The sequence below is a fragment of the Semicossyphus pulcher genome, unplaced genomic scaffold, assembly GCF_022749685.1.
Source record: "Semicossyphus pulcher isolate SPU_LCO1_2020_fin unplaced genomic scaffold, fSemPul1.0.p SCAF_23, whole genome shotgun sequence".
Classification (NCBI taxonomy): domain Eukaryota; kingdom Metazoa; phylum Chordata; class Actinopteri; order Labriformes; family Labridae; genus Semicossyphus; species Semicossyphus pulcher.
The window spans coordinates 6,675,934-6,745,074 of NW_027211697.1; the positions used below are offsets into that span (position 1 = coordinate 6,675,934).

Here is a 69,141-nt window from a genome sequence, read left to right on the forward strand (position 1 = left end):
ATACAAAGACGTGACCGTTACAATATTACGTTGTAGAGTAAATATTATTCGAAAATATGTTTGTGACACAATAAATACTTCAGCGGGTAAATATAACGTTCCACAATGAAAGTGTTTCACCCATGGATCAAGTAAGTGGTATAGTCCACAACACCCGGGTTTCCGCGCGAAAAGACGGCCTGCCGCGCGCCCGAATCGCTTATAGCATCCATTGCAAGAAACTGCACACAACACAGGCAGTCACTCTGCAGTCGCGCTGTAATTGCAAACGGCGGGTTCAACCATTGTTTTAACGGATTTTAAAGCGTTTTTATCTCTTTTGACTTGCACGTTTAGCTAGCTATTCACCATGCCATCCAGGACTTCCCTGATTTTGCCAGAGGATGTCAGGAAAAGGTACGGTAACGTTAGTAAAGTGAATGCTAATAATGTCTTTACGATGTAGCATGCATGTAGCCTGTTGTCTTACTTCAAAAGCCACGACAACAACAGTAAAGCTATATCAAGCAACTGCTCTGGACTTGCACGGTTTATCGTGAGCGTGACCACTACTTTATCTTTTGTTTGTACTGGCAGCTGCCGCTAGCGTTAGCTTGTTGCCACTTGACAGTCAATGCTACAGCTGCATACGGAGTTAACATTAGCCCCTGTTAACGTTAGCCATTTAGCATCTTAGCCTGTCAATGGATGGAGCAGCGTGTGAGATTTGGCGCCACTCAGGAAGTTTTGCTGCCTGTTTTTTTGCTAGCTTGCCTCTATAAGGATTTTATTGCTACAACATAAGTAGGGCATATGCATGTAGATGATTTGCATAATGTTGTTAACATGTGCACTTAACGTTGTTTTGACATGTGCGGTTTCCTCAGGCTGCAGGTGCTGGATACAGATGGATCTTCAGACGAGGTGGGTGTTTGTCTACTTATTGCACTTTAGAGCCTGCAAGTAATCTGTGTGTTGCTCCAGCTGCTCTGTAACTTTTGCTGATAACTGTTTTGTTCTGGGCTTCAAAGACCATTGGGCAGGAGATTCAACTTCATTATATCCTGTCCGCTTACTGAGGATGCTCCACCCTCAGTTAGATTTCACCTATTTGAAATCTAATAATTTCTAGTTCAATTTCTGATGAGTTAGTACGTTGAGTCTCCATTAGCTTGAAGCAAAGAGATGAACAGTTCAGATGATGACATTTAAAAACAATGTCCAGGTTAACTCCATGGTCACCCTGCATGCTATAAACTTTACAGTTAATATCTCAACACCAACTCCTCAAAGTGTCAAGAAGTTATCATTTCTTCAAGTCTGAAAAAGCCAGAGTCTGGCTGTAAAAGCATTAGTTACCGTCAAATAATAATGCCACTTGGCTATGGCTTCCTGATTATAAATCTCAATCTGCCACAAATTAAGATCTCAACTGCCAAAGTAATTTTATTATTATTATTTTGCTTCTCTGCTAATCCAGGATCATGTGAAAGAGAAGCTGAAGTTGGTCCAGGACTTCCTCCACGTCGATGCTCAGGACCAGTTAACCAGCCTTGAGGAAAAAATGAAAAGTTCAGAGATCTCAATGGTTTGTGACTTAAGATATCAGAATCATCAGTTATCCTGGTATGGTTCTGCTCATTATTATGATCACCTATGACTTATGTATGCTGTGTGTTCTCCTCAGGAGGTCTACATTTCTAAAGTAAAGGCTTTGCTGGGAAATGAGCTTCCAAAAGAGCTTGAAAATGGCTCGCATGTTGATGGAGTTGAGCAGAATGGGAAAACTAATGGCTTCACAAATGGTTCCCACAAAGAGAAGGATGGTGAAGATGTGTCAATGGAGGTACAGGAGGAAGAGGACGCTGTGAAATCACCTACTGCTTCCAAAGGGAAGGGTGGACGCAGGAGCAAGTCAAATTCTGAGGCAAAACGTAAGTTTAAGACTTATTATTTTTCTTGGTTTATCTCAATTTAAGACCGAGATGAAATTCAAATTAAATGTTTTTAAAACAATAGTTCAGGGAAAGGATAAAAGTTTTTTTTTTTCTCTCCAGCCAGTACCAGGGTTACAAGAAATGGTGGGAAACAGCCCACCATCATGTCGATGTTCTCTAAAGTGTGAGTATATGAGCACCATTTTTAGCGAGTAAATTAAATAAAAGGTCAGGTTCTTCATTGAATCTTCATTCTGTTTGATGTTAAATCTATTTTGCAGTCAAAAGCGCAAGTCTGAAGACTTGAATGGAGAACCTACAAATGGACAACCTGAAGTAAAGGAAGAGGAAGAAGATGCTGCTGAGGAGGTAAAGCTTTTATTTATTTTTTTGATCCAGTGATGTTGAAACGGTAAGCGTTGTAGCAATCTATATATATAACACTACTTGTACATTCATATTTGTTGTAGTCTCGGGAGGAGAAACGTCTCAAAGTGGACTCTGATGAAAAGTAAGTATCTTGCTCTCTGAACATTAAATGGTGTTGATTCCACCTTCTTTTGTGCACACACTTATACTTTTCATGCTGCAGGGCTGCTCCAGAAGAATCCAAGACTGAGATTATAAAGCCAGTTTCTGCTGCAAAGGTAATGAGGTCTTTCAGCTCATTGTTATGAAGACATCATCACAGCTCAATTCTACTTGTGTATGTAGTGCATTTTGATTATTTTAAATGGAGTGCTCTGCATGGTATATGTACTTTACTGAAAATTGAATTTTATCCTTGGCTTCCCAATTGAAACAGTTTACAGCTATGACTGACTTATTTATAAACTTTGTTTGTTAGAATTAGTGCCTACTACTGACACAACCTGTTTTCTTCTTCTTCTTTTTAGACCCCACCCCCTAAATGTCTTGACTGCAGACAATACTTGGATGACTCAGATCTGAAGTTTTTTCAAGGGGATCCTGATAATGCGGTGAGAATTTATAAGCGTGTTGTCATTAAAGCTACTGTGAGGAACTTTCAAGTTTCTGTTGATTCTGGCGCCCCCTATGGACAAAGCCGTACCTCTAATGTCTTTGTTGATTTTGTCCTGTACATGCTTACAGTCATATGTATCGCTCGCTTTAAATTTTTGCCCTGGAAAATTTAAACAAAAGTAGCGTGCAGTTTATCGCTTCATCTGACACCTCCCCCCTTCCAGCAGTTTCCGGCATTAAAAATAACTATATAGAAATAATCAATCTTGTTGCTGATGGTCTGGTTTGCTTTTGTCGGTCATATAGAGCAATCAGAATTAATTTCAATCTGTTTCATAACCAGCAAAAAACTCCTCACAGGACCTTAAAGTGGCTTAATCATGTGTATTAAAAAAAACTTAAAATATTTCGATCCACAAAAACTAAACTTAAAGAACTGAGTTTGATGTAAGTTTTAAAAAACAAAAAAAAAACAGAACCTCTAACAGTGTTTCTCCATCTTCAGCTGGATGAACCAGAAATGTTAACAGATGAGCGCCTTTCCCTGTTTGACTCGAATGAGGATGGATTTGAGAGCTATGAGGATCTGCCACAGCACAAGATTACTAACTTCAGGTAAGTGATTCTCCATTCATGTTTAGGCGACGCTTTGTTTTTTCCCTCTGTTAGGGGAGCAAACATGTTTTTAGCTTTTGTCTGTGTCAGTTATAATATGAACTACTTTGTCTTGCAGTGTGTACGACAAGCGTGGCCACCTTTGCCCATTTGACTCTGGACTGATTGAGAAGAATGTGGAGCTCTACTTCAGCTGTGTTGTTAAACCAATCTATGATGACAACCCCTGCTTGGATGGTATGAAAACCCATATTTTAAAAAAGGGAAACTAAATGTTCCTTATATTTTTTTTCTTTATCCTTTTTTGTGTTTTTATATGTGGTATGCTTATTTTTTTCCTTCAGGCGGTGTTCCTGCCAAGAAGCTCGGGCCTATCAATGCTTGGTGGATCACTGGTTTTGATGGTGGAGAGAAGGCTTTAATTGGTTTCACTACAGGTAGCTTCTGTTCCAAACTCTTATTTAATTTCACTGCCTTGATACTGTCCGATATACTAATGGTTGGTATCTCTCATCCTTACCAAGCTTTTGCTGATTACATCCTGATGCATCCCAGTGATGAGTATGCACCCATCTTTGCGCTGATGCAGGAGAAGATCTATATGAGCAAGATCGTGGTGGAATTCCTCCAGAAGAATCGTGACGCTTCTTATGAAGATCTTCTCAATAAGATTGAGGTGAGGCCAAGTCTGGATGGAACCGGTTTGCATATTTGTTAGTTCATCACAAATGTTTAGAACTTTAAGTTACAGCCTTAAATTGACGGGTCAATAAATAAGTGATTGACAGACAATCTTTTGTCAATCCGTTTTTCATATATAATAAACATCGTGGCACTATGAAACAGCTTAAACCATGAAGAATGAGTAAGGTATCTTGCTTGCCTATTAACAATCTGTCTCTTGCCATCAGACCACCGTGCCTCCTGCAGGGCTAAATTTCAACTGCTTCACTGAAGACACACTGCTGCGCCATGCCCAGTTTGTTGTGGAGCAGGTGGAGAGCTACGACGAGGCTGGAGACACAGACGAGCAGCCCATCATTGTAACTCCCTGCATGAGAGACTTGATTAAGCTTGCAGGAGTCACTCTTGGAAAGAGGTACGGCTAAAAGAAGATCCTGATTCTGTTCTTTCTTACTATGAAGCAAGAAGTCAAATACACTGCCTGGCCAAAAAAAAGTCACACACTTTAATGTCGTTGGACTGCCTTTAGCTTTGATCATGGCACGCATTCTCTGTGGCATCATTTGGATAAGCTTATGCAACGTCACAACATTTGTTTCTGTCCAGAGTTGCATTAATTTTTCGCCAAGATCTTGTATTGATGATCGGAGAGTCGGGCCGCTGCGTAAAGTCTTCTCAAGCACATCACAAAGATGCTCAATAGGTTCTGGACTCTGGTGGCCAGTCCGTGTGTGAAAATGATGTCTCTTTCACATTTTGAACCCAATGAATCATGGCGTTGTCTACCTAATTCCTTGAGTTCTCTTCGCATTGTGCGTGTGGAAAGGCTCTTACTTTCACTGTTAAACACAAATAATTTTTATGATTTAATTTCACCAAACGTTTAAGTGTTCTCCGATCACGATCATTCAAGAATTTTTCCCGACCACATTTCTTCCTCAGAGATGATGATTCACCACTATCCTTCCACGTTTTAATGATGTGTTTTTAACCCAATTTTAGTAGTTTCAGCATCTCCGTAGCTCTTTTCTTTGCTTGATGCAGGCCAATAATTTGACCCTTCTGAAACAGAATAACATCTTCTCATGGCATCAGTTGGGGTTAAATTTGTTGCCAGCTGAAACGTATTAATCACTGCAGTAATTATCCAATGGAAGGCTCTGACCTATTTGCTTAGTTAAATCCAAGTGGTGACTTTCTTTTGGTCTGGCAGTGTACATCTTAAGCCCTTGGCTTCAATTCCTGAGCAGGAAAATATATACTTAAGGTCTATGTCCAAACATCAAATCCACTTCCTTAACTAATTCACACTTGAAAGTTTTATTTGTTTGGAATTTAATGCAGGCTCTTTTGTAGTACCATTCATTTAAGTAGACTTTCTGTAGCTACTTTAAGTCTGTGAAAACAAACATGAGCAGTGTACATCTGCATATTTAACTTTAAAACTCCCCATTCACAGCTTCGCCCTCAGCTTTTCTATTAGCGGCTCCTTTTTTTAACAAAAATGCTACAAAACTTTGCAGTTATCCAAAGATTTTTTATTTATTTTTTTGCTCATATTCCTGTTTATCTGCTGGCGCTCCTTGTTCTCCCTGATGTCTAACATTCCTTTGACATTTTCTAATGCAGCATGCTGCTGTACTGGTAGGTAGGCCTTGTTGTGAATGCATCATTAGCTTGTATGGTGGTGTGTTAGTGTGAAGCATTTAGAAGCTATATAGACAAAGGAGCATTATACCAGAGTTCATGCTGCAATTTTGTTTGTAATTTTATGTATTTATATTTTTCAGGCTTTACATTGTTTACATTGTCTATTTTAGTTCTGGCATATTTGAATGCTGGCCATGTAACACTATAACAAATACAAATTATATTTTAAAACGTCTCAAGAGAACCTTGCAGAAAGGTGTCTGTAACATTGGGGTGAGTCCCTAGTTCCAATTATATAACAATAATTTAATTTTGTTCATCTTCAAATATGCAAAATTGCTTTTTTCTTTTTGTTCATTGCAGTCATGCAAACCGTTACAGGTACTTGTGACATATATACATGAGAAAAACGGAGCATATATAATCTGATTAACTGGAGTGCCTCCAAAAGGGGACTCTTTAGATGAGGAGGGAGTAGTTTTAGCTTTTTCTCCCTTAGAGGAAAATCAGTGGAAGCCTTTAATGTCAGCAGGGATGTTTTTCCTCTTTGCACTGAATCCATGCTACAATAAGCCTTGACAGTTGATTCACACTTGCATGGGTGTCTCCACTGCTATGATCAGTGATCTGAACCATCAGGGTGAGAACAAAAACATGCATCGTTTCCTTCAGATATACTGAGAAGATGATGCTGTAAGGATGTAAGCCCAACTTTAATGTCATTCACTAAATGACATGAGAAGGAGAAGCCAGTCAATAAATCTTTAAAACGCGTAAAATATTTAAGCCCTGGTGAACTCTCCTGGATTTCTGTAAGATGTCTCCTGTCAGCAAAAACTCTGTAAACCTTTGGTGTTAACTGTGCAGCCAGAATGTTAGGAGGAATTTGATTGGCCAGTTGCATCAAACAAGATGTCTTTACTGTGTGTTTTGTTTGCTTGTTTCTTTTTGTTGCATGGCCTGATGCTGTGGTGTGTTGAGGGCCAGGGCTTCATAATGCCATCGCTCCACATATCATCAGGTGTTTGTGCTAAGCCAAACAGACCTCCCCTCTGAATATACACTGTATTCTATTGACAGGAGAGCTGCCAGAAGACAGGCCATTCGTCACCCCACAAAGATAGAGAAGGACAGTAAGGGACCAACCAAAGCGACGACCACCAAGCTGGTGCACCAGATCTTTGACACCTTCTTCTCCGATCAGATCGAGCAGAACGGTAAAGAGAGTGGTGCGGCCAAACGACAGCGCTGTGGTGTCTGTGAGGTAAGTGTTGAGTTCGTTTGAACTTCTCTTCCATAACCAGTGTCTAATACATAAAGCTGAGATTTTTTTTTCTTCATCTGTCTTCAGGTTTGCCAATCTCCTGATTGTGGCAAGTGTGCAGCCTGTAAGGACATGATCAAATTTGGAGGAAGTGGAAAAAGCAAGCAGGCTTGTAAGCAGAGAAGGTGAGCATGTCTCTGAGCAGCTCAGGCTTCCGATGTCTCTAATCTGCAACCTTCTGAATATGAATGTTGTCTCACTGGGTTGCTTGCTTCAAAAATAAGACCAGGTAGATAACTTTTGTAATGCAGGGTGAAACGAGACAAATGTATAATGTCTTAGATGAAAAGGGTTAAAGGGTTTTTGTCTGTAGTTCTTTGGTATTTTATATATTTAAATTTGCCAACATACACGTCTGTTTAGATGCCCAAACCTTGCAGTGAAGGAGGCTGAAGACGATGAGATTGTTGAAGAGGAAGATGTTCCAGTGGAGAAGCCCAAGAAGCTTTCTCACGCTAAGAGGAAGAAGCAGATTCAGTGCAAACTGACATGGATTGGAGAGTCTATTCAGGTATCTGTTTTCCTCATTGTTGGATGTAATAGTATAGTTTTTCCTATATTACATGAAAACCAGGCTCTGTGCGTATTTTAATCTCTTTGTTACAATCCCCTTCAGACTGAGGGGAAGAAGCAGTACTACAAGAAGGTCTGTGTAAATGATGAAGAGCTGGAGGTGGGCGACTGCGTCTCGGTTTCATCAGAGGATCCAAGCATCCCTCTGTATCTAGCAAGGTTTGACATTTTAAGATTTCTTTGATAACCTCTCGTCTCTCGGGCTTGTAATAAATCTAATGATGAACTCCTTCTCAGGATCACGTCACTGTGGGAAGACTCCAATGGAAAGATGTTCCACGCCCACTGGTTCCTGCGTGGGACTCACACAGTACTCGGAGAGTCTTCAGATCCGCTGGAGCTTATGATTGTGGATGAGTGTGAAGACATGCTGCTCAATTATGTGCAAGGCAAAGTGAATGTCACATATAAGGCCCCGTCTGACAACTGGTTTATGGAGGTAATTTAACTTGACAGCATTTATAATGTGCATTTTATCCATTTTTATCTTGGTCTTATTGTTACTTCTGTATTTCAGGGTGGCATGGATGAAGACATTAAGGTGATTGATGATGATGGGAAGAGTTTCTTCTATCAGTTCTGTTATGACACAGAGTTTGCCCGCTTTGAGACGCCTCCTAAGACCACTCAGTCAGAAGACTGCAAGTTCAAGTAAGAACCATCCACACATGTATTTACACTGCACATGAGATTTTTTAATTGTTGGTGAACCATGTCGCTGGTATGCTCCCGTTGTACTTTCAGGTTCTGTGGCAGCTGCATTAGAATTAAAGAAAGGGACGAACGGGAAATGCCTCGTGCATTTGAACCTCTAGAGGACAAAGACAGTGACTCCAAAGCCCTGTATGCTTTGGCCTGCTTTAAAGGGGAGCAGTTCAAGGTTGGAGGCAGCGTTTACCTGCCTCCAGATGCTTTTAATTTCAGGTGAGGGTACAAACGCAAAATGTTAAACTTACTCCAACTTGTACATGAAGGAAAATGTATCTGACGCTTGCTGCCTCTGTTTCCTGCAATCAGTGTGAAGCCAGCAAGTCCAGTGAAGCGCTCCCATCGGAAAGAAGACGTGGATGAGGACTTGTATCCAGAGTATTACAGGAAGTCCTCAGACTACATCAAGGGGTCAAACCTGGACGCTCCAGAGCCCTTCCGCATTGGGCGCATCAAGGAGATCTTCTGCCACAGGCGCAGCAATGGGAAACCCGACTCCACAGAAGTCAAACTACGCCTCTACAAGTTCTACAGGTAAAAGACATTTAAACCGGATTTCATTCTGGCCTTAGTCTGTTTAAAAAAAGATTTTTCAGAATTTAACTGCATTTGTCTTATTTACCAGGCCTGAGAACACCCATAAAGGTGTCAAAGCCAGTTACCACACAGACATCAATCAGCTGTACTGGAGCGACGAAGAAGTGACTGTCAGCATGACAGACGTGCTCGGCCGCTGTCAGGTTGAATATGGAGAAGATCTGAATGAATCTGTCCAGGACTATTCCAGTGGTGGACCAGACCGCTTCTATTTCCTGGAGGTACACTTGTTATAGTTCTTTTGGGTGGGAGTTCGAGATAAGGTCATGTATCTGCAAAATGGCTTATTAAACAGCTACCTAACTGCTAGTTAGTATTGTGTAAAACACCTGCACACTGTATACGTCATGTGAGTTGTTTATTAATATGAATGCCGATGCTCCTTCCTGTAGTGCACGTGTTTATTCTTACTCACATTCCTCTCACAGGCCTATAATGCAAAATCCAAAAGCTTTGAAGACCCTCCAAATCACGCTCGCTCTGCTACTCATAAAGGCAAAGGAAAGGGCAAAGGGAAAGGTAAAATTACACACAATATTTTCATGATCTAAATAGTTTTTAGGCTCACTGAAATCTGAATCTATTTATATTATTCTCAACAAGGTAAAGGCAAAGGAAAGGCGTCGGCTGCGCAGGAACCACAGGACTCTCAGACTGAACCACAGACGCTCAAAGTGCCAAAATATCGCACACTGGATGTGTTCTCTGGCTGCGGTGGACTTTCTGAAGGCTTCCACCAGGCTGGTAAATGCTTGTTCTGTGTCATTCTTGAGATATGATCTAAGATCCGACAAAGATAATAGATTTTATATTCAGAAAGAGGTTTTTATGAAATGCTTAAAACCTGACTGCTGGTTGCCTCTAGGTATCTCTGAGACTCTGTGGGCCATAGAGATGTGGGAGCCTGCAGCACAAGCCTTTCGGCTCAACAACCCTGGCACCACAGTGTTCACTGAGGACTGCAACATTCTGCTCAAGTTGGTCATGTCTGGAGAGAAGACAAATTCTCTTGGTCAGAAGCTGCCACAGAAGGGTGACGTGGAGATGCTGTGTGGAGGACCTCCCTGCCAAGGCTTCAGTGGGATGAACCGCTTCAACTCTCGCACATATTCCGCATTCAAGAACTCACTTGTGGTCTCTTATCTCAGGTCCGTGTCTATAAGTAGATATATAAATCTCTAGAGATTTCTTGTAAATATGTCATGTGTTAAAATTCCTACAGTGTTGACCATAGTATTTTTTTTCCTCTCGTGCAGTTACTGTGACTACTACAGACCCAAATTCTTCCTCCTTGAGAACGTGAGGAACTTCGTCTCATTCAAAAGCTCCATGGTCCTGAAGCTGACTCTACGCTGTCTTGTGCGCATGGGCTACCAGTGTACTTTTGGAGTCCTTCAGGTGGGTCCGACTATTATCCAGTCTGGACAGTATTTAGTATTTACTCAGGACCTTGAAGATTTTTACACCTACAGACTTTAATGCTTTTCCCCTCATCAGCAAACGTGTATCAGGGGAGACGCATGGTTATAAATTGTATACCCCCTTCCCATATGCACAGCTATTGGCAGAGGAAGGAGCATCATATTTTTTAAATTTGAAGAAATATGAAAGAAATACTAAAATATTAAAGCTGACCTGTTTTTTTTTTTTTCTTTAAATGAATTTTACACTACTTATTTACTAATTAATTCCCCCCTGAATTGCTTAAAATTGTGTGGATGCCAAAAATAGTTATACATTGAGACTGGTAGAGATTGGTACATTGAGATTAGTAGTCACAACCCCTGACATGGTCACCTTTCAGTCACTATACAAATACTCTGTTCCCCCCCTCATCAGGCTGGTCAGTACGGGGTTGCTCAGACCCGGCGCAGGGCGATCATCCTGGCTGCGGCTCCTGGAGAGGAGCTGCCTCGTTATCCTGAGCCTCTGCACGTGTTTGCTCCCCGAGCTGTTTCTCTGAGCGTTGTGGTGGACGAAAAGAAATATGTCAGCAATGTCACAAGGTACTTCAATAAATAGCACAGGTGAGAATGTTTGATCTGATTCATTGAGCTAGTGACACTAGACGCAGTATTCTATCTTCAACAGAGGTAATGGAGGAATCTACAGAACCATCACTGTCAGAGACACCATGTCTGATCTGCCTGAGATTCGCAATGGTGCCGCTGCATTGGAGATTTCCTACAACGGGGAGCCTCAGTCTTGGTTCCAGAGGCAGATTAGAGGCACACAGTATCAGCCAATCCTCAGAGATCATATCTGCAAGGTAGGCTGAGTGACACTTTTCTTAACAGTGGCATGATGTTAGTTTCGGGCTGCACAAAATAATTATTGGTGGTAAAAGCGCAGTTTATAACGGAACATCTTCGTGTCCTCAGGACATGAGTGCCTTGGTTGAAGGTCGAATGCGTCACATTCCCTTGGCTCCTGGCTCTGACTGGAGGGATCTGCCCAACATGGAGGTTCGGCTGAGAGATGGCACCATGACCAAGAAACTGCGTTACACACACCCGGACAAAAAGAACGGTCGCAGCAGCACGGGTGCACTCAGAGGTGTTTGCACTTGTGCAGGAGGTATGCTGATCGAGTATTGGCATTAACAGAGCTTACATGTCCAATGTGGAGGCATCACTGATTATCTTTGATGCTTTAGGTAAGCCATGCGACCCTGCGGACAGGCAGTTTAACACCCTGATCCCCTGGTGTCTGCCCCACACTGGGAACCGCCACAATCACTGGGCCGGACTTTACGGCAGATTGGAGTGGGACGGCTTCTTCAGCACAACCGTCACCAACCCTGAACCCATGGGCAAGCAGGTACATCAACTTTTTAAAACTTATTTCTTTAATTTAAACTCTTCAAAAAAAATGCATGAAAGCTTGCTCTTCGTACAATAATGTGACACAGCCCTCTTATGACTCTTGTATACAAAAATAAATGTATCGTCTTCCATTACGAGCATTATCTTAGATAGGGACTCTATAAAAGAGGTTTGAAAAATTGTATTGATTGAGAGTTTCAAGGCTTGAAACAGACTTCCTGCATTTGAATCTAAATCATAGCATTTTATTTCAGGGCCGTGTTCTGCATCCTGAGCAGCACAGAGTGGTCAGCGTGAGGGAGTGTGCACGCTCGCAGGGATTCCCGGACACTTACCGTTTCTTTGGAAACATCCTGGACAAACACAGACAGGTAAAAAGCTGTTTTTATTCAAGCTTATTAGAAAAAGTGTGAAGCAGAAGTGCATCTTTTTTCTTTACATATTTTGTTTGCAAATTACTGTTAATGCCAGCATTTAGCTTTTGGGATGCATCACTTGGTTGGTTGGCTGGATAAAGAAACATGAAATAATAATTTGTTGAACCTGCAAGACAGTCATCACCCAACTCTGAAGTTCCCTATTATTTCTAATGTATCTTTGTAATATCTTCCAGGTTATTGTTTTGGTTTTGTGTCTGCAACTAAACATTTGTATTGCTTCATGTGTTTCTGCCAGGTTGGAAATGCTGTGCCACCTCCTCTCTCAAGAGCCATCGGCCTGGAGATTAAGAAGTGTGTCATGGAGAGAATTAAGGAAGAACAAGCACCAGGTGACTCATCTGTCTGAATTGTTCTTTCCTGATTTAAATTCTACACTCGAATATGCATTAATAATGTGTTATTGTTAATTTTCTCCTTTTCACAGAAAACGTCAAACAAGAGAAGATGGAGGTCTCTGATTAGTCCCTGGTGCCCTTCCCAGCAAAAATCTGTTCCACAAAGCCTGATATTGACGTGTAGGGCAATCATTTGTATTAAATAAGCTGGCTTCAACCGTGTCACTAAGTGGCCACCATGGATATTCTGTGCAGTGCCATTCCATGTTTATTTAAAATCTGTTTTTAATGTGCTTTTCATCATGTTGGGAAATGCTCACCCATTGGGGACAAATTGTATGTAGTTTTTAATGTTTCAAATAAAGCTCTTATGAATTTATTATTTGTGAATTATTGCGTTGAAATTATCACTAGAGGATAAATAATTAAAAGCTTGTTTAAATCAAGCAGCAAAAAAGCTGGTTACACCTGCAACTTTGTGTACACATTTTTTTTTTTTAACTAAGATTTAGAGCTACTTCATAACAAATTGCTTTATGGCCCGGAAGGAATGTTTATCTCTGATGTACCAATGGTCAAAGAGATTTTAAGCATTTTACACAAGTCTTTGAGTTCAAAGTAATGAGGTGAAAATTGCTTATTTTTCCAACTAAGTCCAGAAAGACTTCCATAAGATGGAAACACTTAAAAGTTTTTTGGTCTTCTTTTTTTTTTTAAAGACTTAACAATTTATCATTTGAGGTTAATAGAAAATTTTAATCAGGATAATTTAATTGTTGCGCCTGTAGGTCCTAGGGTACCATTGTGGGAAATGTAGCTAGTGAGTTTAACTGCTAATAAAGGATCTTCAATTTGTGCATCTGTGCTTGTACACCGATTTAACCAAACTGTCTGAATTCAGTTTCTACATTTGAATCAAGACAAATGTAAAATCTAAGTAGGTACTGATTCCTTTATTGATAACTCGCCCAATCTTGTGGAAGATATTTGCATAGTGGAAACACAAGGTACTACACAGGTGCCTAATTACTTAATGCATGTTAAGGAAGCATTTGCACCTATGAGAATTAGCATATCTCCTCCATGTGTGAATAATCCAAAATTTCCCTTCCTGCTTTTACATCTATAAATGAAGCACTGCCTTTTTGATATTGTGTCTCCAATGACAGAATTGGTTCAATAAAATAGAATAACATGGTTCTGTCAGGTTACCAGTTGCCTGGTAATGTGAAAGCTACACAAACTACAAGGAAAACTATGACATGGAAATTGTATCAACATTGGTTCTTTATTAAGATTAATACAATATGGCATATTGTATTACAATAACATCTGGCAGCAATCTGGAATAAATTCTGACAGATTCCTCAGTTGTTTGAAGGTCTGCAAAGAGAGATAAATGATGTTAGCAGCAAGAATTGTTAACATGCTAAACATTTAAGTCATAAAGCTTAAAATCACTTACTTGGCCCATTCAACATTGAGAATAAGATGATCATATCCAAATCCTGACACTCCTGCGATGGCTCTGGCTGCATCCTCGCGACGGTGGAAGCTGATGAAGGCAAATCCCTGCAGTAAACAAAGAAGTGATTGATGGACGAAGCAGTTGGGCCATGCTGTGCTTCTTGTCACTGTCATATGTACCACAATTCTTGGGAATACCAGCTAGTCATTTACGCAAAAGTACTTGCACACAAACATGAAACCTAAAAAGGACCATTTATTTATTTTGTACTCTTAAAGAGAGTGCTGACCTTGGACTGTCCAGTGTTCTTGTCTTTGGCCAGATAGATCCTCGAGATGGAGCCAAATGGTCTGAAGAGCTCCTGCAAGTCTGTCTCACGGGTGTCCTCAGACAGGTTGGTCACACGAATGGTAGCATTGTCATCAGCTGTCAAGAACAAACATATATTGTTAATACCGAGTGATCATGTTGTGGCTGTACAATTACTCTGTTGGTGAAAAGGTGTATAAAAAAAGTGGGCGCAAACTTACACCCACCTCTGCGGTTGGGCTGCATGGACTCCCCTCTGCGTGTGCCTCCATCCCTCAGGCTTGGGGGTACATACTTCCCAGTCTTGCTCTGTGCGGGCTGTGCAGGCTCTGGTTCCACTAATCAAAGAGAAGAAAGGAAGACAACATCATGAATTTAGGACAGCATACCAAGTCTAACAGTGGACCACAAAACACAAATCTAAATGTGATTATGTGAATGGTGTGCTGATGGTACCAGAGCCAGCAGGCTTCTCCTTGTCTGCAGTGGAAAGTCCAAGCTGTTCGGCCAGCTCCTTCTGCATGGGACCAAGGGTGTCCTTGTACGGACAGCGGGTGGTCCAATGGTCGCCTTTACAAATACGGCAAGACACAATCTTCTGTCCTTTCAGTTTATTCATGGGATCTTCATCCTGGTCTTGGGCATTCAAGTCCTGCAAGAGGTAAGATAGGTACTACTCAGTCACAAACTAAACTGAGTAAATTTAAAACAGACATCGCAGTTAAATCAAGCTTGCATATACATCACATCTGTGTCTAGCAGCACAAAATCTTTAAACCCACAATGGATGCTCACCTCTTTGCTGGAAATGAAAGTCATGTAGACATCGTCACTGACTGTCGTGGTTGCAACATTAGGACCTGGTGCATCAAACTCAGAGTTTCCAAATTTCTTCCAATTCTGAAATGAGAGAAGAAAATAACATCACATTTTTCTTTGCTCAATGCCTTGTTTCTTTCAAATTTAACGCAGCTTTAAAAGACATTCAATTTTACAGCAGACCTTTCTCCTGGCAACAGCTTTTGAGGCTTTTCTTGTCTCAATCTTGAAGGTCCGCACAATCTAGTGGACAAAAAGGCATCAAATGAAAATTTAACCTTTATATTACAGAGATGTTTTTCTACTTACTGCACTGAAAATGTCCAGATGTGTATGGCACTGACAGTCTAATGTGGTAGTAATTAACAAGTAGTAAGCCATGAAGTAAACAGTCTGTTCAAAATAAGTGATGGTGCTGCAGCCTCGCAAGGTTATCAATGACAATTTTCATAATATTCTAACTAATCAATGACTTTTTTTGCTTTAAGGTGTCACATGTCAAACATCCACTACCAGAGTCCTGATATATTACTATAATCCTGAAATATTTACTGAAAATGGCTTCTGTAACACATCATTGTTCTTAAAGAACAGGCAAATGTACATTGACAAAGGGAGGTCATTTCTGACCTGTGGAAGAGCAACCTCAGGAACAGCAGCCATGAAATGCAGCTGTGCAAGATCCAGCATTGTTAAGAAGTTTAAGCGATTCAAGGTATAAATAAAATTCCAATTACCTTTAACTTCTTTCCGTCATCATCAATTTTATATTCCGTGATAGTTTTTATATTCCCTTTTATTGTTTCCTTGGGGGGTGGTAGTGTGCCTGACAAAAGAATATTAAGCAAAGTTAGATTTAAAGAAAGATGCGGGAAGGCAATAAAGCGGTTTTCCTGCCCTCTTCACGGAGGCTTTTGTTTGTCCGACATAAATAAAAAAAATGCCTGGGATAATTTGATCAAAGATTATCATTTGTTGATAAACACTTGATTGTTCTATGCTGTCAACACTGTCAATAGGGCAGCCCCTAATTATCTCTTCTCTTGATGAAATCTTCAAATTTAAACTAATCCAGAACTCACTTCACATTAAATGAAAGTGTTAACATTTGTGAAACCAGTGGTATTTTAATGCCCAACACAACAGATCATTGCAAAATGAGCAATATACTATGTTTAATACGGACAAAAGCCTGTAACATAGGCAGTTGACTTGCTAACGCTAAGCTAGCTAACTTTTAGCCGTTTTCAGAAAATGACACTGCCTACGTCACTGTCAACAGGCCACCACATATGTCGACAACATATTTCTCCATTAAATTGGCAGTATACGTCACTCACATAGGTGTATGACTCGCAGATTTTCAGATTAAAGATATCCCAAACACCCCAGTTAAGTATACTTTACCAAGAGTATTACACCCGACAACCACGTGGAAGAGAGAGTCGCCTAACCGGCCTCCTCCTCCTACAGGCACCGGACTAGAGATATGCTAACGGTTACATAAGCTAACTAAGCTAATCGCTTGGCTCTTTACCTTCATCTACTTCTTCCTCGACCTGGTCTGCCCAGCTGGGCTTGGAGCTGGAGGAAAAGATTGATATGCAGTGTTAGACCCGGGAAAGATATACAAAACAAACATATAGCGTTTAATGTTCATGATAACACTCACTCGTCGTATTCAATCGACGGCATCCTCTCAGCTAGCTCAGCTTCAGGACCTATCAGCTAGCTTAGCTACAGAAAGAATGGAACAACGCGAGCCAAGCCAAAGCGCCACTCCAAACACTTCCGGGAATTTAATTTCACAGTAAAAGTATTACGTTTATTTAACTTTGAGCTTCACAATAAGAGTAATTTAAAGTCTACAGCAGTTTAAAGCTGTTGAATAGTCTCATATAGGGTTTTTTTTTTTTACTTTATATTGATAGGATAGAAATATCTTTAAGATTTTAGAAGGATGATACTACGACGGAGTATTTGGGCCACATTAAAAAAAGATTTCCAGAATAAAGTCGTAATTTTACGAGAATAAAGTCATAATATTACGAGAATAAAGTCGTATTTTTACGAGAAAAAAAGTCGTAATATTACGAGAATGTCGTCGTTATATTACGAAAATAAAGTCGTCATTTTATTAGAATAAAGTCGTCATTTTATTAGAATAAAGTCGTCATTTTAGACTGTAAGCCTAAATATTATAAATATCAGAAGAGCAGCCAGCCATCTTCACTAAAATGAGGAACGTGTGAAGTATAACTTCACAGTGAACATCTTGTGAAGTTCTGGGGTCCGTTTCACAAAGCAGGTTTATTGAAAACTCTGAGTCTGTTAACCCTGAAATGAGGGAAACTCTGAGTTTTCCGTTTCACAAAGGGAGGTAACTCAAACCAGAGAAAGAGGGGTAACTCTAGCCTGTTTCACAGAGAGAGGTAACTTAAGCTCTCGGTCAGTTACTGTAGTAACAGACTCTATGAACCTAACCTGGTCGTGAGCAGGTTTTCTTCAGGAAACTCAGAGTTTCGCTCTGTCTCCTCCCTCTAGAATATAAAACCCTCATTCGACTTCCTCATTCATTCAGCCCGTCTCACGCGTGTGTTTGAGCGGTTACCGAATTAAAAGAAGAAAAGTTGCGTCTCTGTGCTGCTCTGACCGTTTTGCAAAAGTCTTTTATATTTATGATAAAAAAAATCAAAAGACAAATCTGTGTCAAAGTCATCATTTTTAGATTTTCCACCACCACTGCCGAGAGCGCTCAAATAAGACGCCGTTAGTTATTGGATTTTTTTTTTTTTAAACTAACACATTCAGTTTAATCAACATGAATTATAATGTATGTGAAGTCAGCATCATGTTAGGGATAAAGCTGATGCACATTAAAACAGCCACTGAATGATATTTAATCTGTTTAATATTTAAAATATGATTGAAGTGCTTCCATTTACGTTTTTCTCCCGCTGGATTGCTCCTAAATTAATATAAATTTTAGCTTCCGGTCGTGATTAAGTATTAAATAAATAGACCAGTTCAAACTTGCAAATTTACTCGAGCAGCAGTTTCTTCCCACGCCGCTTCTCTCTCTTTTGCAGCTGCAGCCGTGTTACTTTATTTTTCTAAAAACATGCTCGTATTCGTTGAACGTCCGCATGAGGATTTCGAGCTCCGCTGGTGTGACGTAGGAGGACCTCTTTTTGTGTACCGTTGCCATGGTGAATCGTGGTGTCGGGGCTCCATTAATGCTGGCTTTTTACAGTCAGCGTGCACGCTCTTAACTCCGGGTGAACCTACTCAGAGTTGATTGAACTAACTCTGATCAGCTGTTCTGGAACCGAAAACTCAGAGTTTCCTATCTCAGAGTAGATCAACTCAGAGTCCAGGGTTAGACTCAGAGTTTGTTGAACCTTCTTTGTGAAACGGACCCCTGCTTGTAAATGATTGCACAGGACACAACACAACACAACTTGAGCCAGTGCTGTATTATTGAACACACCCGGTAGCATTGAAGCATGGCATACATGTACCTCGCGAGAAAATGCGAGATCTCCTGCCTTGTAATGCGTGAGCATTATTATTATTTATACAGTCTATGGTGAGCACACTATACAGCTCAATACATTAGTATAGGTTCACAAATACGAAATATTTAATCTTTCGGAACATCAGTACCACTTTGTCATAACTATCAGGACCCTGAAAAGTGATTTTATTTGCTCTTCTGATATTACCCTTCAAAATAAGATACAGAATAACCATAGCCTAAAATTATGACTTTATTCTCGAAATCTTAATTCTTTTTAATTTAATTCTTGAAAGCTTTTTTTGTCTCTTTAATGTGGCCCTAATACTCCGTCGTATGATAGAGAGGAAACGTGACACTAAACGTATGGCGGGATAAAGCAAATGTAGCTCCGAATTTTTTTTCCTTTTGAATTTGTGAAAAAAAGTGAGAAAAAAATGGTGGTTTCAGGCCATACTTTATTTTTCCTTCAGATTTTAGATTTTCAGATTGTGACCTGAAAACAAATTCCTTGTTGACCAACCAAATAATTTAAGCTAAGCGATTCCTCTTATATCAAATCTGATCATTTGTGATTAAATTAGGTTTGTGCTGTCACAGACAAAAATCACTGTTAAAAATAGTGTAAAAGTGAGGTACATTGCTTTAGCCACTTATCTTACTGATAGGCTCAAAGTGGTCAGAGAGAATTGAAAACATTTTTTTTATTAAAATGAGAAAAAGCAACAAAAGAAATTGTCAAAACTTTTTACATCATGAAATAATGATATTCTTTACAGAAAAGCTGTCAAGGAGCTGCTTTACTCTCTTGTTCCTCCATTGTAGTTGTCCTCTGGGCTCTTTCCACAACAAGTTACTCTGATACTGTCAAAAACAGCCATGTAAAGGATTGGGTGGATACACATGTTCAGTGTTGCCAATCCCTTTGACACTTGGTACATGTCGTAAACCCAACAGATAGATTTGTCGGGGTACCGGGTTTTCAGATACAAGTGATAGTTCTGAAAGACATGATAAGGCACAAAGGAAATGGCGTACAGCACGAGCACTGATGTGACCAACAGGGCTACCTTGCGCTTCTCCAGTGTGGTGATGCTGACATTTTTCCACACCACCCAAAAAACCACACAGTAAGAAGTGAAAGTAACCAAGAAGGGAACAAGGCACCCAAACACAGCAAGAAAGACTCTGTAAGTAACATGAGGGCTTTCATCCGTCTTGTCACAGAAAGACACACACAAAGTGGCATTATTGTACTTATTTGGGCAAACAGATGCAAATTTCAACACTGGGCAGGAAATGACTGCTACAAGGATCCAGATGACAACACTGACAGCCTTGGCGTGGGCAGGCAGTACATGGGATCGGGTAAAGAAGGGACACACAAGGGCCACACACCGGTTCACACTTATCGCCATGGTGAAGAAGATGCTCACATACAAGTTGCAGGTGAAAAGAAATCTCTCGATCCTACACACAGGGTCACTAAACATCCAGTGTTTCCCCTGCGCGTAGTAGACAATCAGTAGAGGCAGGGTCAGGACGTACAGCAGGTCGCTGATAGCCAGGTTGCAAGACAGGACAACTCCAGTGTGCCAGTTCTTTCTCTCTCTGACCACCAGCAGCCACAGGGCAAACAGGTTTCCAGCCAGGGCCACGATGAACTCTACGCCGTACACAGAGGGCAGCAAGGCGATTTGAAACCTCTCACAGGCAGAAAAATTGTGCATCTTGCTCTCAACCGAAGGGTGATGTCTTTAGTTTCCACTATGCAAGATCTGTTAAGTGAAGTATGTTATTAAATTAGATTATTTTAATAAATACATTCATTTTGACAGTTTTAGTACAGTTCATAATTGATTTCTAGTCAATTATGAGAAATTATGAAAGCCATTTAGAGAGATATTTTTGTTGAATGACCAAAAGTTATACAATAGTAGCTGTCCATAAAGATAAGACTTTATTAAACAATAAGAAAAGCAGAACTTCCACTTACCACAAAGCAGACTTGCAGTGCACTGTGCTTTAAGATAAAATAATCCGTTATTTGTCCCACAACAGGGACATTTACAAATATAAAGTATAGCCTGGGAGTTCAGGTTGCAAGTTCATTTCCTGTATGGTATCTGTAAATAAAAGACGACACGAAGCATTTCAAGAATCATGGTCATCTTCCATGAATTGTGTGAGGCACCAGAAGGACTTATCAAACAGGAAGTCACTTCCTCTTCACCCTCTGCATACATTTCCCCATTTGAAGAGGCAATGATGACACACATAGCAAGGGTTTTTTAGCAGTGGTGGACAAAACACAACTTCATTACTTGAGTCAAAGTATAGATACTCAAATATTACTCCAATACAAGTGAAAGTTGCTCAGTCAAATTATAACTTGAGTTAAAGTACTGGAGTTGCTTTTAAAAATAGTTAAGTATTCAAAATACTTACTACTGTTGTATTTTCACAATGCATGATAGCAGTCAAGAATACATCGGTGTACATCCTGCTATGTTGTGTTTATTTAGATAACATTTTCATTTAAAACAAAAGTGAATGTTCTCTCACTGTGTAAAGCCTGGCTTACATGTTCCCTGGTCATCAGGTATTTGGTTGTTCCTATTATTGTTCCTGCAAATCTGTAGCATGTGAGTTTAAACAGCCATTTCAGTAGGTGCAAGAGCTATACGTCCTGGTCTTTACCAGGCATGCTAATATCCTTTACATCCCATCAGGAAAGTGTGTGACTGCATTTTATAAAAAAAAATTAGCTAATTTGATCATATGTTAAGTCATGTATCGAGACACAGTGAATGACTATTCCTAAACTGTTCACTCCTAAACTCCAAACTCCTAAACTAATCACAAAAGGTCATAGGGACGTATAATTTATTAATGGCGACTTGCAGGAATGTATGATATAGCCTATATTCTTCATTAATTCATGCATTAAATCATCATTGAGCCATGCATTAGCTCAGCATTACTTACGTAGGCCTACACGATTTATACAATAATTTGAAAAGCGTTACCAAACTTTTTCTGAGGAAAAAAATGGTTGTAGTGAGAAGATGTTAAAAAAAAAATCGCAATAAGCAGTAGCCGTAGAATTGTTCAGTTACAAGACACGGGGTCAACTCAAAATAGAACCCACCGAAATGAATCGTGCAGTAAGTTTGGTGGGCCTGCATTCACTTTATATAAACACTTACTCTAAAATCCATGGGGAAATGCTCTGTAAGGTCGCCGATGTCACGTTCCTCACAAGTCTTTTCCCTAGAAATGCTAAATCCTACTTTTTCAGAGCGATTTAGTATTTCACATGAAAGAAAAGACACAAACCTGATGTATATTTGTATGCATCTCATTTGAAACCGGATAACTGCAGACATCTCTCATAGCTACTCACCTCTAGTCCTTCAAGAAGACCGGGCTGGCCAACAGCTCAGGAGCACCAGCACGTTAACATTAATCGGATATATGTGCGGTTTGATTCGTATTAGAGATGTTTCGGTCCTGAACAATTCGTTCAAAAAGAACGAATCTTTTCAGTGAACGGAATGATCCGTTCACTTTCATGCATCAAATTCGTTCCTTTCGTTCACTTGGCTCCTCTCGCGGCTCCCCACTTCTTTTAGAAAACCAGACTGATTGATGTTAGCACGAGTACAGATATGGACTTATGTGTCTGAAATAAAGAAATAAAGTAAAGTACAATACTAGAAACGGTATTACAACAGCTCAAAAATAAACTGACACAACAGCAAGATGAGATAACACATGAATGTTTATTTTTATATAAATATTATATTTTCTTTTTAATATAGTTGGGCGAAGTAACTGTTATATTGTGATGATTGAACAAGAAGACCAGTAATGCAATGGGAGCCGTATCGTTCATGAACGAGTGAGAGTGAGTGAGTTACGGGTAAACCGGAAATGTCACTGAACGACCTGGTGAACGAATGTAATGAACGAATCGTTCAGCTGAACGAGATCCGAAGATCCGGGTCACTGAAGTGAACGAGAGTTGACATCTCTAATTCGTATGATGGGCGAAGTATCCCAGGTAAATGAACTAACCCGGAAGTAAGCTATAGAAAGTTAGATTCAAATCTGCAGGGTACATTCTTAAAATTCTTGGAAAAGTGCCTAAAAACGTTCTTTCCTATACTGTTTATAGCAGTTTTAAAGCCAAGAACCATATTGTATGACATGACTTGTTGCATGGCCCATTATTTTAACCCTTAAATACCTTTTTTAAATACAAAAGAAGTGGGTTTAACAAAAACGTGCTTGCATAACAAAAACTATCAAAAGCTCTTCATCTATTGGTTGAGCTAAATAATTAAAATCCAAATAAATGTCTAAGAGAAAGTAAAGTTAATCAGGAAAGACATAAGCCACCTGAAATTTTATTAAATAAAAAAAATTACAATGCTGGCGGCACTGACACCCTGACCACATAAAAATCATCCACTAAACAAAAAGTTTTTAAACAATTTATTGAACAAGAATATTTTCAATATTAACTCATACAGTGTGAAAATATAGTACATTTTTTCTTATGTCCATTTGCTCATTTTCAGCAATAAACGCTCTCACCAGAAGCCGTCACAGCTGAGGCCTTGCTGGCAGACAGACGTCTACTGCCATCTGCTGCTTTAGCACAGCAACACATTTAATGTTCGAGTCCAGAAAGTAGAGCTAGAGCTCAGCGTTTTCCCTTCCTCTGTTTAAAGCCTTGCTTTGCTCCTGCGCCTTTCTTCTTGAAGCCCGGCTTTCCTTTCTGACCTTTAGATTTGAATGTTTTGTCCCCGTTTTTCTTTCCAAATGTTTTGTTCCCTTCAAATTTCTTTTTTCCACCAAATTTCCTCTCACCATCACCAGCTTTCTTTGCTCCGAATGTCTTTCCTTTGAATATCTTTCCTCCAGGCTTCGTTGTCTTTCCAAATGCTTTGTCCCCGTCCCTGGATTTCTTCCATCCTTTTCCTGGGACGTCTCTGCGATTTCCTCCTGGACCGTTCCTCTTTGGCGATTTGGCATCTCTGTCTTTCCATGATGTTTTACCAGGAGACAGCTTCCTCTTCTTGGCAGGTCCACGAGTCTTCTCTGAGCTCTGCCTCTTCCTGGCACTAGGAAACATGTCTGCACAGAAAAAAAAGGGTCTCTGTCAATAAGTAAAAATAAAATAAGACCCAGCAGCAGGTTGGCATGTTTTAAAGCACTAAATTGTATTCACCTTCATCCGGCTCCTCGCCTACAGCCTGTCTGTAGTACTCCACCTCATCGTCAGACTCCACAGCAGCTGCCCTATCATCCTGCATGCCGGGGTCCTCCACCTCGCTGTCCTCTTCAGCCTCGGCGAGTTTCCTCTTAATGCCTTCCAGGCTCTTTTTCCTGTTAAGATTGGGGGGAAAACAAAAGTAAAAATTAAGTTTTACACATCAACCTATTGAAAAAAAAATTGATATGGAAGAGGGATCAAATCATCTGGAAGCCCAAATTACTTGTTCTCTTCTTTTTTCTCGTTCTTCTGAACAACATTCTGCTCCTGCTTTTTCCGGCGAGCCTTCTTCTCTTTTAGCTGCGCCTCCTTCCTGTTTAGGATCTCCTGTATTTCCTCCTCCGTCTTGGAAACTGACATAGTACATAACAAATTCCCATTAAAGACCATTTATACAAGCTCAAAAGGAAACAATGTCTTCTTTGGATGCATCAGTAAGCGTTTACTTTTAGAGAGAAATCATAGAATTCATACTGATTTTTTTCATCATGTACACCACAATATATGAATCAGAAAGTTCATGAATAAAGACAGATGTGACTCACTAATGGTGTGATAGAGGACATTCCCCTCTCCCATGCCTTCTTGTATCTTCGTCAGCTGCAGAGTCATTCGAGGACCAATCTGAGGTAAACACAATATAACACATAAGTGTCATCCAAGCATTTGTGTCATATTGTTTACAGAGACACTCCCTCCGCACACTCACCTCTGTCAGACGGACTGCGCTCTGCTGGGACGCCATGTTGCCTCGGCCAGAGTAGACCTGAGGTAGCTCAGTTATGTTGTGCTCCCCATCTTGTTCTGCTTCACTCTCTGAAAGGTTTGCCCCCCTAAAGATCGCAAGGAAACACTATATTTGAATACTTGAAACACTGCAGACACTTTATCAACTGAGCAGATGTTAGAACAGAAGCCACAGCCTACAAACAAGGCACGTTTTGACTTAAATTGTACCTTAACAAGACCCTTACTTCATCAGCAGCTCACTGATGTCCTCAAACTTGCTCATGTTGGGGAACCTCTCCTGCATTAGTTTCTTGACGCCACGGCTCATGCCAACGGGGACAACCTTCAGGCTGCTGCAGGTTGGGGAAACAATCATGTGGGTCAGTGTTACATCTTGTCCATAGGAACAAATAATGTAGTCATTGTGTGGAGGCCCATCAGTGCGTTTACTTTGAACATACATCACTGAACAGTCAAGTTACAATCAGTCATCACGTGAGCCCAAAGAGACATCTGTGTAGGTTTGGGTGGTTTTGCCGGAATATAAGACTTTTTTCTTGAATCTTAAGGACAACTCATACTTGTGTTTTTGTTTATCACCCAGCATTATATCACAGGACTGCTAACTGCCAAGTATTTTTACTTACTAGTGTCGAAACTCAATTTCCTGGGACTCTGGGTTGTAATTCAGCAGCACACACCTCTTGATATTATTGAGGCTCACCTGGAAAAAAACAATATCCTCATTTTTGATTGAACTCAGAATTAGATTTTAAACACTAAATAACTTTAGGATTAAGGAAATCAGAAAGCGTTTACTTTTAAAACATCTTCAAAGGAAATCTCAGAAGACTATACTTTCATCATGCCAACAAGGCTTTTAATCCTGAACGAACAAAAGTGACGACAATGCAGGATTTTGCAGGAAAAAACGTACCTTGTGCACATTAATGGAGGGAAACATGTTTTGAAACATGGTGGCCATCAGTTTGACATGCATGCCATCAGATCCAAAGTTGTTGAGGATGAGTAGCGGATGATGAGTGAACTGCTGATCGTGCATCCTGTGCTTCTTCAGAGACGAAACCACGTCTTTGACAAGAGAGTACTGAAGACAGAAAGGAAGAGTCCTTTTAAAATGCGGACATGACACATTGAAAAAATGACTGATAGTTTGGGCACATCAGTGCGTTTACTTTGAAAACATCACTTACAGTCAAATATTAAACTATCATCACCTGAGCCCAGCTATCTATATTTCCCCTATAGTTCATGTATTTACCTTGAGCACTCTGAAATGAAGCATGGGACCTTTAGGAAGTCGAGCGAGTCTCTGAAATATAAAAGAAAAACATGTTTTGGGTCTGATGGTGTCACAGGCTTAACATTGCAAGACTTAAAAATCCAAAAGAACCGTTTGCTTGTGCTGTGGTCTGAACCTACCACATTGATACTGCTGGGAGTCTTGCTGAAGATCATGAAGTGGGTCACTCCCAGTGGGCCTGCGATAGCCACAAAGTCCTTCAGCACGTTCTTTTTCCTAATCTGATAAAGAAAACAACAGCACAAACAGGTCAGGCATAGTGTGTGAGAAACAGCATTATACTTTCAGGATTCCTTTACATCAAAAAGATCTTATACCCTTGTGTTTTACACAATAGTTAAAGATGAAGAGGCCAAACTGATCATGTATCATACATGATGCTATTTTAAGCCATTAAACAAGTTCACAAATCACTTTCTCCAAACATGACACAATATGGCATCATCCACAAGTTATTATGAGACAAGTACAGTTTTATCTACACTTAAGACAGCTGGTACAGCTTTTAGTGTGACACACGGACCTTCAGAGACTCTGCAGTGTATGGCTCCATGACCCTCCGCACGTCCAGGATGAGCTGACCCAAATTTTTCCCAATCTGACCCCGATGAAACACGAAGGAGTGGGGGATGGCTCCGTAAGTCTCCTCGGCCACATGGTTGGCTTGTGCTCGGGATTTCTTCTGGTTCTTGGTCTATAGGCAAGATTCAAACACATGAAATCATCATGGGAAAGGGCAAAATGGCAATTGATTCCATCGTGGTTTAACGTAAAATCTCTTAAATTAGCTAAAAAGCAAGTGACATTAAGGTAGGGAGATAACAGAACTCAACAAGCTTGAATGACGTTGTCAAACATTCTCCAACCCAATATAGTTAAACTGCAATTTTCTCGTTTAATATAGGTTACACCACCACACGCAACAATGATTATTTCGCCTGTAAAATAATAGTTCTCATTTCAGTATAGGCTAATCAGTTAGCACAGGCCGCTACTTACCTTTGATTTCCCCATTATTCAGCGAAATGGAAGGCAGGTGAATTTAGTCAACACTGTCTATTTAACTGTTACTAAACTATATTCATGTCGTCAAGGAAAAAAAGTTCATTTTGCCACAAAAATGTAAACTACAATACACTGAACACTACTACGATGTTACCACGACGGTTTCCACATGGCTCCTCCACTGCACCACCGTGTGTCACATACTAATATATCCGAGTTGCACATGGCTGGTAGTCGAAGAACCTAGAAGAAGGTTCCTAGAAGAAGGCGATCTGCATGCACAGACTAGATGTGGAGTACATCTATAGTCACATATACACATCACATATTTCCTCAACATATTATTAAAATATACTTTAAATATATATATTTTAACAGTTTGTTAATCCTAAGCGTAACTGTCTTTTTAAGTCGAAATATAGAATACATGTATAGAATACACCGAATATTTATTGTTAACTTTATTTCAACTTTTCGGACTATCGCCTCTCTTGCATTATGTGAGTGAAGCCTTGAAGAAGTAATCCCAAACGTCCCAAACTGCGTAATTCGACTTGTTTAGGTTTTTATTCTATTTTTTCCTATTATCTGTGGTTTTTATTGCCTGTTGTTTTTTATCATGTCTTTATACTGTAGCACTTTGAGACTTGCTTCAAATGCAAAGTGCGTTATAAATACAAATGTATTATTATTAGTAGTAGCATTATTGCTATTCTTATTATTATCATATTCATCTTGATTTGTAGCAAGCAATCCAATTTTTAGACTACCACAGAATTTATAAAAGGCTCATAAACAAACCATAATTTAAAAAAAGGTGCAGTTCTTATATGTGACCGCTAGGGGACACCAAATACACGTGGTAATGCCGCTCCTGAACACCCATATCTTCAACCAGGACACTCCCAGGATGGAGAGAGGTCAAACATTTTACTTACATATACGGTCAAACTAACTTATATCTCCAAATATTGGCAGAATAACAGTCAATGAAAAGTTAATATCTATCATCACAATGGGGAAATTCTTATGCTTTGCTGGATGCAGTCACAGTTCACAGTTGTTTTTGGTTAAAAAAAAAAAACGTTAGTTAGCCTGCAGGTGTAAGTTAGCCTTATGCGTGTATTACGTCATTCAACGTTAGCCATTTTTTTGTCAAAATATAAAAACAGTTCATTTTGTGCAAAGTTAATAATTATTGTTATTGTATTATTTCCTTTGGCCCACAGGAAAAAAGGACCAATAGTTTAATTATAGCAAAGTCAAAATAGCCAAGCTTAAAAAAAGAATATCTTAATTTAAGGCAATCCTGCAGCGCACAAGCAGACAAAACAGTACATTATTCCACAAGAAAAACATTAGGATATTATGAATTGTTACAGTCATTTGTAGCAACAAAGACAAGAGGGGACCTATAACCCCCCCCCCCAAAAAACTGAAACGTGTGTTTTATTTTACAAGAGGTATTGAAATCACAAGCTGCAGAAGCTTCTAGCAATGCAAGGCCAGAAACCACATAAAAAGACCATAATTCTAGGTGTGGTACTATTTGAAAAGTTGCACTTCCACCCTCTCATTGAAAGATTATTGGCTAGTCAGTCAGGGCTACTACAGAAGGACAACTGGTCCAGTATCAAAGACACTTAGTGACAATGCTGTTACAGAGGTGTGCTTTTCAAAATCAAAATCTGCGTGCACAGTAATGGTGACAGAATACAGTGTAAGACCAGATGACATTGCTGACACCAAATAGTTGCCGTTGCATATAAGGTTCAGAAGTAGATGCTAATGCTATATTTTTTTTAGTTTCTGCTGCCTGTTTGCTCAATCCTAACCCCTGATGTGATGTATAATAACTGTACATCCATTAATAAATGTCAGGCCATTCTGCTGAACAAGAATTTTACTATTCATACTTTTAGTAGTTTTTACTGTATTTTACACTGGAAGGCAGGACCTATACTTTAAACTGAGCATTTTTACAAAGTGATATTGTAACTTTTATTGTAACATCCTGAGTACTTCTTAGTCTTCTTAGACCTTAGTCAGATGAAGCTATTTGTGTCCAAGTTTTGTGTTGTCAAGAGGACACAGCAGAATAATAACCCCTTTAGATCTCAGGCTAATGTAAACGGTTGTTTACAACGTGTTTGTGCTTCAGGATAGCATCTGTCTATTTAGAGTTTAGTAAAAGTTATGGTTCCTGTTTCTCACACAGAACAAGCCAGCTGCACACCAGTATATAATAATAATAAATAAAGGCATTGAATCAAACTAAATACGTTTCAGTAATGATATAAAATCATGAATTATAGCTGAAGGTTTTCTCAGTTCTAAGTTGTCACTATGTTGATTATCTAATAATTGCACCAAAGGTAATTTTTGGAGCAAAAAAAAGAAAGAATCTAATGCTTTTCTTGGCCATACAATTATATAATCGATAATGAAAATTATTGTCAGTTGCAGCCCTAATGTAAACGTAAGCGTTTGAACACTAGTTCAGTTCATTATGGGATACTGTCTTTGGCAGGCAAGGAGGTTGTTGGCAGAGGGAGGAGACATCCTGGGATTCCTGCTCTGAGCACACAGCTAAACAACAAGTTCTGGGAGGCGGCTGCCTTTGGATGCTTTGTAATTAGTTGTCTTCTTCTTCAGGGATCCCGAGACAGACGTGCAGGAGAAGAAGAGGCGGTCTAGTTGCTGGCAAAAAGTTTTGAAATAAAAACTCTGCCTTTATCTTTCCTTCAACATTTACTGAGGACCACAGACAACTTTGATTTTGGAGGAAGCAGCTTGTTTATGATCTTTGACCATGTGATTTTTAAAATGTGTCAGTCTTTTATTTGACAGCTGTGCATCCTGGGAGCTGCAGCTGCAAACTGGAGCTAAACAAAGACGACCTAAAGACTTTTCAGCTGCTACGGTGAGTTCTGAGTTGTGATGGATATGCCAGCGTAATCCACTAATATAGACTGAAATGCACTGATTATGGCATCCAAAGGTGTGGTAGAGAAAAGTTGGGTATTTGTTTTTTATGTATGTAGTGCCAGTGATGTGTTTCAATGAGTAAGGCTTAGAGGAGATTCATGGCTCAGATGTAAATATGGACTTATTTGGCCTCATGGTTTATGGTGTTGACCATGGTGGTTGTGGCTGAATGTGGAGCTTACTCTTCTATTGACTATGAGACGGAAGTGTGTTGATTCTGGCTGCTTGATGTTGACTGTTGTCCCTTCAGTGTTGACCTGCTAATAAATTCCAGCCAGGGGGAAAAGTGTGTACTTTTACTTTGAAAGGAAACATCTGTTAAACAGACCAACAACCAACAGTTTCCTTGAATACAATGTTTGAATCTTTCGGTCACATGTTCCTTAATGAAACATTTTCAGTAAAAGATGTTCAGGTGTTATTTATGTGTTGTTATTGCTGTTGCTTTTCAATTAATGTCCTCTCCTTTGCTACCAGGGGATCCTCAGAAGTTGAACAGATTCATGGAGAAGACACTGACACTAGGCCTGACTCTGTTCTTAACGCTCTGTCTGGACTTATCAGAGGCTGGAGGACTGAAAGAGGAGGCTCATGGCGAGAACACTCAGAAACGTTCATCACGATCTTCAGATATGAAAGGAGGCCGTTGCTCCTACACCTTTATCGTCCCACAGCAAAAACTGACAGGTGCGCTGTGTTTGAGCACGCAGTCTGCTACCACAAACCACTCTGAGGTGGCGGCGCTGCGGGCGGAGCTCAGACGGCAGCAGGAGCAGATGGAGAAGCTCCGGGGCCAACTGGAGCAGGAGGGGTCGCTTGCCATGGAGGTGAGATCCCTGCGTAAGGAGAGTAGCAACATGAATTCTCGCATTGCACAGCTCTACGCGCAGCTGCTGCATGAAGTCATGCAAAAGAAGGACCAGGCTTTGGAGCAGCGAAGGGTGGAGAACCTCCTGCTAAATGCTACAACACAGGTAAGCAGAGACATTTGATCATTGTTGATGTTTGATTCAAGTACAAACATCAGACTCATCCCTGTGTCTGCCGCGGCTGGCGCAACATCTCAGGCCCTGCAGGTGTCCAGTAACTACAGGGAGCTGGAGAAGAAATACGGAGCACTCACCTCCATGATGAGTTCCCAGAACCAGTTTATCGCTCGTCTGGAGAAGCAGTGCCAGTGCAGGGACTCAACCCAGTCCTCTCTGGTAGGGAACAAACTGTAATGTTGCAATGTATTACTGAGTTTTTACACGGCAGCTGATTTGTTTGTGTGTTTGTCTGGACAGGTGGCGACAGAACCACCACAAAGCCAGTCTAATGTGCATCCAAATTACAGCTCTGAGGCCAATGAAATGACCAACGATGTTCAAAGGGACCAAAGTGCTCCTCCATCACAGAAGGAAAAAAGTGCTCATCCCCTCCCCAGCACTACAGCGAACACTCCTACAGACCCTCCTTTCATTAGTTCCCCTGTCACAAAGACTCCAGGTACAGCACTGCAAAGCAGCACAAGTACTTGGTGTAGACTTGAACCTGTGTGTATAAGCGTATCAATCTTCTGTCAGAGTGATTTAGCTGCTTGGATAAGCAGAAGCTGAAGGAGTCAGTGACCTCCTGTTGAAAGGCCTATCTCTCTGGGAACACCTAAACAATGTCAGAAACAGCTCGCAGCTCTTATCAGAACAGAGAGGACAGGCATTCAATGACCCTGCTGCTGAAAACTTGCTCGACTGGAAAGTTTAAATTAGAAAGCAGAGGATTTAAAGCTTCCTTTTCACAAGTCAGCAGAACCACAGTGACTCCACCCTGAGTGTGACACTTCCTTAAATGTTTGATGAAAGACATTGCTACATCTTCTTTGTGGTAATAGGAAATGTACAACAAATGCATGTCATGGACCATCATCCATTATCACTTTGTGTGGGAGATTTTTCTCGATGTACACATTTTCTCCGCGCACATTCCTACGTCCATCTTATCTCTCTGGCATGAGACACTGAACATGTGTTGGGGGAAATTTCTTCAGCTCTAAAAGGGTTAGCAGAAGTTGAATGTTGGATCTTTCCTGCAGTAAAACAAACAGAATTTCAAAAGCATCTACAACCGCCACTCCCTTGTGTTTTCCAAAATTAACAAAAGCAATGTGTTTGACTCAAAATGGATCTTTAAAAGCGAGTTACTCCAAAGGTTTGCTTTGGAAAACATCTAACAAAGTTATTACGATCCTTTCTGTCTCAATGCGGCTCAAAAGAACAAAGCTCTTTCTCCCCAGACTAATTAACTTCAATTATTAACAGTAAAAGAGCAAAATCTAAGCATTTCATCTACTAACATGGGCAACAATGACTAGTCAAAAACACATTTTAATTCTTCACAGTATTTCATGGCCATTACTTCCCTCGCTTGCATATTAAGTATTTCATCCATCTCAGGGCCGTGGCGGGACTGCCAGCACGTGCTGGAATCAGGTGAGACCACCAGCGGGATCTACCTGCTCCGCCCACAGAGTGCTAACCGCCTCCTGCAGGCCTGGTGTGAGCAGAGTCAGGCTCAGGGAGGGTGGACGGTCATCCAGAGGAGACAGGATGGGTCGGTCAACTTCTTCAGGACTTGGGAACAGTATAAGGTGATTCCACACTACTGCAAGTCTACGCAACACCCTGGAGTTTGATGTTTATTTAAAGTAATAGTCACAAAGTTCTCTGTTTCTATCTCGTTGGCGGCACCTAATAGTGATAAATGGTAATTGCAGGCGCACACTTCCCAATTTAACCAGACGTCTACGGTTGGCTCCCTTTGTTACGGTTGTAACTCTTGATTTTCCTCGCTGACGGTCGCTTTCCTTTTCAGACTGTTTGCCTTCATCTGAGCGGCAACTTTGTTTCCTTTTCTTTGGATTTTCACTTATTTTTGAAGTTGTATCTGTAGTCATCAATCCTTTCTTTGTTTGTTCAGCCATAGTAGATTACTGTTTACTCCAACACTTGCTAAGACCGGGAAAACAGCCGCTTAGCTCCGCCTACCCTCTTTGGCAGACCCACCACTGCTGGGTGATGGAAAACGTGTCACTAACCGGGCGCCGCTCGTGACACCCAGTCCATAATATTACTATATACTGGAAATGCAAAGGCTTTCATGGTGATTGTGCCATAGGCAATGGTGATTGTGCCTATGGTGCCTATGGCACAATCACCATTGTGTTACCTCATTCGGCAATAGATAGTGACTTAATAGACATTTATTTAAATGGAAATCTTTCGAGATTATATCTTTAAGGAAGAGAGAGCTTCAACAGTGTTGGGTTTTAGCAGGTATAATATTTGCCATGTTTGGTCAGCCTGTTAGCATGCTGATTGTTAGTTTGATGGTGCTGGATTTAAAAAAAAGAGAGGATCACTAATGCTATTATAATTCATGCTGAGAGGGACATGAATGTACAAGTAGGACATACATTTCTTGGCAATCACTCTAATAGCTGTTGAGACATTTCACCTGGGCATGAATCAGAGGAAATTATGTAGAAGTGATCCTCTGGGGGAAATAAAGTCTGTACCAATCCAAGCACCATTTCTTCCAGTAGATGTTGAACTCTGGACCAGTGTATGAGCTGCGGTTGCTCCACTATGAGCTTACCGCTGTGGTGTCATAGTGCAGTTTCGCAGGTAGCTTCCTGTTCATTTCCTCTTGTATACTTTTTTAAATTCATCCTGAGCTTGTTTAACTGTCAGCAGCAGGTAGTTATCATCATCAGAAGTGATCCTGTTGGGAAAATAAATATCTGTACCAATTTAAGTGCCAACTGATATAGTTGATGTTAAATGTGTTGAAGGATTAGTGACCTGCTGCACTATAGGTGAAGTGAAGGGATCAACAAAGTCAGTAGAATTCATCCTCAAGGGAACATGAATGTAAAAAGTTTCACAGAGATCGATTTAATTAATATTCAAATAACTCATCCAGACGAAACAGACCTACACTGCTGATCCTAGAGCTATTAAGCTGCTAGCATTGCTTAAAATAGAGAAGTTAATGGACATAAACAACACAAACCTCAGATTAAAAGTGTGTTTGTGTATTACAGCAAGGCTTTGGGAACCTAGATGGGGAGTACTGGCTCGGCCTGGAACACCTCTACTGGATGACTAAACAGGCCCAGTATAAGCTACGGGTGGCTCTGGAGGACTGGCAGGGTCGGCAGGTGTTTGCCGAGTATGACAGCTTCCACCTGGAACCGGAGAGTGACTGGTACCGACTGCGGTTAGGGCAATACCACGGCAACGCAGGGGACTCCCTCTCGTGGCACAACAACAAGGCCTTCACCACTCTGGATCGAGACAAGGACGGCTACACAGGTCTGCTACGTTCCTTGATCTGTTTGTTAGCTCTGTGTTTGTATTTAGACTTTCTGTTAATTAGCCTGTTATTCTGTTGTGTCGCCAGGTAACTGTGCTCATTACCAAAAGGGAGGCTGGTGGTACCACATGTGTGCCCACTCCAATCTGAACGGTGTGTGGTATCGGGGTGGACACTATCGCAGCCGCTACCAGGACGGGGTCTACTGGGCAGAGTTCCATGGAGGGTCCTACTCTCTCAAACGAGTTTCCCTGATGATCAAGCCCACATAGTAGACAAGTAGACATAGTAAGACCCTGTACAGCAGACCTACGCAATTACTTTTTAGAAGAGCCAAATTTAAAAAAAAAATTGATTTCCTATGTCCGACTTTAAAGCAAGGAATTTTAATGTGTTGACAAGGCACCTTTTTAATCTCAGAAGTAGGTTGTTGTTTCAATATTTTTAGATGTAGATGTAATGCATCATATTGCAAGAATTTTTATACGTATATTTTTTGTTTTTTTTCATATTTATGTTGTTTAAGGGCCACACTGTGGTCACAGGCTGCAAATTGAGTAGGTCTGATGTACAGTGTGTCTGTCTCCAGTCATGTGGACTGGAGGTGAATCACCGGAAACAGCCTAACATGTAATAAGTCGACATGTCTGTCTTCTGTGTTGCCTTTTTCTGACAATGTTTTAATGTTTTTTAATTTGCAATGTACTTTTCAATAAAAATGATGCAAAGTTAGCTCCTGTAAAATGATTTCACAAACATGGGAGGAGTGTACGATGCATGGTTTCTGGTATGAGCCAACAGTTGTGGTTTCACAGTTAGTTTCCGCTTGAGAGGCGATTTCCTGTTCAAGGGTGTTCAGGGTGAATTTTCCTTGAATACTTCAGAAATTCACTCTGAGCTTGTTTAACTGTCAGCAGCAGGCAATTATCATCATCAGCTCTGAACCAGGATTAATCCTATCTCGATACTTAAGCTGGACATCTGCTGGACGATCCTGAAAAAAACAATTCCTCTTCAATCGTTCTCCTTTCTCTCGCATGCTGATCCAGCATGCTGCCTCTCAGGACGTTGGGCCCTCTCATGGTCATGATATTACTGTGTGGTGAGTGATAATGATGCTTTGCAATAGCTCTGTGAGGGAATTAGATAAAGAGTGTATCTCTTATATGTTACACATTATTGTATGCTCTGGCTAGGTGTAAAAAATATGAGAACACTGAGGTGGGTTCCTTGCCTGCTTATAGTTTCACCAGCTCCACGTGCTAGCAGTGATGCCACTTGAAAAAATGGCTTCTAGTAAATTATATTTAAAACAATTATACATTTCCTTTAAGTGAAGTACTGTTAGAAATGATAAAGGAAGACGAGAACGGTGGATTTGCTCATGTATAAAGCCTTTGACTTAAAGAGAAGTAATAAATAAAAAAGGATAAAAAATTAAATAAAAAATGAAAATAAAACTTGACAGTTTGAAGTAGGTGTGGCAGGTGTTACAATGTTCATGGTAAAAACAAAAACAAAAAAAGGAACAAACTTCTGCTATGCTTTTTATGACGTGTTGACCGCTGAGTGCTTGTAGAGTGCCTTGGCGCGTAGAGTGGGTGTGGTGGATGGAAATAAAAATGATTAGATCAGTTAACTAAACTATAGAACAGTGCAGACAGTATATAAATACTGCTGATTGAACTGAATGTCTACATGTAGAATATGTACTTTTTGAAATCCTAAACTACACATCTATCTTTAGAAACTATCCCACTTTATTAAAATGCAAACTTTATCATTCATTTGTATAATGATTTTGATGTAGGAAGATCATTTTTAATTTTAATTTTGCACTTTGTAAAGCTGTTAATGAGGATTCAGAGCCAACAGTTCCAACTACAAGTGGCATGCATTACTGACCTGAGCCGCCAGAGGACAGTAAAGTCTAATAAAGACATTTTCTCTTTGCCTATCAACAGATGCAGACAGTACGTGCCCCGCTGAGCTCACCCTGGATCCTCCGGTGGTTGTAAAAGAACTTGGTGCGTCAGTGGAGGTAAACTGCAGCAGCACTGAGGAGGATCATGACGGGATGTACTGGAGAATTAATAACACAGACTCTGAAATGGAAGACGAGAAGAGTTTCGTCACTGAGTTTCTGAAACTTTCAGACTGGGATATAACAGCACAGTGCAGAATAAAGATGAATGCCACTTTTGAATGCAGAAGAGACCTTGAAATCACTATGTACAGTAAGTTAATATAATGCATTTGGAAAAGATCAAAGAATGTATCCAACGCTATTTGGATAATTGGTTAACTGGTTGGAGTCGTATTCTCTTTTTTAATGACTTAACTTCTCTACGCTTTCAATATCATCTTGAGCTTTGGGAAATACTTATTGCCATTTTCCAACTTATTGTCACATTTTATTAACCAAAAATGTATTTATTGGCAATAAAATAATTGCAAGATGCAGCCCTAACTGTGTTTTAATGTGTTTTTCTAGAGAACCCAGACCATGTGTCCATGTTTCCCATAAAGCATTTCAATGGTGTGGAGGAGGGCACACTGTACGAGCTACAGTGTGACATCCTTGAGGTTGCTCCCGTTCAAAACCTCACTGTGACGTGGTACAAAGGTAATGAAGCCATCAAGAAGGAAACCTTCACCAACACAACCAAGAGACCAATGGAGATGTCTTCTACTCTGATACTCAACATCAGCAGAGAAGACGATGGGGCTGAGTTTCGATGTGAGGCTCAGCTGGACTTTGGGCCATATGGAGTACAACCTCCTGTTACCGATAAGACACATCGTGTTTCTGTGCTGTGTGAGTAAACTATTCAATGTCTCAGGACAAGCAGAGCTTTTATTGTAATTTATCTTCAATATGTTATTTGAATCGTAAAATACATACATTTGTCTCCCCAGATGCCCCGAAGTTCAAGAGCAACACACAAAGTGATTATTACATTTTGTTGGAGGGTAATGATGTCACCCTGAGCTGTGAAGCTGAGGGGAAACCTCCTCCTGTCTTTCATTGGACCCGTGATGGGGTGAATATGTTGGAGAAGACGAGTCATCTGAATCTTTCTCAAGTTGACAACAGTGCAATCTACAACTGCACAGCTTCCAATCATCTGGGGAGCATAACGAAGCGAATCAAAGTTGATGTGATAAGATTAACCGGGATGGCTGCCCCTGTAGCCCCTACCGTCTCTGAGGCATCACCACCCTCCTCTACTGAGGCATTATTAGCCACCACTCCAAAGGCATCAACATCAACCTACCTGGTGGCTTCAACCCCAGGAGGTAACCACCTGTGTGACATTTAGACAGATATCTACTGTACCACAAAATGAAGCGCTGATTCAACCTGCCTGCTTTTGAATTTCAGGTTGCCCCCTCGTGTTGACGCCTGCTGAAATCGTGGTGAGATTTGGAGATCCGGCTTCAGTTAACTGCAGCACAACGGCCCCAGATGCTGAATTAATTGGCTGGGAGGCTATAATAGGAGGTACAGGGGTTCAACAACCTCCTGCAACCACATGGGCGGTTGACAAACTGGAAGAGTGGACCGTTAACCCTAAGTGCTTCGTCACTAAGGGAAATGGTGAACAGTGCATTGAGATGCTATTTGTCACTCTTTACAGTGAGTACAACACACTCCACTGTACTTATCCTCAGTCTTCACCTCAATGTAAAAATATATACTATATATATTTCTTCCTTTGCTTATTTACAGAGATTCCTGACATGGTGTCAGTCTCTGCGAAGGATCCTGGTCTGATGCTGGAGGACAAGGACTTCCTGCTGACTTGTGACATCATCAATGTGGCTCCTGTGCAGAACCTCACACTGAAGTGGTACAAAGGCGATGAAATGTTGCACACAGAAACGTTCAGTGACACCAATGTGACCCCAGTCAATAAGTCTTCCCCCCTGAGAGTCACTCCTAGGAGAGATGATAACGGAGCATCTTTCAAATGCAAAGCTGAGCTGCACCTTGGACCAAACGGACCATACCCTTTCCCGACTATGACCTCACCACCTTACATAGCAGAAGTGCAATGTGAGTTGTTCATTTATCTTTTTATTATCATATTTTTCTTACTGATCCAAACTTGCCAGGAAAATGTTATGCTTATAATCTTTATTCTCCACAGATGCCCCTGTGTTTAAGGAGGAAGGTTACAGTAAAGACTTGATGCTGGGTGAAAATGTGACTTTTCACTGCAGTGCTGAGGGCAACCCTCCCCCTAAGATCAATTGGAGCTATCCCCCTGCAGCAAATGTGAACGTGACCACTGGGGGGCAGAATATCAGCATCACAGGAGCCACGTCTACCAATGTGGGCCATTACATCTGTAATGCCACGAATCGCATTGCGACTGTGAAAAAATCTGTCATAGTCTCAGTGATAATGCCAAGTAAGAGAAAAACACTTGGAAAACTAACTGATGTTCATGTTGCTATACATATGTTGCATTTATGGCTTCAACAAGTTAGAAGTACACTTTGTATTGATGTTTTTCAATCTATCTTATAGGTCAAGAAGACCCTGCCCCATGGCTATGGACTTTGCTTCTCTGTATGCTGGTCCCCCTCCTCACCATCATCATCATCATCGCCATGTACCGTCTACTCAGCCATCGGAAAAAGAATGGACAATATAGTTTTGTTTCGAACAAAGCCGTGGATGATATGCCAATGACTCCTAAACCTGAAGCTTAAGATAATTATTAATAGCTGGATATCAGTCTGGGGACTGACAACTTAAGTGGACATGGTGTTTGTCCTGCATTGCAAGAAAAATGTTAAATGTAAATTTTTGCTGCTGACAAAGCAGATGAATTTAACATTGATTTTTATTTGTGATTCTATAAAGTCTAATGTAGATTTTTTTTTTTATTTACGTAGTAACCTTTGTTTATGTGTTGTTTTTCAATTTAGAATTCCTTCATTGCTTAATGTACATACTTCACTTGATTGGTCATGCTTATGATTTCAAATCTTATATCTTTGATCTTTTGTCAGTTTTTCTGAGTTTGTTTTTTTCAATATTCAAACGTGTATAAAAATACACTCAACATAACATTATTGCACAGCTGCATAATAAACTGAAAAAACAGAACAGTGGTTACTGCCATGGGACTATTGTAAAACGAGCTTAAGGATGTAATTGAGGATGTAAGAAGTCGGTACAAATGTATTGTAAATAAACAGGACAAATCTGTGTTATAGCATCAGCTCTTGTTTGATGATCAACTCTATAAAGCACACAGCCTGTGGTAACCTCCACCTTGCTCAATGATACTAAAAAACAGACATGTTTAACTAACAATGTTGTTTAAAAACATAAACATAAACAAAACATAAAGGGTCTGGACGTAGCTGCATAGCGTTGTGGCCAGCGCCGCCTGTGGCTCTGTACACTGGCCCTTTAAGATTTAGGATTTGGGAGTGACGCGGATATGAAGCTAGTTTATCCCTCTTTCCTTCGCTATGAAAAAATATTTAGACAAACTCGACTAACGACTGCCAGCCCATGTTAATTAGCTAATAAAGATGCTGGTTTACGTTGTTTGTTAAAGGTATCGAAAGAGGAGTGTGTAGTGCTTACGACTCATTTATCACCTCGGGATTATTGTAGTTGGCAGGGCCGTCCTCCTCCTCCGAGCTGCTGCTGGGATAACTTTGGAGAAGTTCTTTGTATTCGGGGGAGTCACACAGCTTGGCCAACAAGCTGAACATGGACTGGGGCACAGAGCTTTGGGTGAGTCTGTCATCTGGCTCGCTTTCGAGGTCATAACAATTGTCAGGATGGCAATAATGCGATTACTTAGATAAAGTCGGGTAACGTTGAATGTCCTTGTTTGTGAGGAAGAAATGTGTGCAGAAGCGTTGAATCTAGCTGCAAGATGGTGCATTCAGGGACACGGTTCCGTTTTCGGACAGTTTCCTTTATTTGTTGAAACAAAGAGTGGACTTGCTTAAGCTCATTGCCAACACGTTGCTCTTGTGATATGTGAAGCACAGTTATTCTTGGATCCATATTTGCGCATTTATTTGATGTTGGAGGCTTTTATTTGGGTGTTGGGGTTTTTACTGGGAAGATAACGTTCGACAGTGGGACATCTAAAGAGCACGAGGCAAAAAGTTACTTAAAATCTTAACTAATTTCATAAATCACCTGCGTGAATCATATCTACAATCAGAGGGAGCTCTTCCAAGTATTTCTAGGTATAATATTACCTGTATGAATGAGCATTTTGATTGGCAATTTTCTTAACAATCTTAACTATGACTTTAAGAAGTCCAAATTATGTCAGACTGAAAATTGTGTCAGAATACTGTTTGGGTTGGATATATTGAAGGCTTCAAAAGGCGTGTTAGGTGTTCTGAGGTGGGTTGTGCCCAGTGGGATGTTCACTGTTTACAGGCTGGCACTCCTAGCTTCCATAGAGATGAAATCAGATGCCGTCATTTGCTTTGAAAACAAGCTTCAGCATTGATCATTTAATGCCTTATATGTCTACCCGAGTGTCATGATTAGGCTATTTTATAAACAAACAAGACACTCATTTCAAGAGATCTTGAATGTCCAATTATGTAGACTTAGTTGACTGATATGGTGATAAAAATAAACTACTTCAGGGATGTTTTCTAGGTCACAACAAATGAAGGTGCTCCCGTCTACTAACTGTTCGCCCATTCCCTGATGCAGCGTTAACAACGGTGAAACTATCCAGAATGTAAACAGTTCTTCCCATGTTGCATATAAACCAGCTTCCCATCCCCGCCATGTTGCATGTAAACTGCCACACATTATGTACCACTTCATTGTGCCATCATGATAAAGCCACACATTTGCGAACACTCTCACTTCCACATTCTCAGGGCATCCTGAATATGTAAAATGGAGCATTGCAAAAGTGAGGATAGGGAGGTTGTGACCTCATTTCAGAGTGTCCCCCTAGGCCTCTTCCCCTGTCCCTTTTCAATCCTACGTGCTGGTGCAACAGCCTAATTAGTTTTGCCCTACTTTGATGGAGTTAGAGAAAAATCCGTACCCCGTTATTAATCAGAGGCTCTATCTCTGCATGGCTGTCTTTCATTGTCATCCATGGAGTGTTTTTGTTGTTGAAGAAACATTCCCTGTGAAAGCCCTAATATTCTGTCTTCAGGCAATGTGAAATAGAAATGGTTTAATTATTGAAACGTTTTATTGAAACGTGCTTCTGTTTACCTGTAGCCTTACCTGTCTGGTTAGACAGTGCCCTGCAGGCATAATTGGTTCGCTTAAAGTTTGGCTGGAGAGTCATCCCTGGGGGCAAGTCTGCTCTGTGGCATCTGTCCCCTGATTGTCGCTAATCCGGTCGCTATTTTAAGGCACAAGTTTGCAGGGTTCAAAGGCAATGTCCGAGCATAAGCTGTGATAGTGAGTGTTACCAGGCCAGTCCTGAGAGCTACAGTAGGGCAGGTCTGACAAGGCCAGGCCTCGCCTTTTCTAGAAGACGGGGTGACTCAAGGCTGAAACATTCACCCAAGCCTTGTAGGTTGATGACTTTCAGGGTGACTCCTGTAAAAGTTATTTGAGAATGACTAGATGCCATGCTCGTTGGTATTACTGGAAGTGTTGGAAGATTAAGTGAATCTTGATGTCTTGGATTCTGAGTTTTTGAGAAGACCATTTAAGACCTCACATTTAAAGCAATATTGCATGCCCTGGGGTAAATCTGTGCTGTAAAAAACAGTTATGGCGTTCCTTGTTCGATTATTACCAGGGCAGAATTACAATATTTACTTTACCCATCAAACAATCTTGAATCAAGGGGCACTGGTTTAGCTCAGTTGGTAGAGCAGGCACCCCATGGATAGAGGCTACAGTCCTCGACGCAGGCTACTGATCACAAGCTCCAACTCCCAGTCTGCTGATCATTTGGTGCATGTCACCCCCACTCTCTCCACCCCACATTTCCTGTCTCTTTTTAGCTGTTCTATAAATTAAGACCAAAGCCCAAAAAAATATCTTAAAAAGGGACTTGAATTGAGGCATGGTGAGAAAATACAGCTGATGTTATTAAATGTTCCTTAGAACACAAACCAATAAGTAAAGGGACTCATAATGTTGAAAATGTATAGGCAACAAAATAGGGCTGAAGTAATAATGAAACAAGTCAGGTGCAAGCCATACTTTTACTTTTGGAGATGCTGGAGGAGCATTTTCTGTACGAACAGCATGTGATTTATGAAAGGCCCACCCCACAGGGACATAGAAAGATAATTTTGACTGTGGCTTTGAATGGTTATAAATTGCTGTGTTGTCACTGGTGTTCAACCAGACAATAATTACGTCCTTGAAAGTTGATTGGATGGATTTTGAGACAGTTTCAGAGGTTGGCTTTTTTTTTTTTTTAAATGGGGAAGTGTTATTTTGAATCTCAGTTAATTTACAGAAGTTATAAGTTGCTATTTTTTCGGTTTTAAAAAAGAGCACTAGTTAAGAGGCTTTTTCTTCCAGCATTTGATGCATAATATTGGAGTTAGTGGTTAAGATACATCAGACGAAATCTATTTCCCCATTAACTGAATGCGCCTTAATAATTTATGTCAATAGATATTTACTTTATTTTTTTATTAATGTAGAATCTAATCTAACCATGCGCCCAGTGTTCTAGTCTTGTTGCTTCTCTTCAGCTGTGTTCTCAGTTGCTGCTCGGGTTCCCTTCTCAATTATTCTTTTTAACAAAGTGATCCTCACTTCATTGGTAAAGTTCCTGTTTAATAACTGTAATGGTGATTTGGATTATTAAATTCAATGAACTTCAATAAATTAGTAATTAGAAATAAGATCCCAAACGCACAATAACAATCTTCTATTGTATAGTACAAGTAGTTAGGGCATTCATTCTGTTCCCGCCATCGCTCCTCCTCCTGTGAAATGTTTTTGAAAAGCTATTTAACAATTGGTAAAAAGGAGCAACAGGAAAACAATCCATTAAAATGTGTTGTTTCTCTCCTGCTGTGAAAATGGTAGAATCAATAGTGGGTGAAAACCATTTCTTTGGCACCACGCTGTGACATGACTTCCTCACAAAATTCCAGACAGCACAAACGGTTCGACATAGTATAGTTCAAATGTCAAGCAATGATGGATACAAAAATAAGATAAGCTATAATAATAATTCAACTATGCCGCACATTACAGGGGGATTAGTTCAGTGTGCTTTACAATAATGTGAAAAACAGGAGAATAAAAAAAAGAAAGGGATTAAAACAAATACTCTGTGGTAAATCCAAGCAAATGGATAACAAACAACAGAAAGCATGAACAAGAACATTCTAGAAACAATACACTATTTAAAAGACATTAGAAAAGGTATGACTGTTACACTTCTAGAGATATATATTCTCTCTCAGCTGCAATGATTTGACATTACATCCTAATCTGCTATGCCAGTCTGGTAAATCTTATAAAAGGTTTGCATTGTGCAGCTGTGGTGTTTGCAGGAGACTAAATATTGGAATGGGACTCAGTATTAGCGGATGCTTGTTGTAGTGGGAGACACAATAATGGCCTTGGGACCTCCCAGTTGTTCAACCCACTGTACACATTTTGTACGGCTTATCTGACAATTTCTATCCTCCCAATTAATTTCCACAATCTTATCTTATTTTGCGCACGCTGCCACGGACTGATCAGCAGTCCAGATATGCGATTGATGAACTTATCTATGCAAAATGCCTGAAGATATAGCTCTTCATATCTGCTATCACTGCCTTTACATAATATGATACACAAAGTACTTGTAGTCATGCAGTTGTTGATCTATAATACAGATGTTTAAGCCCTCCTGTTACTGTGATGCAAGGTTTGACCATGAGCATACATTATAACTCTGTTTATCTGCAACAAGTTGTACTTAGTGCTTGGCGATATGGCCAAAATCCTATATCATGATATAGGATTTTTTATATCTCAATATCACAATATAACAAATAATATAACAAATAATTGGTCTATGTGAAATAACCACATGGTTGTGTGTGAATTAAATACTAGACAAATAAAAAGTACTGAGTTTCCGTTTTCACTTGGGCAAAGCCTGAGCCCTTTTCTGCACATTAATGTCCATGTTAATTAGGGATAGACCAATTATCGGCCGGGCCGATTATCGGCGCCGATATTTGGCATTGTGACGCATATCGGCATCTGCCTTTTTTTTCTTCTTTTTTTTTTTAATCCGACGGCCGATAAGAGTTCATTCCTTTGCAAATTTTATTTCACTTTGTTTTATTTACTTTATAACACTTCAGGAAGTTATTTATTTAAATTTTCAGTTAACTTTATATAAGATGCTGCTGACCCTGGGAACTCCCTGCGCTTTTTGTTTTTGTTTAATAAACATATGCTTAAAGGCATTTAAACAAAGTTAAGTGTTGGAGTTTGTATTATTCAAAGTTTTGACGCCAATATTTTCACTTTTACTGCAAATGAATATCGGCTCCAAATATCGGTTATCGGCCTCCTTGACTACTAATAATCGGTATCGGCCCTGAAAAAAACATATCGGTCTATCTCTAATGTTAATAACCAGCACCTCCCTCCTTAGTTTGCTCCAGGTTCACTCCCACGTGCAAGAATTAGAACATAAAGTGTTGTCAAAATGATGTAAAAATTGCCGTAAAGCCGTTCAGCCGCTGATTTTGAGACATCACAATAGAGACGATATGGAAAAACACATACGATAGACATTTTCATATTGTTTTAACAATATATATTGTCATATTGCCCAGCCCTAGTTGTACTGTTCAGCTTTTGCAATTTTCTTATGCATCTCAAGTTCATATTCGTCATCTGACACATCTTAACATGTTGCAGCGGGTTGCATAAAAGATCCTGAGATTTTGACAGCAGCAGTAGATAAGGTCTCAACCAACAGGAGCTTTATCTCACCAGCTTTGCTTCTTATATACGCACACTTCCAGTTCACACCAGTTCAGCTTCAATCATATTTTGATCCCTGCGTTCTCTGCTTAGTTATGTTATGTGTATGATATTAATGGGGAGTTATGTTGTGTGTGTTTTGATGTTAATGAGTGACACTAAAAAGTGTTTGTGTTTTAGTTGTGGCACATTAACTTTTCCAAGTCTGAATCTAATCCTAGTTTCTGCGTAATTTTTTTTACAGATAATTGCAGCGTTAGTCTTCTGCTCTGTTGATGTGGTGAGGCTGAACTGGATGCAGACAACTACAGCTCGTCCTTAAACCTTTCCAAAAACAAGACTTCACTTTACAAGAGCAGAATTTTACTGATAAACATCAAGTACAAAAAGATTAATTCCTCATCTTGAAAGAAAATCTGTTGTTAAGGCAATCACCTTCAGAAGAATCTTTTGGCTGTATTGACTGATAGTACTTCTGTTCTGTAATTAATGACGCTTCATTAACCCCCTTACACTCCTATTGGTTAGATGTTATCGTGTTGATGGATTGCAGGCCTCTGTGTTTCAAAGACAGAGGCTAAACTTAACTCATTCATCACGGTTTTTGTCTCTTTTGTTTTACCTGAAGGCTGTGAAGAGTTCATCAGAACAAGGCCAAACTTGTCAGGAATCCCCTTTCAACATGCCCCCTTCCTCAATACTCAAGCCAGCAGCAAAGAAAGCTGGAGGGAATTGTTTTGATTGTAGAGTGAGAGAAGATTGGCTTAGATATGGTCTCACACTCCTAACGGACTTGTCTGAGCTTGAAGGTGTCATAAAGTGCTCGACCAAATAAGGAACTAAGAAGAATGAGGAACATCCCTCCTTCATACTGTACAATACTGAAAGGAAAAGTCAGCAAATTTATCTGCACTGTGCCAGAACTCTGTACAATAGAAACTAGATAACTAATAGGTCAAAAGGTTCATAGTATAAAACATATCTCTAAGGATTACTTATATGAAAATGTGCCTCTCCACACAGTACAGCTCCTATTTCCAGCCTGTGATCCCACTGTCCTTGACTGTCCTCTCCGTGGAACAACATGAGAAAAAGCCAAGATTCTTATACACATGTGGAGAACATTTGGGCAATCAAACATTCAGAAATAAACGTTGATGTGTTTATTTATAACCCTCCTTTCAGGATTAATTTAGATGACCTCAAACTCAACCAGAACATCCAAGTTATTACCCAGAAGTTAATTCATGTTCTGTTTCAACCCTGCACAGCGTTGGCTTAACATCCTCTCCTTATTTGTCCCCTGTGCTCCTTCCTCCAGGATCAATATGACATCATTGAGAAGCACACACAGTCTGGCCTGGAGCTGGTGGAGAAGTATGTGAAATTTGTGAAGGAGAGGACAGAGATTGAGCAAAACTATGCCAAACAACTGAGGTAGGCTGAGGTCTTGTGGCCTCAAATGCTTGTGTCTTGCTCAAAGCCTGTGTGTTTGCTTGGGTCCATGTTAAACGGCTGGTTATGAAATGTTTGTGGGGTCTTATGACAACTCTGGGACAGAATCAAACTTGTCTCAGAAACACTGGCCTCATTCTCCAGCCACCCTGTGCTCGCTCTCTCCCTCTTTCTCTTCTCATACATGTCGCTCCCTCTCCCAGTTGTGTCCCAGTCCGCAGGCCCACATCTGGTGTAGAGCTGCTGAGCTTTGCTGGAGAGGAGGGGAAGTGGGAGCAGACTGGCACATGATAGACAGGAAGTGGTCGGAAGCAGAGTGAAAGAAAGAAGAAAAGCTATTTTAATAAGTTCATAGCAGGCTTTTGTTTTTAATCTTAAAAAAATCAGTGGTTGCATGAGAATAGTTTTATTTTGAAGCTGTGTTTAAGTGTCATCTGTCTTTCCCTTTTTGTTTAGTTGTCTAACCATTTGTTTGACACACTTTCACTGTCTGCAGGAACCTTTCAAAGAAATATAACTTAAAACGAACCAGCAAAGATGAACCAGAGTGCAGGTGAGCCATCGTGACTGTTGCTTCATGCTGCAAGGCCTTTCTTCCATGAAAACTTAAATATTCTTGCGGTTCAGCATTTAAAGGCCTGAAATAACTCGGTCAGTTCTGTCTGTTTTAAAAAACCCCGCCCCTACAACCCCACTTTCCTCTGATTGGCCATCTCTCTGAAGCCTGCTGTGACGTCACAAAGTGCAGCGTGTAGAAAAAAACTGTGTGAAACCTGGCGTTCACAGCAGCCTGAAGACTGAGCCGAGAAGTCTGGGGATTACTCCAACATACTTGTACCTACAGATTTGAAAATTCACCCACGTTTAGTTTAGACATCCAACATTGTAAAATTATATATATGTCTTAAAATGTCTTAAAAACAGCATAATACCCCCTCTTTAACACAGCAGAACAGCATCAGCTTATTATACCCTGCAAATACGATCAAATAATTTGGAATCATTTTGTCATTAGTGTTGTACTTTAGGGCACCAGGAAGGAAGTCACAAGCCCCTTATTATGACTGCCCACTGCTGACCTCTTTGAGCCTGTGTATTTATCAACTTATCAGTGGCCCCATCACTGTGCTCTGATTGCTCCACCCTTTCCTCTCTCCTCCTCCTAAATGGAAGGTTGTCCAACTACCAGTCATTTCTAGACATCCTGAATGAGATGAACGACTACGCGGGGCAGCGGGAGCTAATCGCTGAGAACATGATGATGAACATTTGCATCGATCTCACCAAGTACCTGCAAGAGCTCAAGCAGGAGCGAAAGACGGTGAGCTTGATGCGGAGTGGACCAGGACTGAACAGTATCAGGCTGCTTGAAGTCCATTTTTGCAGCTGTGTTTACATGAAATATTGAACTGGCATCTTTTTAAAGATATTTAAAGCTCCGGTGAGGAACTTTCAGTTTGTGTTGACTTTGGCGCCCCCTGTGGACAAAGCGATACCTCTTATCTTTTTGCTGATTTTGTCACAAGCTTAAGTGGTGGCTTATAACAAAAAATCTCATCCTGCTTTCTTTAACAGTCAAATGTATCACTCACTGTAAATTATGCCCTGGAAAATGTAAACAAAGGCAGCGTGTAGTTAATCGCTTTGTCTGACACCTACCCCTCCCACCAGTGGTCTCAGGCATTAAAAATAACAATATAGAAATAATCAATGTTGTCGCTGATGGTCTGGTTTGCTTTTGGAGGTCATATAGAGTCATCAGAATTAATTTCAGTCTGTTTCATTACCAGCGAAAAACTGCTCACAGGAGCTTTAAAAACGTAGAACTATTTTTTTTGCTGTTTTGCTTGTGAGCTGGATCAATTTCAGTTTATTACCCAATCAATTTATGGACTCGTAATTGCAGCACTACAGTTAATATACTTGCATGAGCTTGCAGCCTGAAACATGCCACATGACACTTAAGAGTAAACAGCACACGCTACGAAGAAGGAGTGTGAGAGTTAGAGGGTGAGATTTAAAGGAGGAGTGGAGAGCTCCCTGTTCTGGCAGGAAGGAAGCCTTACTTAGTGTCTCCAGGGGGGGGCACGGTCTGAGCGTGGTGTGTCATTTCTCTATGAGGAATGAATTGGCTGTGTCCCACTGGATTGCAGAACACTGCGGCCGTATACAGACTCGGTGCAGACGTGATGTCTCAAACAGACACGCTGGTATTTGTTTTCTTGTCTGTTATGTTGTGTGGCTTTTGGAGGTCATTGTTTATTCTGTGTCTGCCCCTGCACATGGCTGTCTCTCTCTGTCTGTCATCTGACCCGCCTACCCTCCTCTCACTCGGTCTATTTTTATGACTGTCTGCAGTATCTGATGGAGGCCAAGAAGGCCCAACAGAGTCTGGAGAGCACCTACAAGCAGCTTGACAGTGTAAGTCCCAAGAAGGTGTTAATCATTATCCACATGTTCTATTGTGATAAAGCAAAGCTCTGTTAGATATCTTTTGTCTTTGGGTTCGGCTAATTTAGAAAGATGGAGAAAATTCTCTGCAGGCAAATGACTGCACATTGAATGTGGTTGGTCAGGTGGCTATTTTTAACTGTAGTAAAAACACATGTACAGCCTGGGAGACTGTTTTAGACCCCTGTTATTATTCCAAGAGCTATTTTGTTATGATTGGAAATGTTACAATCCTAACATAGACAACCTCCCTAATCCGTTGTTATAGTAAGACAGTGAGAAAGACGCACTGCTCAAAATAGAAGGAGCTCCTCATATTTCATTCATGCGATGACCTCACTTAACTGAATGAACTGAAAGTGGTGCCTCTCTCTTTTTTTTCTTCCTGCACACCAGAGTAAGAAGCGCTTTGAGAGGGAATGGAAAGAAGCGGAGCGTGCAGCACTGTACGCAGAGAAGACGGATCAAGACATCAATGCCACAAAGGCAGACGTTGAAAAAGTAAGAGAAGGGTGAAAATTAAGTCTACATTTTCAAGACTTTTTAACGGGATCAAAAGTAGAATCAGATGCCCTCGGCTAACCTGTTGTCTGTCTGTGTGCTTCTAGGCCAAACAGCAGGCTCATATGAGAGCTCACATAGCAGAGGAGTGTAAGAACGACTACGCCGCTCAGCTTCAGAAGTACAACAAGGAGCAGAACCAGTTCTATTTTAACGATATGCCACTCGTATTTAATGTAAGTGAATAACCTCAACTTTATTTGAGTTGTAATCATATGCTACAATGATAACTGGTATAATATACTTTGGAATATAAGATAACCATGTTATGTAATAAGATATTTTGTACTTTTTCACTTTACATGCAACATGGAAAATTTGCATTTAGCAAATGAACACTGACATTAGCCCCTTTTACACTGCCAGTTCAAGGTGGGATTATAACACCTCTGTTACAGTCCGTCTTCTTTGTTAAACGCACTGAGCCGGAATGGCGGGGCGAAAGTTGAGCCGGCATCAGAGGTAGTAACAGAGGCGAAACAGCGTCTGTGTGAACAGCGGAGCCGGCAAGGTGGAACAGCGCTGTGTGTGTGTACTTGAAGCACGCGCTGTTTGTTGAAACCTTGTGCACGTTTTGCTTCTGCAACGCTGGAACGCTTTGTAAAAACACACACTGGGGTGGCTTTATGCCGGCATTGCTTGGTCCAATGTAAAAATGGCAAAGGCTGCATGATGGCGGAGCTTCGTTACGGCACTGAGGCGGAACCGCAGTATAAAAAGGGCTATTGTTAATTGGCAATCAGAACCCTTGATGAACTCTGAAATTATTTATATTATTCCCACATGTTTTCCCAGAGCATGATCAAATATATTTCATGAGCATAATTAATGCAGATACACATTGTGCTTATTATAGGCTCTATATTATGCTCTGCCTCTAATAACCCTTAGAGTCTGAACAACTGTTGTGGTGTGTTTACTAGAAATTGCAGGATCTGGATGAGAGGCGAGTACGGAAGTTGGCGCAAGGCTACATCTTGTTCTCAGATACAGAGAAGCATGTGATGCCGATCATTGGCAAGTGCCTGGAAGGCATTACTAAAGCCGGCACTAACGTTAATGAGAGGAATGTGAGTTGTTCTCAAAGAATTTAGTAACACGTTTTATTGTGCAGCATGTCTGTCTGACAACTCTTGATTGACTGACTCTTAGCAATATTTGCACCTAATACAGGACTCCATGGTTGTAATAGAGCAGAACAAGTCGGGCTTTGAACGTCCTGGGGATGTGGAGTTTGAAGACTACAGTCAGGGCATCAACAGAGCCTCATCTGACAGCAGCCTGGGGACGCCCAAAGGCCCCATGGAGCTTCTGTCAAAGAACAGAAGCAAAAACTTTTGGCTTTTCACCAAAAGAAGTAAGGTAGGAAGCTCCAAACTAACAACACATCAGGCTCATTTAGCTTAAAGTGACCTTGTAAAAATCATGCAATGAATGCACTAGCAACCCCCTCCATCATTAATACACAGCAGCTGGTTTGAGAATCTGCAGGTGGGCAGTAGGTGACAGTGTTTGAGGCAGTGTTTGAAATCCCCTCTACAGAGAGCGCTCATGCTGGAGCATGGAGGACATAACAACAACACAACCTTCTCGTGCATGAACCTCTTTCATTATATTTTACATGACCTCACACACACTCCCCACCACTTCTAGAACAGGTCCTTTGCATGACTCTGTCCCTGGCTGTGAGTGAATAACCCCCCCCCGCCCCCTCACACACACACAGACACACACACACATACAGTACACCGTCCCTCTCTCTGCACTGTGGTTTCCAATAGGTCAACTGGCAGTCAGCATTCTGCTGTGCTTGTGCTTTCATCAGCACAGAGCCCAAACAACATTGAATTTTCCTCTACAGGCATCCGCAAACACACTGCTGCCATTATACTGCCCAGAAACTAGCATTATGTCTCTCATCACAATAACATCTTTGTACCAACAATCAGGATGCCACCAGGTTCACCCCTCAGAAAAACTAGTTTAAGCGCAGATTTATGTAATTTGTTACCAGAGAGCTTCACTTTATTGCAAATCACAGATTGTATCACTGAGGTCCAAAATGTAACTGGTGATATGAGTAGCTGACCACTAACCAGCGAACGGCCCCCCTCCTCCTGCCCCAGCACTGAATGATCCCTTCTTTCTTCCCTGCAGCGTTTGCTTGTTCAGCGCCTCTCTTCTCTCTGCATGTCTTACTGGCTGTGCTCGGCTGTGCACTCTTCCTGCTCTGTGTATGTGTGTGGCACACTGCTCTGTGTCATCAGTCATGCTCTCCCAATTAAGCCTGTAGCAGTATGAATAGGAGGCTGGCTATACTGGCCTGGGTGAGCTTTTGGTTTATGTCTGGCCCCTTAAACATTCCCGTTCTTAACTGCCCTCCTGTACTTAGGTTCCCATAACTCTTAAGAAAAGTAGCACCCAGCCAGTAGACGTTCACATAATGATAGAGTTGTACTTCCAACTCTTAGTATTTACACAAGGGACCCTGTTGTAGGGCTGTTTGAGACCCGCACTATTGAAGACTAGAAGACATCAGCCTCCTGTGTAATTTAGCTAATAGAGCCCACCCCCTTCTTCCCACAAAGACATACAGCCGACACTGATATTTCACTGAAGCATGTTTCCAAGTTAACCTCTTTTTAAGAGGTCATTCAGGGCGTTTATCAACACCCCACCCCTCCCCAACTATATGCACACTGACAGTGTGGTAATTAACAAGGCTATTTATAACAACGGCACCCTATATAGCAAGGTATTTTATCTATATAGGTCAGACTCGGATAGCATAGGTTTGATTCTGCTGAGCGTGTTGGCTTGTTCAGCTAAACCAATGTGTTTTTTTTAATATTACATGGCTCTTACTTTCCTATTTTGGATCAGTATGCCTGTCATTTATGATAAACAATTTACTGATCATGTTCAACGTAGTCACTCAGGAATGCTGCGACCAGACAACACAACTTTACATAGCAAGACTGTAGACTGCAACAACTGTTCCTTAGTGAAAAAATGCTTATATTTCTATAAGAAGGCAGCCTTATAGGGCAAGTAAACACAAGATATCAAAAGCAGTCAGTGTTTAAATGTGACCACTTTTACCCAGTGAAAGAAAAACAACTTTTATAAAGCAAACAAGATCTGAACAAATGATTAGCTTCTCAGTACAGTCAACAACAAATTCAGTTAAGTCTAATTGACCCGCAGCAGCTCCCTCGCCCTTCAACCTGGCTGCAGCTGCTGGGCTGCTGTGGTGCTGGTGTGGGAGCTCACTGTCTTTCTGCTTTTTTTTTTTTTTTAATGTTTGTTGATGAGAGCCAAAGAAACAGAGTTCATGGTTTCATGCTCTCAGGGCTTGTGTGCTGGGTTTTGCTCCAGTGTTGTCTTCCTGGCTTCGTGGTGTGCTTTAAGGTGTTGTTGATGGTGTTTTTTTTCTTCCCCTTTTCACCTTGTTGTCTTCCCCGTCTCCCCTCTTTTTAAAAAAATCATTCCGCCCCCCTCCCCCCCCCCCCCCCCCCGTCCTGTACACCCTGTACACCAACCTCTGCTCTGCATACCTCATGCTCGGGTGCTGGTACTTTGGTGTCGCCCTACCCCAGCTCTCTCCCTCCACGCTCCCACCTTTCCACACACCCCCCGCCCCCTCACCCGCTAACGGACCCCCTTCTCCCAAGTTTGGCCGGGACCCCCTGTCGTACTGTTTGAAGGAGATCAATAAGACAGTCAAACCCAGAATCTCTTCCTTCCGGACACTAAGGAGATCGGTGAGTGACTAGAGGAAAAGGTTTGGGTTTCAGTAGACCTCCACTCATCAGGGTCTACACATCATCCTATGTTCCCTCCTCAGCAGGATGAAAGACATCAACAATGTATAAACATGTAACATTGCTATGCTTACAGTGGCTCTTTTGCTATTTTTATTATTTATATATGTTATAAAGATGTAAGAAAATCTTTGGGGGAAAACAAGAAGGACAATTAAGAGTGTGATGAAATGTGTCTATACACAAACTGTTTCTTTTTCCCTCAGAAGTTTACTCCAGAGAGGATCATGGTAATATGGACAGCAAAGTTGGTGTGGGGGGGTCTCGGTTGTGTGACACAGAAAAAATGGCCGCCCCTTCATTACAACAGCTCACCTCATTTGAACAGTTTCCATGCACATAACTGTGCTAAAACAAAGGAACATGCAGCATGTAGGATCATGTTATGTGGCAAAAGGCAGCGAGTTTGAGTTTGTTTTGAAGAGGTGGCCACCTGGTGGTGAAGGAAGGGAAGACTACTCAGTAACACGAGGAAACTGAACAATTTCTTGGACTTTGCACATTCTTGGGTCACATTTCCCTTAAAGTTTTGAGTTGTAACTTGTAGTTAAAGGCAAATGTAAAGTAATTAGAGTGTGCTGTATTGTTGGGTGGGTGGTGGATTTGGGTTCAGCTCATTGTCATACATAAGCTTGCTTTACCTTATTTGAGGCCTAATGTGTAACAAGGAGACTTAAAACTAATGTTCTGTCAGTTAAATATTATCCTTTGAGCTGAACTCAAACAGCAGGCTTGGTGTTCCTCCGGAGGTGTGTGTTTCTTTTACCATGTTTGTTTGTGGTTATATGAGATCAGTTCAGTGTTAACCCACCCTTCCTGTGAACTCTTGCAGCCCACGGTGACAGAGGACTTCGCTCATCTTCCTCCAGAGCAGCGCAGGAAGAGGTTACAACAGAGACTAGAGGAAATTTGCAAAGAATTGCAAAAGGAAGTAGATCAGAGGTGTGTGTGTGTTTGTGTGTAACCTTTGGCGTATTAATAATCATCTCTGTTAGAAGTGTGTGTATGATATTCCTGCAGTGCACATTACTGTGTGTAGTACGCTGGGGTGTCTGTGTGAGAGTTTGAATTGTTTACACAGCCCTGAGCTCTGCAGGGAACCAATTTCTACTGAAAGTCACTTTCCCCCCTTGTTCCTCTCTCGTGTGTTCAGCGAGGCCCTGGGGAAGATGAAAGATGTTTATGAGAAAAATCCTCAGATGGGAGACCCCGCCAGTCTGGCATCCCAGATCAGCCAAACATCCCAAAATATAGAGCGGCTCAGAGGAGAGCTCAACAAGTATGAGGTAATCCCAGCCTTTGTTTTTTATTAGTTTTACGAGGTGATCATTTACCGTTATAATGTGATAGGTGTTAACTGTTACATATTATGAGGTCAGAAGGCTCTTAGCAATTTATTCTAACCTATTATAAAGTAATTAGGGGTCATTTGTTCATTTAATGTGTTATGAGAAGCCAGATTCCTTGTTGGTCAGTAAAGCATATTAATGACTTAACTGCCTCTTCAGTTTAGCAGTATGAAGTAATGAGGCCCTCAGACATTAATATTAACTAATGATTAGGTAACTAAGGAGTCCCAGACATCGTAAATGTTGAAACTTTTATTTCAGGTTTATAATCACATTTCTTTGTTGTATGTTTCTTTGTTTCACTCTGAACAAGTGTGGGCTAGTCTTGGGAACCATTGTGGATGTGGGCCATTAAAATACTGTTTATTGTGAAATAGTGCATCTAAAGAAATCATTTTAGAAGATTTTCATGTCAATAAATGTCCCTTAAGTCACTGTCTGGCGCCGAATGAGGTAACACAATGATGGTTGAGCCTACGGCCCACTGATGAAAGCCTTTGCATTTGCAGTATATAGTAGAATCACGGACTAGGTGTCTGTGGCGACCTTCGACCTGCCAGAGAGGGTAGGCGGAGCTAAGCAGATGCTTTTCCATTTTCTGTAAATATTGTGAGTAAATGGTAATTTACTATGGCTGAAAAAACAAAGATGGATGACTACAGATACAACTTCAAAAATAAGTAAAAATCTTAAGAAAAAGAATCAAATTCGACGCTCAGATGAAGGCAAACAGTCTAATAAGGAAAGTGACTGTCAGTGTGGAAAATCAAGAGTTACAACCGTAGCAAAGGGGGCCAACTGTAGACGTCTGTTTAACTTGGGACATGTCCTTCTGCATATTCCATATATCGCTATTAGGGGGGTGCCCAAGAAAACTAATCTAAAATCTTTGAGATTGTCAGTTTTAAGACAAATGTATCATATTTTCTTTTTTTCTCTCCTCTTCACTTCGGCTTTCTATTCAGACGTGGCTGGCGGAGGCAGGAGGTCGAGGGGACACACTGCGATATAAAACTCACACATTCAACAACAACGGAGCTCATGATGTACACAGGTGGGTAACAGGAAACTCTAATGATAGACATTATGTTTGGCACATCGATGTCTTACCTGCACGACACAGGAAACCTTTGTTTTTCTCTCCAGCCCTGACGGAGCGCACTCTGATGAAAGCACTCCTGACCCCTCCCAGGCCATATACGCCGAGTTTGATGATGACTTTGAGGACGAAGAACTAACTGCTCCTATTGGGAAATGCACGGCCATGTACAACTTCCCTGGTATGTCTCGGGCTGTTTGCCTTTCTGTCTATTCTTGAAGAGCAAGTGAACTCTGTAGAAAAGAGCATATGAAAAATTAATGACTGCTCAAATATCTTGATACAAGGGCGATGTTTCTTCTTCTGCTTCTTCTTCTATATGACAACTAACACCCTGGAAATCTCTCACCTTTCTGTGAATTTGACTTGTAAAGAAGTTATTGACTTCTATTTCTTATGATGATGTAATCTAGAACATTATATTTTTGATTAAAGGAAAATCATGAGTCAAAGGTTTTTGGGGGGGGACTTGTATAGTCGTGCATGCGTAAACTAGCACAGGGATATTTTCTACCATCTAGTTTATCCCTCTTTCAGGTGCCAGTGAAGGAACCATCTCTATGCAGGAGGGGGAGGTGCTGGCCGTGGTGGAGGAGGACAAAGGGGATGGCTGGACCCGGGTCCGAAGGAACAATGGGGATGAGGGCTACATACCTACATCTTACGTCACCATCAACCTCAACGAATGAGAGACATATGAGGAACAAGAGAAGAAGAAATGAACACCTCGCCAAACTGGATGCACTTCTTCCAAGGGGACCAATCATAAAGAAGCCACAGCACTATGGGCGGGACCACTGGTGTATCCAGAAGAATGGTTTTTGAGAGAGGTGCCCCAGTCGGTTGGAGGATTAGTGCTAACAGTGTGTTCCTTATGGCTTACATTACATTTACTTTGTAATAACAGTTACCCAAGCCACCTAAAGCACAAGTTTTTTTTTTACTTTTTGAAATCATAGTCACAATAATATTTTTTTGGATACAAAGTGTTGCATGGATCTTGGGCACTATCACGGTACGAGTGCTTGCCTCGCTTCAAAACCTAATGAGGCATTACGTTCTGAATGTGAGGCAATGAAGTGGAGAAGAAGGAGGAGGAGGGAGAAGATGAGTGCTGCTGACATCTTTATACTGAGTGTTCATATCAGTTATACTCAAAAGAAAGTTACCTCTCCTGTTTACCCCGTTCAACTAAGAAACTGACCTGCTCTGACCTACAACATCACTAAACCTTAAATATACGACCTGCAGTTCTCAGTCGTCTCAAGCGTGCCGTTTTCTGGCTTTACTAGCACTTGTAAAGATTTACGGCACCGTCACTTTGCTCATGGTTGGACTTAAGCTCTTGATTGTCCCCCAGGGTGTGAATGAAGGTTTGGTGGCGACAGCTCTCCCTTCAGGGTAAATCACAAGCTTACAACCGTACAAACACTTCAACTTTCAGACAATCACTGCCATATCATCATAAGTTCAGTTCATTTTTAACCTACAGCAGTAACAAGGATATAACAGTAGTTTTCTAATGGTAACAACCTGAAAATTGTACTAAGAATAATTTATTACAAATGTGTATGTTCTATAAATAAAAGTTTCAAGTTTGACAGAAGTTGTACTTTATATTGAGGATGTTCTCGAATATCTCTTTTGCCCTTGCACACATAGTGGACAGTCTGTAGCCACAAAAGGGAGTAAATAATGCAAACATATTGTGTTACATTAAGACTATTGTATTTATGTAATAAATAATATATATTTTAGATATCACAACACCACTATTGTCTTATTAGCTTTTTAACCATTCAAATAAAGATTGTTACATTGTGAGAGGAAGCTAAAAGTCTCTAATTATGTTGCTAACTCCATTTTGTTTGGATTTACTACACGACCTCTCAAGTTGACCCACGGTCTGTTTTGTATGTTATGGAGCGATCTGTCTTTGGTGCCTTTCTGGTTAAAAGCATTGTGTACATACCATTTTTGCATGCAAAATATTTTGTTTTTTTCAAGACTTAATAAATGTAGAACACATTTCAAAGTTAGATGTGGTAATTTTATTTCTGGACAAATAAATATTTGAAACAAACGTGGTGTTTATTGGGCCTGGAAATTGTGTACAATTTCTACATATGAATTAATTTAAGGCAAAAAACATTAAGATAAGACGTTAAAGGTCCCACATGGTGCGCATTGATTGTGTTTTATTGTGAGGTATAAATAAAACTGGCCAAATAAATCACCATAGCCATTCCAAAAAAAGTGAAATGATGCAAACAAGTGGATGGATTATATTTTATCGACTTGCTTCGACCTTTCCGAAGTGTACAGCACATTTTAACCAGGGTGAACACACAATTACAGAGGGACTATTTGTTGTGTAGTAGTGTCAAAAATGACATTTAATAAAGGATTCAATTTCATTTTCTTGGACCTTCCCCAAGTAATGGTCAGCTGACCAACTCACCTAATCGACCGGAAGTTACTAATTGCTAGCTAGCAACATGCGGCAGGTAAGCTGTCTGTGGGAATGTTGACAAACTTGTTTTGTTTGTAACTAAAAGTTAAGGCCAGAAAGTTGTGCTTTCAGTTGTGTTGAAGAGCATGGTCTTGATTGAAAAATGTACTAGTGTTTGAGATGCTAGATGTGGCGGAGGATAATGGTAAGCCTGCGTGGGAAGGGAGCGCCAGCGGCGTGGCTGCTGACATGGCGGACCGAGGCGTGCTGATCGGCACAGAGATGGGTGAGCATGTGTAAACTAGATCTACATGCATATCATGATCCATTTCCTGAGATAAAAAACAAACAAACTATGCAGTCAGTAGATGCGTTTTCTTCATTGTAGTGAAATTATGTTAACGTTTAAAAAAGTATAAATATATATAAATGAAATAACTTGACATACTGTGTATTGAAGCCCTCTACTATGCCCTCTTTTGACCTTATAATGTTAATCAGATTTAGGTAGCAATGTTTACCGTAGCCTTCTATAACCTCAGGCCACTTTGTGACTTGATCTGTGCTAAGCCAATCAGAGCATCTGCTGATGAATAGGATATGGTTACTTCTGCCTAGGAGCAAACATTGTTTTCTTCTTTTACAGCATTATAAAAATGCTTTGTTGACACTACCAAACACTAAAGACACAACTATTGATCAATTTTAAGACTTCTTTTCCCAAAGAAAAACTCAAGGTCAGTTTTGTGAAATGGCCTACTTGTGGACATGCATCACTTTTAAATGAAGCTTGAAACTATGAAATCAGATATTCGATGCCGTCCTCTCTTATTTATTGTTTCATTACACTATTGTCAGCTGACTGAGCTGTTGTGTGAACAGATGTGGCATCAATTCTAAAAGACTTTCCTCCATGACTTTGATGCTGTTTTTGATATCATAAACACACACACCCAGTTTTATTTGTTTCTTTGTGTTTTTGTAAGACAATACATCCATACACACCTGTTTTTTAGCACTAAAGTTGACTTTTTCCTTTAAAAGGCAAAGTTGTCTTTCCTTGTATATGATTACTGGGAATCAATACACCAATATCCCAATATGATATCCTGAACAATTTTACAGCTCAGCACATTTCACAGCTTAATTTTTAAAATAGTGAGTTTGAAAAGAATGTTGCTTGACAATCAGCCATATAAGCTTTACATTTTTACTCATTCAAATTAATATTGACAATGGGCTTCGTAATTTAAATGGCATTGCACAATTAAGTTGCTATTGTTTCAGGGGAGAAAAGATGTAATGATATTGGGACCAACAACTGCAACAAAATTCAAGCACCTTTTATTTGTCAAAAGAGAAACAGACATTCCTTGCTTCACCAGTGTCTACTCACAGTACATGCAGTACACTCTCAGTAGGAGGCACTGTTGCATAATTTCTCAAGGAAGTTGCATAAATCTGCCTCTGCTCTCCTGTCTGCATAATTGTGTTTTCAATATAGGCCATGCATTTGCATACCTGATTAAATTGCACTGGCTTCAAAACCTTACTTATTATAATGACTAATTAAATATCCACAGATTAGCATGTGCCCCACTTTTCTACTCACCTTTTTCACAACAGCAGACGAGTGAAGAGACACACAATGGAGGTGAACACAAGATTTAAACAGAATAATTCTGTCCTGGAAATTGAAAATCTCTGGTGAGAAATGATGGAGCAGCGCTCAGATAAGCAGTGACATGCTGCCGTTGCTGTTGCATTGCCTGCCTGGCCAAATGACTGAGGAATCAGATCATCATTTGTATGCAAAGCCTTTAGTCTCAAGATGCGTTAAAGGTCAGCCTTTCAGTAAGGCAACTGGACCGGCCAACATCCTGCGCCTGCCCACAGCTGGGAGACAAAGCTGCATCCTGGCACCTCCGCTCAGCCTGGTGGGGACATTAAAAGTGAAATCCACACTGTAGTACAGAATATACAGCTGCTGTGGTACCTGCTGCGGGTTGATACATACTCTATCAACTGCTGTACCTGCTGTGTCATTATGACTGGGTGTCACAGAAGAGCAGCATGCTTACAGGTTTGCACCCTCGCAGAGAAGAATGACAGCAGTTTGTGTATCATTAAATATTAACCATATTAAAACAGACAACAGGGATGGGGGTCATTTCACCTCAGTGCACTTGTTTACATCTTTTATGTCTCACCTCCGGACAGGTTTCAGGCTTGAGCTGCTCCAGTGGTTCGTACATCCTGCAGAAAAATCCTGGAAGATGCTCTGGCAAGAAGATGTGAGTACCATAGTTGTTCAAGATTCCTCTCTCTCACTGAACCTCTTTTCTCCACGTCTTACATGGGATGTGCCGATGTTTATTATGGCCGGAGTTGAGTCAAAAATACCAAACAACCCTTCACTTTCATCTGCTGTTTAAGAAAAATATGCACAAGCGTATGCACTTATAGCTTTTTCTGAATGAATGAGTCATTATAAGAGTATCGGGATGAAATGAGCCACTGAACCTTTTGTTATACACATTTCAAAGAGTAATGGATAATGGAGTTTTTCCTTTCTATGAAATTTAAAAAAAAAGTCTGTGAGCTTGTATAAGGAAGTTACATCACGTAGCACTGCAGAGTCAGAGGTTGAGCTTGAATTCACAATAGACATGTGGGGCTGAAGTACCGGAATCTTCCATTAGAGCATGTGGTGAGGATTTGTGATTACTTTTAGATTAACTGTTTGCGTACATACATTTGGCTGTTGGACATTAGATGTTGTTGATGTGCATGTGGTCCCATAGTGTCAGGAAATGTCTTTGATTGGTTGTAGTGTTCTAGATATTTGTTTTTATTCTAGTGGACCCAAGGATTGCGGAGAGCTCATTGTGTTCACCTTCCTCTTCACTGATCTAATTTTAGGGCTCTTCAAGTTGTCACTGTGGCTGATTTACTGTTGAGCAACAACCTGTCGATCATAAGCAATCCTTTACACCAGCATGGTAATACTTTCACAAATTGAGTCATTTTCTGGCAAAGCTTCAGTATCTCTAAACCATGTATTATGCTCCATTTATTATGGTAAGTGCTGCTGTTACAAAAGAAGCAGTTATTTCTCTGCCTGCTGCACCACAGGTGATTAAAGATTTAGGATCTCGATCCTCCAGCACTTGCTGCGGGAAAAAGGCAGAGATTGAAGGAAACCTTCAAAGCTTTTCAGCGAGTGGTCCTATAGCAAATGATCTCACTATACCATTAAATAAGATCAGTGGGATGATCTCTGAATAATTAATATTTCAGGTTCAGAGGCTGCCTAGCGCCCGCTCATCTGCTTTGTGATACGTGTGATGAAATTCATGAATAAACAATTGACTTCTACAACTTCTTTCATGTAACTTTACTGTAGGTTTATAAATACGAGTCCCTCAGATTAATCACTTCCTCGCGTTCATTCCTGCGGCACAGCTTGAGGCTTATTTTCTGTTTACTATCTCTGTCTTCTCACATCGCACCATTCTGCAAAAGCTTGTTCCCGCCACAATGGGATGCAAAGAATGGGATGCGTGGATGCAAAGAACCTGCAATAAGCTCCGCCAAGTATTACAATATCGCTATCAAGAGTGTGTTTATCTTCGAAAGAGCCAGAGTGACACTGCCACTGATTCATCTGTCAAGTCACTCAGACATAAATCATTAACATGAGAGTAATTTCTCTGCTAATAAGGATTAATTTACCATTGAGACATTCTATTCTCTAACTGGAACACACCACCCCACAGTGATTCAAGTTTTCATTTTATGGTCACATTTCACAAATACCAACAGAGGCGATTAGCTCTCTCTTTAGGCATGTAATTTACGTCATTGTGCTGCAGGCATTAGCAGCAACAATCCCCGTCTTTGTTGATATTTAGCTTCAAAGGCAACAAAGGCAGATATTACACTTATTTTCACTTTTCTGTTTTGCGAAACAGAAAATTGCAAGAAAAAAAACAGAATAATGCAGCTGTTTTTGTGTTTTAGAAGCAGGGTTTTCTTTGGATGCTTTCAAAAGGCCCAGAGTATCATCAAGGAAAGGAAAACAGGAGAAGAGTTGTTTCAAGTTGAAATTAGATGTACTGTAATCGACCAGGAATCAGGGTGTTACATGGTTAAAGTTATAAATCTGAAAGAACTTTTTTCTTACTTACAAGAACATAAATATGCATTCTTGGATTTTTACACGCCGCAGTCTCATTACCATTAAAACAATCAAAACTGCTCTAACTGCTCTTGGGGATTATAATATAGACTTCCTTTATGAAAAGTAATAGTGTTCTGCTCTCCTTGTGAATCCGCTTTGGCTTTACTTTACTATATTAAGATACATTTTTTCAGGCAATTTGCCCCCACAGTGACAGCTGAAGAGAGACAAGAAAGGCGAGTCGGAGAGAGAAAGAGGATGTAATACAGCAAAGGGTCTGAGCTTAAGTATTCACCACATTTATTTTTTTAACTTGTTTCCAAAGATTATTCTGCTTAAACTTACCGCTTCATTTAGGATTTGACTAAAGCCCCTGACTGTGGATTTTGTACCCAAACGCTTGCATTGAAAACACAATGGCCTGTATGGACAGGAGGCAATACAACAGCAAGCAAGACCCATTCAAGTGGGTGTTTTTTGTGCACTTTACTGTAGTTTAAAAAAAAAAAAAGGGAGAATCTCTCATTTAAATTGTAACATCTGTTCAATCCGTTCATCTCAAAACACACACTATTGTAGGTAGCTTTATATATTCTCCTTGTGCAACACATTTTCACTCCTTGTAGTCGTATAGTTGCAGTTTCAGCACTCCACGTCCAAGTTAGCATTGATATAAATTGAACTTTTGGATATGCTTTTAAAATACTGTGGTCAGGTAAGCGATAATGAATAAGCAAAGTCCGATAAGTTTTACAAAATGAAGCTTGTTGTGGAATTTTTTACATAGGGTCGGTCGTCTTTCAATCAGAAGGTTGGTAGTTTGATGTCAATTGCCCCCCCGGTGCCCCCATGTCTGAAAAATCGCTGTGAAAGTGCCCTTATGGATGCTTCTGTCGTTGATCAAGAATGATGAAGTGCTTTCTGGGTGTCCTTCCAGCGAATAATACATATTGGAAAATTAGTTGGCCTCTGCACACTCCTATGTGTGAGACAATGTGCCCTCATGGTATGCCTCTATAGCTAAAAATGCCCACGTTGTTGTTTCGCATCACAACGTTTGGTGCGCTGGTGCCCCATTGCATACGGCAGGTGCCCCTTTTTTTGGCCCCTGCCCCTCAAACGTCCTGAGTACACCACTGGAAGGAACCTTCGAAATGGGACAGCCTTCGACGCGCCGCTGTGACGCAATCGGCCTTCGAAGGCTGCAGCCCCTGGATTGGGACACATTGTTCACACCAGGTTTATTGAGTTACGAGACATACAAAAGGGTTAATCTCCTCTCTCATATTTGTGTAATAGAGGGGATTCAGTTTAATAGCTCCTCAGTCAGATTGCAGGTACTTAATGGATAAGTGTGCACAGAGTTCAGATTTAACATGCAAATAGGGGTGATTAACTGAGGGAGGCAATTTAGCTGCCAAGACATTTGAGCAAAGGCTGAAATATTTGTGCTTATTTATCAGCTAAACAGACCAGCAGCAGAAAAATGACGGAGACAAAAGCATCATTTAGGTCATTTTCAATTCGCTCCTGTTTTCCTTGTCTTTGTCGATAAGAAAACTGATTTGGTTTAAAGTTTGGCTTCAGTTTTCTCTGAGTATTGATCTGTAAAATATCACAGGATGAAAGCTAGTTTAATGCTTTGAAGCCAGAGTCAGTGAAAGCAGTAAAAGTCTCAGTATAGTGAGACATACCTAAAAAACTTTACTGTTTCTCAGCCTTAGCTCTCCTTTAAACAAGTTTGTGAGCAGACTGAATCGAAGTCTGTAGCAGCAGGAATATCCGACCCGTGGGATATTATCCAAACTTTGTACATGCACCCATTTGAATATGGAGAGCCAGCTTTGTAGGCAAGATAAAGGAAGTAAACATTTTCATTTGTTTAGATGCCTGCGGGATTTGGAATTATTTGGAGGTGAGGTTCCAAGCAGACCACGATACATCATTTAAGGCACTAGCACACACTTATTACCACGATCAACACATACAATATACTGCACACCCTAAACGGAACACATGTTATCGTTAGTTAATTATTAATCCACGTAAACAAACAGCATCCTTGGAGCTTTCCAACTCCCCTGTCTTTTAGGCGGAACAGTGCTTTCAAGCCAGCACCTGCCAGAAGACCACATCAATCATGGGCTTAAAACGTGAATAAATACTGTTGGTACATAATCAATAAATGTTAAATCTAAAATGTGCCAATATGCAATGTGAAAAATGTACTGTGCAAAGATCGCTAATAAAGTGCAAATATTTGTGTGCAAATAAACTATAAATACTAAATAATGATTACAAATGTCTTCTTTATATCTTCTTTAACTCTGCTGTTTGAGGTATGTCTGACAGATGTGCAAAGATCCTTACTTTTGTACAAAGTGTAAAGTAGCCTATGTCAGGGTCGGAAGATCATATCATGTGAGATGGTCGTATGTGTTAAGATAAATGGACAATCACTCAGTTTGCCGATCAAAAGAAAATGATCGCCAATTTTAATAAGAATGCCTTTTTTGTGCAGGCAGCGCCCTCAACCTCAAGGTTAGAGAACTTCTCACTGGCGCTTACTGTTACTGCAAATCTGCCAGTTTTAAATGAACACTGAGAGTGTTAATTTTAACACTAGAAAAGTGTTTATATGTGTCCACTCTTTTGAGTGTTGATTTAACACTTTCCAAAGTGTTAATTATTCAACACTCAACCAGAGTTACTCCAACACCACATCGAGTTGAAAACCAACACCAAGTAGTGTTGATATTACTCAACACTGGTGTTAAGTGTTAGAAAATTAACTCTCCCAGACAACACTTAACTCCAGTATATTAACACCAATGAGTGTTATAAAATTCACTCTGGAAAGTGTAGAATATTGTGGTCAACCACTGCCCCCTCCAACCCAAATATCTTCCCTGCATACCTCTACCTATTAATAAGAAGAAATACAAAACATATGAACTGCAAAAAAACTGTATTGCAAAGCAGGTACACCACTTACGTCTTAATTGACAAAAGATCAGCATGGATTCATACGAAAGTACAGCATGGGACAATGTACATCTGATTATCAGTGTTTTCACATGAATACTGCCCATCATACGGTCTGTAGTACACTAGGTCATCCACACTAATCAAAGTGAATACATCTGTGTTCTCCTCAATACAAAAGGCACTTAAGTGATCCTCAAAATACATTGTTGAGACTTTACAAGTCAGAAGATGACAGTTTTCATTTCGAACAATTACATGGACAATCCGGTTAAATAAATCTCATTGTCAACACCAATACATACATACATCCCAACCTGATTCTCTGTGCCAAAGCTTTTGAACCAGGAAGTTGTGGAGACATTGTCCCACACATAAGTTTCACCCAGTGCCACATTGCCCTCTAGACTGCTGACCAAGACCTCAGTAATGGGGCCAAACTGTAGTCTTTGAAAATAAAAATTCTCAAAGTGAAAAGCGAGCTGATTCTGATGTTTCTTAACCAGTGTTTTTGTGATGTTTTTGAAGTTCTTTACAGACTTCCTTAAAGAAGTTGTGCTTCCCTTCAAATCGCATGCACCACATGTGTATGAGTGGCCCAATTTTCCTTATACAACTTGGGTAATGGATCATCAGATGGTGCTTTGGAATCAAATTTCGCTCTGGAAAGAGTGATTTAAAGAGCTTGTGATGATCAAAAATCAGATGTTTTAAATAGCAGGTCATACCATGGGTTAAAACAGGTGAAGAGACAATGTTTACGATTTGAACTAAGAGGAGCAGCAAGTTCCAGCAGCCATCCTCTCTGTGAACTAAATCACCAAACGTCAACGGAGCATTTCGTAAAAGGCACCAAGACTGTATGGCATTAAGACCAAGATCTTTGCTATGGTCATCCAGTTTATGTCCACTCGGCCTGTTTTTTCTCTGTGTATATCCATAATTGAAACTCATAAACCTCTCGGACAACGAGTTCAAGGAAATGCAGTTTTTAATCAGGTGCTGAAACACTAGCTTCAGCTCGTACTGCACCACTCCCTCCAGTAGATCGTGCATTATATCTACAGCGTAGTTTTCTGACGTGTGGAACAGCTGCAGGGAATTTAGCAGACAGGTTCTTTTGACACCAAATGTTGAGGCCAAAGCAGGATTTTGTTGAATGGCATCACAGTGTGTCGAATGAAGCTCTTTTGTGCGTAGAGTTAAACCTGGATGATCTTCACTAAAAACAGACTGCAACTCCATCTTTTCCGTTAGACAAAATCGACAACAGTAATTCGCACTGAATGATTCGACAAAACCAAAAAGGCCATGAAGAGCTAGGTTGTCACCTGTAACCTGAAAAATTGAACCTTTTAAAGGTGTAGCTGAAAAGGGCACTTGAATTCCTTCAGTCTCTGAAATCTTGAGATCATCAACAAGAGGTTTTAGGATCGGGTCAAACCCGTACTTTCTCAGGTCTTGTGAGTGAAACAGGGCTACAAGATGGATGTTCATTAATACAGAATTAAGCTTTGGTGGCAAATTTCTCAAGATAAAATACATGCAACCAAGTTTGTGCACTCCCTTTTTTGAGCCTAATGGATTAGCTGTTTCGAAATCATCATAGTAAAGCTGGATCTGAAGAGCCTGTTCTTGTTGTGAGAATAAACTGTGATTCCTTAAGTACGAGCCATCATTTAGATCAGTATAAAAACCTTCCTGGTGTACTTTTGCTTTTTGGAAAGCTTCACAGACTTCACTGTTCCTGAACATGGATGAAAGAGAGCCCATTATGGGTACATACATGAACTTGTCATTTACTGGAACTTGCCTATATGTGCCTGTTGTTCTATCTCTGCGTACATCAAAGCGCACACCAAGAATATGCTCTACAGGCTCAACTATCTTCCATTTTTCCTCAAAATGTCTCTGTCATTTAGATTCTGTGTTAAGACGTGAGAATGGGTTTTCAAGATTAGCAAAACAATCCTCAACTTTTTCTAGGGTTTCTCTGGATGCATCAGGTGACAAACATTCAACAACAGCTTCTTTTGCATGAGCCTGGATGTCATTAACCAATTCTTCCATTGAACCAACTAAACATTGCACAGTACTTTCAGGAACTCCAGATGCTTGGACTTGAGCTATGACAGAGCTACACATGTCCAGTATTTGCCGTTTTTCAATCGGAATGTGTGTAGTGACAGTCACAGGAGGATTCTCACTTGCTTGCTGTGAAACAGAAGCTCCATCACTAGCTCTGTTCTCCACCTCGAAATTGCTGACAAGATCCGAGTCAACCAAGTCTCCATGTGCTCGAGATAAGTGTCGCTTGTAACCGGAGTATGTGCAGAAAACAAACGAACATCCAGGTTCTCCACAGTTCAAACGCAAAGACCTTCCTGGGTACAAACCATGCTGAAACTTCAGATGTCTAAATAACATGGAACAACTTGTGTGATGTACCTTGCAAATGTAACAAGAAAACATGTTTTATCAGCCAAGAAGTGTTCCTCTTCAAACTGCACTGTGGAGGATTCTTGCTCTGATTTCCTTGACCCGAGGACTCTCCCTGACACTGCCCACATCAATGCCATACACAGTGGACTGGATGAATGTGTAGAAGTTGCACAAGGCCTCGTCATAGGACACAGTAAAAGCAAAATGTGCCTTGAAGAGCTCGTCAAAGGCAGCTACTGCAGTCTGCATTGAACAGGGAATGATCTTTTGGTCCAGGACAACGTAGAAACTCTGGATGCTGTTCTTTCTTTCTCCGACACACAGGAGAAAGGGCTGAGTAGGGCCAGTCCCCCTGAGGAAGGTCCCCATGCTTTGTCCCACCCTAGAGAAAAACAGTGAATAAAATTGCATGTTTAGAAAAATGTCAGATATTAAGTGCAGTTATTTTCAGTGCCACAATTTTAAAGAAGATAAGAGTGTTGATATACAAAGGCTTGTTGGGGGGGGGGGGGAAATATATCAAAAACTAATATGCATAAGGATGGGCCCCATTGCCATGTCAGTGGGTTTCCCCGTAAAAAAAAATCCTACGTCAGTGGGCATCTTGAATGACACTTTTAGAAAATACCTTCATGAACTTCATCAAGCGATCAGCAGCATCAGATGCACCAATTTTTGCAGACCTCTTGCCCTTGGATGTTGGAGGTAACAAGTGAAGCAGCAAGAGGATAGCAGCAACCTCACGGTCCCATACTGTAGAAGGACAATTGATACCATAATTAGTTTCACTTAAGAATCAATCAAAGCAATGCTTTTTGTCTTTTAGCCCATTTATTACAAATAAAAAATACTTCTTTTTCCAAATCACACCATGGGTTTAAGTTGGTGAGAAACAAAGAAACAAGTATATTGTTTGTTTGTTTTATTTCAGGCACTAAAGGCTTATTTTGGGAC

The 69,141-nt window shown here is 40.6% G+C and overlaps 7 protein-coding genes across 12 annotated transcripts; 4 read left to right on the forward strand and 3 right to left on the reverse strand.

The window, feature by feature from the left end:
* The first annotated feature begins 222 nt into the window (after nt 1-222).
* On the forward strand, nt 223-13,030 carry dnmt1 (DNA (cytosine-5-)-methyltransferase 1). 2 transcript variants are annotated; one of them, XM_069674005.1, is made up of 35 exons: nt 223-396; nt 867-903; nt 1,460-1,567; nt 1,667-1,913; nt 2,037-2,100; nt 2,198-2,285; nt 2,387-2,427; nt 2,509-2,563; nt 2,813-2,896; nt 3,406-3,515; nt 3,634-3,752; nt 3,860-3,952; nt 4,040-4,191; nt 4,427-4,614; nt 5,829-5,843; nt 6,930-7,113; nt 7,201-7,298; nt 7,537-7,684; nt 7,790-7,905; nt 7,984-8,185; nt 8,264-8,397; nt 8,491-8,670; nt 8,764-8,988; nt 9,080-9,272; nt 9,480-9,570; nt 9,655-9,795; nt 9,917-10,199; nt 10,308-10,449; nt 10,891-11,057; nt 11,143-11,320; nt 11,433-11,628; nt 11,708-11,871; nt 12,131-12,247; nt 12,552-12,645; nt 12,741-13,030. In XM_069674005.1, the coding sequence occupies exons 1-35, from the start codon at nt 350-352 to the stop codon at nt 12,776-12,778; spliced, it is 4,539 nt and encodes a 1,512-aa protein (XP_069530106.1). In that variant the 5' UTR covers nt 223-349; the 3' UTR covers nt 12,779-13,030. The 2 variants fall into 2 exon arrangements, with proteins under 2 accessions (XP_069530106.1, XP_069530108.1); XM_069674007.1 differs by lacking the exon at nt 5,829-5,843.
* An 890-nt stretch (nt 13,031-13,920) lies between these two features.
* eif3g (eukaryotic translation initiation factor 3, subunit G) lies at nt 13,921-17,014 on the reverse strand. 2 transcript variants are annotated; one of them, XM_069674300.1, is made up of 10 exons: nt 16,920-17,014; nt 16,785-16,831; nt 15,985-16,073; nt 15,431-15,490; nt 15,224-15,328; nt 14,885-15,080; nt 14,656-14,766; nt 14,409-14,545; nt 14,117-14,223; nt 13,921-14,034 (listed from the first exon to the last, which is right to left on the reverse strand). In XM_069674300.1, the coding sequence occupies exons 1-10, from the start codon at nt 16,940-16,942 to the stop codon at nt 14,019-14,021; spliced, it is 891 nt and encodes a 296-aa protein (XP_069530401.1). In that variant the 5' UTR covers nt 16,943-17,014; the 3' UTR covers nt 13,921-14,018. The 2 variants fall into 2 exon arrangements, with proteins under 2 accessions (XP_069530401.1, XP_069530399.1); XM_069674298.1 differs by having other exon boundaries at nt 14,650-14,766.
* Nucleotides 17,015-19,356: 2,342 nt separating this feature from the next.
* On the reverse strand, nt 19,357-20,494 carry p2ry11 (purinergic receptor P2Y11). The gene has a single exon (XM_069674616.1). It carries the CDS (start codon nt 20,492-20,494, stop codon nt 19,565-19,567), a length of 930 nt encoding a protein of 309 aa, XP_069530717.1. The 3' UTR covers nt 19,357-19,564.
* Nucleotides 20,495-23,249: 2,755 nt separating this feature from the next.
* ppan (peter pan homolog) lies at nt 23,250-27,290 on the reverse strand. The gene is made up of 12 exons (XM_069674614.1): nt 27,101-27,290; nt 26,625-26,795; nt 26,221-26,322; nt 26,060-26,110; nt 25,715-25,885; nt 25,425-25,501; nt 25,023-25,130; nt 24,758-24,881; nt 24,594-24,672; nt 24,272-24,401; nt 24,004-24,161; nt 23,250-23,909 (listed from the first exon to the last, which is right to left on the reverse strand). The coding sequence occupies exons 1-12, from the start codon at nt 27,113-27,115 to the stop codon at nt 23,476-23,478; spliced, it is 1,620 nt and encodes a 539-aa protein (XP_069530715.1). The 5' UTR covers nt 27,116-27,290; the 3' UTR covers nt 23,250-23,475.
* A 3,307-nt stretch (nt 27,291-30,597) lies between these two features.
* On the forward strand, nt 30,598-34,719 carry angptl6 (angiopoietin-like 6). Its single transcript, XM_069674615.1, has 6 exons — nt 30,598-31,068; nt 31,162-31,299; nt 31,381-31,582; nt 32,527-32,720; nt 34,176-34,446; nt 34,535-34,719. The coding sequence occupies exons 1-6, from the start codon at nt 30,598-30,600 to the stop codon at nt 34,717-34,719; spliced, it is 1,461 nt and encodes a 486-aa protein (XP_069530716.1).
* A 577-nt stretch (nt 34,720-35,296) lies between these two features.
* Nucleotides 35,297-39,671, forward strand: LOC138602939 (vascular cell adhesion protein 1). The gene is made up of 8 exons (XM_069674575.1): nt 35,297-35,549; nt 36,412-36,684; nt 36,942-37,265; nt 37,367-37,747; nt 37,833-38,087; nt 38,181-38,507; nt 38,602-38,865; nt 38,985-39,671. The coding sequence occupies exons 1-8, from the start codon at nt 35,498-35,500 to the stop codon at nt 39,167-39,169; spliced, it is 2,061 nt and encodes a 686-aa protein (XP_069530676.1). The 5' UTR covers nt 35,297-35,497; the 3' UTR covers nt 39,170-39,671.
* Nucleotides 39,672-39,936: 265 nt separating this feature from the next.
* trip10a (thyroid hormone receptor interactor 10a) lies at nt 39,937-58,208 on the forward strand. 4 transcript variants are annotated; one of them, XM_069674221.1, is made up of 15 exons: nt 39,937-40,211; nt 46,708-46,823; nt 47,338-47,394; nt 48,015-48,162; nt 49,200-49,262; nt 49,689-49,793; nt 49,901-50,029; nt 50,777-50,923; nt 51,027-51,215; nt 53,453-53,617; nt 54,510-54,619; nt 54,831-54,963; nt 55,992-56,080; nt 56,173-56,306; nt 56,663-58,208. In XM_069674221.1, exons 1-15 carry the CDS (start codon nt 40,188-40,190, stop codon nt 56,812-56,814), a joined length of 1,761 nt encoding a protein of 586 aa, XP_069530322.1. In that variant the 5' UTR covers nt 39,937-40,187; the 3' UTR covers nt 56,815-58,208. The 4 variants fall into 4 exon arrangements, with proteins under 4 accessions (XP_069530322.1, XP_069530323.1, XP_069530324.1 ...); XM_069674222.1 differs by lacking the exon at nt 53,453-53,617 and adding an exon at nt 53,884-53,907; XM_069674223.1 differs by lacking the exon at nt 53,453-53,617.
* Nucleotides 58,209-69,141: the final 10,933 nt, after the last annotated feature.

Bases quoted from the DNA above. Each gene is read 5' to 3' on its own strand.
- trip10a (XM_069674221.1), top strand. From the start codon at position 40,188: ATGGACTGGGGCACAGAGCTTTGG. The intron at 53,618-54,509 runs GTGAGTGACTAG...GAACTCTTGCAG, and splicing joins TCCGGACACTAAGGAGATCG to CCCACGGTGACAGAGGACTT. The intron at 54,620-54,830 runs GTGTGTGTGTGT...TCGTGTGTTCAG, and splicing joins CAAAAGGAAGTAGATCAGAG to CGAGGCCCTGGGGAAGATGA.
- p2ry11 (XM_069674616.1), bottom strand. From the start codon at position 20,494: ATGCACAATTTTTCTGCCTGTGAGAGGTTTCAAATCGCCTTGCTGCCC.
- angptl6 (XM_069674615.1), top strand. From the start codon at position 30,598: ATGGAGAAGACACTGACACTAGGCCTGACTCTGTTCTTAACGCTCTGT. The intron at 31,300-31,380 runs GTAGGGAACAAA...TTGTCTGGACAG, and splicing joins ACTCAACCCAGTCCTCTCTG to GTGGCGACAGAACCACCACA. The intron at 34,447-34,534 runs GTCTGCTACGTT...TTGTGTCGCCAG, and splicing joins AGACAAGGACGGCTACACAG to GTAACTGTGCTCATTACCAA.
- LOC138602939 (XM_069674575.1), top strand. From the start codon at position 35,498: ATGCTGCCTCTCAGGACGTTGGGCCCTCTCATGGTCATGATATTACTG. The intron at 36,685-36,941 runs GTAAGTTAATAT...GTGTTTTTCTAG, and splicing joins CCTTGAAATCACTATGTACA to AGAACCCAGACCATGTGTCC. The intron at 37,266-37,366 runs GTGAGTAAACTA...TTGTCTCCCCAG, and splicing joins ACATCGTGTTTCTGTGCTGT to ATGCCCCGAAGTTCAAGAGC.
- eif3g (XM_069674298.1), bottom strand. From the start codon at position 16,942: ATGCCGTCGATTGAATACGACGA. The intron at 16,832-16,919 runs GTGAGTGTTATC...CTTTTCCTCCAG, and splicing joins CCGTCGATTGAATACGACGA to CTCCAAGCCCAGCTGGGCAG. The intron at 14,224-14,408 runs GTCAGCACTCTC...TGTTTACTGCAG, and splicing joins AGAACACTGGACAGTCCAAG to GGATTTGCCTTCATCAGCTT.
- ppan (XM_069674614.1), bottom strand. The intron at 24,882-25,022 runs GTAAGGGTCTTG...TGCGATCTTTAG, and splicing joins ATCAGTGAGCTGCTGATGAA to GGGGGCAAACCTTTCAGAGA. The intron at 23,910-24,003 runs GTGAATACAATT...TTTTCTGTGCAG, and splicing joins AGGCGAGGAGCCGGATGAAG to ACATGTTTCCTAGTGCCAGG.
- dnmt1 (XM_069674005.1), top strand. From the start codon at position 350: ATGCCATCCAGGACTTCCCTGATTTTGCCAGAGGATGTCAGGAAAAG. The intron at 1,914-2,036 runs GTAAGTTTAAGA...TTTTCTCTCCAG, and splicing joins GTCAAATTCTGAGGCAAAAC to CCAGTACCAGGGTTACAAGA. The intron at 9,571-9,654 runs GTAAAATTACAC...ATTCTCAACAAG, and splicing joins AGGAAAGGGCAAAGGGAAAG to GTAAAGGCAAAGGAAAGGCG.